This window comes from Hesperophylax consimilis, chromosome 1 (assembly GCF_061612785.1).
Source record: "Hesperophylax consimilis isolate HC1 chromosome 1, BYU_Hcon_1.0, whole genome shotgun sequence".
Lineage (NCBI taxonomy): Eukaryota > Metazoa > Arthropoda > Insecta > Trichoptera > Limnephilidae > Hesperophylax > Hesperophylax consimilis.
In genome coordinates, this window is record NC_142836.1 from 35489084 (window position 1) to 35559634 (window position 70551).

At 32.9% G+C, this 70551-nt stretch overlaps 2 protein-coding genes across 2 annotated transcripts; both read left to right on the forward strand.

The window, feature by feature from the left end:
• The first annotated feature begins 4242 nt into the window (after positions 1-4242).
• Positions 4243-12609, forward strand: Cpr49Ah (cuticular protein 49Ah). Its single transcript, XM_089638422.1, has 4 exons — positions 4243-4410; positions 7816-8084; positions 10861-11116; positions 11855-12609. The coding sequence occupies exons 1-4, from the start codon at positions 4399-4401 to the stop codon at positions 11954-11956; spliced, it is 639 nt and encodes a 212-aa protein (XP_089494548.1). The 5' UTR covers positions 4243-4398; the 3' UTR covers positions 11957-12609.
• Positions 12610-25235: 12626 nt separating this feature from the next.
• On the forward strand, positions 25236-50538 carry LOC149426772 (endocuticle structural glycoprotein ABD-4-like). Its single transcript, XM_089650877.1, has 4 exons — positions 25236-25244; positions 26440-26558; positions 29027-29198; positions 50280-50538. The coding sequence occupies exons 1-4, from the start codon at positions 25236-25238 to the stop codon at positions 50421-50423; spliced, it is 444 nt and encodes a 147-aa protein (XP_089507003.1). The 3' UTR covers positions 50424-50538.
• The last annotated feature ends 20013 nt before the right edge of the window (positions 50539-70551 follow it).

The window sequence follows — 70551 nt, forward strand, 5'->3', positions numbered from 1 at the left end:
CGATTCCTAGATACTTTATTTGTTTTGTTTTTTCTAGAGGAGGGCAATCGCAGATGTTGGTGTTTAAACATTCGTGTATTTTTACGGTGTTTGTGTTGTTTTTTGGCTGTCCCGTGCTATTTATACTGTATGTAGTGAATTTTGTCTTTGATATGTTAAGTGTAAGTATGTTTGAGTCTAGCCATGTTTTCACTTGCGAGATTCCCAAATTCGCTATGTTATATACATTATTCCAATCTTTAGATTTGAAGAGTAAAACTGTGTCATCAGCATAGCTAACTATTTCACCGTCTATTTTCATGCTGCAAAGTTCATTGATGTAAATAGTAAAAAGAACGGGCCCTAGTATGCTTCCTTGTGGAACTCCATATGTAATCGGCAGTGGTTTACTAGTATGGTTGTTAATTTTGACTTGTTGTGTTCTGTTACTCATATAACTTGTTAATAGTTGAAGTTCCTTGCCTTTGATACCCATGTTTTCTAATTTTTTTAAAAGTGAATTGTGACAGATTGAGTCAAAGGCTTTAGTATTATTTTTTTTTAATTTTTTTAATTCAAAATAATACTTTTTTATATTTAGGTATTTAAACTAAGTTGAGTAAAGACGACTTAAAAATTCATTGTGATGAAATCTAGTGAACCTTTTCAGCATTGAGAAGTGTTACTGGCTTAAATGAAAATATTCAATCAGGTAAAACTTGCTATTTTCAGGTTATTATACAAATTAAATATATACAATTTACTAATAATTTAATTGTAGTGGAATTAAAGTAGTTTAAAAAATTCTTTTCGTATTTATCCTTTGAATTTTTTTCAAACTATAAAATTTACATTATTTATTTACCAACTGACGTGTCATGGTATTTTAAAAAATTTAAATTGAAAATATATTTTTAAAATATCATGTTTCACTTCTTCATAACAATATTACATTACTAAACCGTAACTTTAAAATGTTCGAGTATATTATAACTTGCTTGATGTTGCATGTTATTTAAAAAGTTTATTTCTTTTCTAATTTTTTTAGTAATTTTATTTTTATATTACCCACGCATACTGCTTTTGTGGGTTCCCTTACCTTACCTTTTTTACATTTTAAACTTTTGTAAAAAAAAAAAAAAATATAATAATTCACAGGCCCTGGAATCGTTTTGAAACATTCAACAAATTCATGAAATGAATCTTAACGTAACCGAAGAATTTTAATTATTGAAGACAATATTAGCGATTTCTAAACGAAAATCTGAAACAGAAAAATCAGAAAAGGATACGGTCACATCTAGGACTCGAACCCAGGACCCTTGTCTTTCCGGGACACTGCTCTACCACCTGAGCTAATGGGACCCTATCCCCCTCGGTCATTTTTAACTGTATCATACTTCGAATAAGAACTACCAACATTTTCTTCATTTTTTTTTTTCATCGCACATTTTTACTGGCAACTATCTTTATGTATGATCGCAAGATTCAACCCGAACTAAATGCAATCTAGACAGCGTCTTTTTAGATAAACCTATCTTATTTTTATTTTTTTAATGTGCGACATCTATTGACTTTTCTGCAAGTCTAGAATGAATATTTATTTTTCGGAATAACTTATTGAGTAAAACCTCAAATTGTAATATTTAATTATTGAAGACAATATTAGCGATTTCTAAACGAAAATCTGAAACAGAAAAATCAGAAAAGGATACGGTCACATCTAGGACTAGTGTCCCGGAAAGACAAGGGTCCTGGGTTCGTGTCCTAGATGTGACCGTATCTTTTTCTGATTTTTCTGTTTCAGATTTTCGTTTAGAAATCGCTAATATTGTCTTCAATAATTAAATATTACAATTTGAGGTTTTACTCAATAAGTTATTCCGAAAAATAAACGAAAAATTTTAGTTAGAGGAGTAATCCGTGGGCAAGTATTTGTCGGAACCCACTACGTTGACGATAACTATTACTAAACCCAAGCAAAACCATGAATTAAAACGATCTTTTCATGAATAAATTTTCCATTTAACCATTAAATGCATTAGTATACAGAACTTTCTAGAACATCACCATTTGCTTCTAATAATAATTATAGCTATATGTGAAATAAATCGTATTCACGAAGGTTGTCACCTGTGTCATTGCACAATGGACATTATTTAATCGTAAAAATGTGCGAACAAAAGAATGATCCAAAAATATTATATCGTTTTGTTATATAATTTATTCATCACTTATCTTCCCACTCCAGTGCCCTGTTCCATCACGCTCTAGAATATTTTGATGATCAATATGCGATCAAAAAGGACCTAACTCGAAAACGGAACGAGTTCAAAATTCAACATGAATAATATCACAAGAGAATAATGTGATATTTTTATTGTTGAATTTAAAAAACTTTAAACAAAAAAAGTGTATCATATTAAACAATATTAAAAATAAATTATGCTTTGAAGAAATGTTTATATTTTGCTTTTTTGTAAGCTAACGATTCACAATTATTCAACTTTTATATATAGATTGTGTAGGGTCCGTACAAATAAATATTCTTAAAACGTGTGAGTTTAACCGGAAAATCCTCTGTTCCATTTAATTTATAAATCTTTCATTTGATAACCACATAAAGAAAATCTCTAACAAAGGCTTTTAAATGTTGGGATCTATCATATATAGTTTAACTAGATATTTCAACAATATTAAGTGTCTTAAACTGTTTTTTTGCCTTGGTTAGATTCAACTTGAATATAATTCCCCAGAACCCAAATTACAATATTCATGTACAAGGTATTGAAAAAATTCATAATAAATTCTTAATTTTTCTACGTTTTAATATGGGGTTTCCTGCAAATTTGTTGTTTGCAGAACGATTTTCACTGACTAGGTATTTCTATATAAAATTCTAAATGATGCATTTGATAGCCCAAAATTTCATGCATTGATAAGATTTCGTATTCCACTATTTAATACTAGAAGTCGGAATTTATTTTAGCACTGAATTTCTGAGACTAACTACCATTTGTGTTCCTCTTTGCCCAGAATATTAACTTACGAAAAAAATTATGCAAAGTCAGCGATATTTTCAATTTATCATAAAATAATTACAAAATATTGTTACTGATTCAGTTCAGTTATGTATAAGAAATATAAATAACTATGTATTACTTATAATTACTATTCCTATTAAAAAGCCCCTAAAAAGAACGCTAATAAATAAATATTTTATTTTATTTATTTATTTATAATGTATTACAAAAAACATGGTAAGTAACACATTATTCCCAATGAGTTGAGATAAAACTCATTACGAATATTACGAACATATGTATGTGTCGAATCAATTAATAGTAAATCAATTAGTTGACGGAAACGATCTTTTTTATAATTGATTTGTTTCATTATATATTTTGTGCTAGAGTGCAATATTAGGTTCGGTTAGGTTGGGGATGTACTAAAAGTTGGTAGGGGGCCATGAACTTTATTTTCAGAAATAATAGTCGGTAAATTAAAACAGGACCTTAAAACATTAACACTCACAACAACTGGTGGTGCAAACAATGCAAAAATTGAAGAATAGTTTTAAATGATGTATCTACTGAAACTCTTTCTGTAAACATATTTCTAGGTTTTAACTTATTAATAAACCTGTTTAAAATCTTATCCAATTGCTTAACATTCACTAATGTAGGGTAAATGATTGTTATAAATTTTAGTTGCGTAAAATTTATAACGCGTTTATTAGTAAGGGGTTAATAGTTTACTTCAATTTAAAGTTGGTTGATCAGCTCTCTTAATTTTTCGCACATTTTTATTAAATAATGGAAAAAATTCTGAAATTGAAACGTACGGACATGATATTTATGGAAAAAATTTGTGACTGAATGTGAATTGATGAATATTTTTAATAATTTATTCTTAGAGAAAACTCACAATCCTTCTAATAGAAATGAACTAAAAACATTTTTTTCCTCTGCTTTTTTCTCACTAGGGAATTCCTGTGTCGAGATGACCAGCTTAACAATTATATTCAATCAAATAAGTTATAAATAAATATATTATCATTGATGAATGATAATTTTTTATGTACGTAAAGCGTTTCTAAACCGAGCGATTGGATAACATCGTCGCTTACTCCTTTTCGATTCCGCGCCGTAAGATGGGAACGGAGTCCGTTTTCCTGCGCGGCCGGCAATTCAGAAGGTCGCAAGCGCCGCGGCAGAAAGAAAGTGAACGCTTAATTTGCAGGTAAACAGCGCGGAGCTTACGGATAAGCGGTCCAGGCGGGGGTGAGGTATATATACATAGATGCTGGGCTTGAAGAAAGCATTACATATTCGTTATCGACGCGGGCAATAGGTGAGCATTTTGGACTAAGATCCAAATACAGTTTAGTGACATTACTTGAAGGAAAACCAAAGCAGAATGAGATTCTTGGTAAGTCTATTGATATTTTTTTTTGTAAAAATATCTTTTTTTATTAAAACTTATTTTCATATTTTATATTTTAAAAAGCATAACACTCATAACCCTGTTGCATCCTGTATCTTATAACCGACACAACTTACAAATTTATTAAAAAATATATGTAAATAAATTACAATGGACTTCTCAGCGGCAGCAACATATTCACATCTTAATAAAAAAAATGTTAATTCAATTTTTTTTTATGAAAATTTATTTTCATTCTTTATATTCTCCATCCTTCCTTTATTTTTATCTTATAACCGACACATCTTACAAACTTATTTAAAAATTCGCTTCTTTAAAAAAAAATTAATTCATTCAATTTCGTGGTTAAATTATTTCGCTTTCGAAATATGTATTGCGCAGGTGGTTTATAATAATTGTAGATCATGTAACATCATCCTCTGAAAAAATTAGCATAAACTAGTAGACATTACAGTGAGTGCATCATCTTAGACTTTCACGTTTGTTCTGATGAAAGCATTTTGCAAAACGATGTCACGATTGGCGCATTCTAATGCAGCAACTGTCAGACAAATAATAATATGAACTACGGTGATTAATTATAATAATACATTCATCACACAAATAATCGCCCAAACTTACCTACTCATATCAGTGTATATTACATATTTAATTATTATTATTTCGAGATTAACCTCCCTGCCTTACTAAAGCTTTTTCAAATTAATTATTATGTCAAAGTTTTAAAAAACTCTACCATCGATGACATTATCAAAAAATTACTTTTGATAACGGTTTTCAAATGATAATATCTCGTTTGACTATTGAATAATACAAACATGGATTTTGTATTAGTGCAAATCATTCTGGAGTTAAACTACAAGTTAATGTATTATTGCAATGTTACGAAATAATCCAATTGAAGGCAGTATGCCAGACGTCTTGATACACTTAAACCTGCTTTAATCTGCTTCACGTATAAGTGTAAAAGGTCATCAATAAACATCGTGCAAGCAAACCGGTTCAAGCGTCTGCAAGCTTCTCCTTTATTTGCAAATTGCATTCACAGCATTATAATATAAGTTATTTCCATTCATTGATATAATTATTAGCAACCGTATCGAAAGCATAAATATGTACTTTTGTGTCTGGTTTTCACATACATCCTAGGCAACGTGATATTAATTTTGCTGGGAAAATGACCAATGATAAGTATTTTTCACTTTCATTTTGCATTGCGATCGTCCACACCGTATGACTTCTAGTGTGAATCTATTTGAATTCAATACGATTGTTGAATCATCTTGAATTGTAGGTTGATTTAAATGCAGAAAGGTGGAATTTATACAAAACCTTGAATATGAAATAACAATGTTCTCTCTCGAGACATTTTTGAGGAATTCATTTCAAACGGTATCCTAACCTTGCAAAATATCAATAATAGTCGCCCTTGAGGTGATCTTTCAAAGAATTGCACCATACCTATAAATTATCAGACAAAAATCAGCGGTTGCATTGTTATTCTCTTCTTATCCTTTTGGTGATCTATTGGTGTAACATTATGATTTGCATATGAATGTAGCAGAGATGGTTTTAAGTGGTCCACGGGGCATGTGTTGGGTTAAACCGTAGCGCCCTTCCAGCCCTCTCTCTCTCTCTCTCTGTCTCTTCTTCTCAAACCCGCCCAGAGCAACTTTCAATTTCTTCGACCTGGAGATTAGGCACCGATAAAGATTGCAGAGTGGGTGTGTCTTAACCTGCAATAACGGTAGAGGATACAGCATTGAATGTGATGAAGACATAAACTCCTTTTATTTTTAATTAGCATTTCTCAATCACATCATGTTGGCCCTTAATGAAACCCCACGCTTATAATTTATACAGCGGTCTTACAAATAAAATTACACCAATTTTGTACATTTTATTTCATGAACGAGTTTCTGAATAATAGTTTTATTCCGGCCATTTTAAAACACACCTAAAATGAGGATGTGCTTATTTAAATCTACATTATAATTATTAAGTTCTGTTCAAAAACCCTTATCGGCATTATCGAGTTTCTTTTTTTAATCATGGAAGATCATATTAACAACTCTCAAAGGAAAAATTTAAAACAGAAAATTCAGAAAAAGATTCGGTCTCATCTAGAAATTGAACCCATGACCTCTGCCCTGGTGGGCTTCGCTTTACCACTGAGCTAATCCGACCTTATCTCCTTCGGTCATATTTAACTGTATCATACTTCGACTAAGAACTATCAACTTTTTTCTCATATTTATTAACTGCCTTACGGACCAGAGAAATGGAAACGTTCAGATATACCCATAATTTGCTACAATTTCAAGTGCAAATACAAATACAGTGAATATTAACCACGTTCCTTAGCGTTCAGCCATAAATTGTTTCAAAACACTCTTACTGCCGCAAAATATAAAAAGAGGTTAGAATGTAATAAACTCTATGATTTGTGGAATGATTCTCTCGTGTGTCGAAATTCTGATAAAAAAAAACAGTTTCCTTGTGACCAATAAATGATAAATCTCTCAGATGTTATTTCATAACTGGGTAAATTACCTCACCTCAAGTCTTCTCATCTCGAGATGAACTGCAGGCGGTGGTTGGCGATGGAAAGGGGCCGGGAGAGCAGACGAGAAGAGCGGCAGTACCTTTCTTAGGCAATCTTTAATTCGTAATACACATATTGTGGAATACTTATGTTCTCCGCTAGGTTGGCTCATCGGCATACATAAATACTTGATGCCATAATAATGTGGCATTATACATTTTTGATGTGGGCAATCATTGACGCATTATAAACACCAGCCTATTTTAGAGGTAGGTTACATTATTTAAAGGTTAGATCGGTTGGAATTGTTTGATAGTTTCATTTTCAAATTAAATATTTAGTTTGCGTGTTTTGTTTCAAACACAATATTATGATCTTTCTTTTGGCATCTTATTACCGGCTACAGAAGAATAGTTTATTTAGGTAACACACGCAGTTATATAAATAATGTACTTATAACATATTAGTAGAGTATTCCATCAACCAGTTATGTTTCTACTGAATACAAACGATTATTGGAAGAAAGAAAAAATGGAGAGCGAATATAAGATAATACAAAAACAATTAATAGTAAATTTGGAAAGAAGGTTAAAAAAACCGAACCAAATGCATCATATAGTACCTAATAAATTATACAACATAATGAAAAAATCATATCACACAGAAATTTATTGTAATCCAAAGCAGCGACATTGTTTTATACGGGATCGGTGTCACGCTTCCGCGAAATACAATTTAAAAGAGAAAATTAAAATTTTGGACGAACTTGGGTTTTGCCGAAGACACGTAACAAGAAAAAAACTATTATTAGGCTTTTGTTAACATCTTTTTTTCTTATTTTTTAGATTGTAGCAGTTTTTGTGGTGGTGGCGTGCCAGGCCCTCCCTCAGCAGAGGCGTCAACAGCAGCTACCGCAGAAGACCCTGGACCAGCAGTCTCAGCCCAGCGACCAGGACTACAGGCAGCCCATCAACGTGGCTGAGTTTAGCCAGCCCCAGCAGCTGTCCTACAAGCAACAGGACTTCAAGCCCAGGGACAACAGCGAGACCACAACATGGATCCCCATCATCAGGTTCGCCAAAGAACAGGAGACTGATGGAAGCTACAAAACCTCGTAAGTACTATTAACTCAATCAAACACTGTAATCAATTACCCAACCCTTTCCACCAGGATTACAGGTAGCCCAACGACATATTATAAGAACTCAGCATGCAAAAAGTAAAAACAGATATTTTTAATTTTTATTTTTTTATTTTAGTAATTTGTACATTTAAGTTTGCAAATTACTAATTAATTTGTTACATACAAATATACAACATGTTTCTTGCTTGATGTGGCTCCTACACAACATCTTGAAATTTCCAATTGGGGCAGACTTTAGGTTTTCCGGCAGCGCATTATAGTATTTCATCCCTTCATGTAATATACTATTCTGAGTATTTGTCTTGTCCTTTTTTGGTAGCCTGATTTCATTGCACGTCCTTTTTTATGTTTGTGTATGTCCTTGTTGTATACAATTTTATTATAAAAAATATTTGGGTAGCAGGTTGTTTACTATTTTGTGTACAAATATCATCGTGTTCAAGGTCAACACCTGTTTCACCGTTAGCCAATTTAGTTCTTTTAACATTTAATTTTCTTTTGAATATCTATTTCGTCTGAGTATTGTTCTCACTGCCCTATTTTGGAGAATTTTTTAATTAGTTGAGCAGTAGTTAAAATGTGGAGCAATAATGGAGTTATAAATGGTGATTGCAGTTTATTTGGTAGTTTTTGGCGAATTCTTCCCAAAAAATATATCTTTTTTCCAATTTTCTTTTGGGTATATACAGCATGTTTGTTAAAGTTGAGTTTGGAATCTATTGTAACTTCTAAGTATTTTATATCGGTAACATTTTCAATAATTTCACCATCAATTTTGATTTTGCTTTCACTGGATGTCTTCTTATAATATGCAAGCAAACATGTCAAACAAATATAAGACCACCTGAGTCTTCTGGTATCATGGTACTGGAATTAAACTCAATTATCAATCCCGCTAGTGAATTATAGGTAGTTCGACGTGTCCAAATATTTACGTAAGTATTTCAAACCCAAATACAATGCTAAATTGATCTACCGGTATCCTGGTACCTGTTTGCACAGATGAGAGACCAGATCTTTGTGGTTTGTGCCATCGCGCAGACTGTCACGTGTAAGAAACACGAAACCCAATAACTGGCAAATCCCATCGTAGTTTTGTCGTTATGAAATGAGCAGAAAATTATGTTGTAGTCATCACAATTTGTAAATGTTTTACCCACGTTCATCATCGTAAGAAAATAATTGACACACTTTATTGATTGACTTAAATATTACAGGTTTGATTACCTTCTCACGATGTTGTTCAGAAGTCTTGTCATTAGTAGTTTCGTGCCACGTGTTTTCAGTTTGAATTCCAACGTGTCTACAATTTTAAATAGCCGCACAAACAAAATCCAATTACCCTTCTGGCTTCTTCATGAGAAAGGAAAATAAGACTTGCATAACTGTGCAAGCGTATATGAGTTAATAGTAGACCGAATGGTATTTTATTAACTGCATTAAGAAATTCAGTAAAGGTTAAATGTTAAATAAACATTTCGGTTCAAATATAGCTGACCTCTTATTTGGTGATGACAAACTTTCCATTAGATAATAAATACTTGTTGTTTTGCACGCTCACTCTATGTAAATTTACAACGTGAGAGATGAAATGACGGCATATGCGGTTTCAGTTTCTCTTTTGATGATTATGTCATTGAAATAACAAACGTTTGCAAATCCTTATTGTAATACTAAGTATTAACACTGTAATTCTGGCAAATAAGTTATGCAAATTTACTTGAAGCAAATATCTCGTGTCTATGTTAATTATAGGTATGTTTGGACCATTTCGCTTAGTATTCGTGACATAGACATGTAGATTTAATGGATATTTCAATTGTTACAAACAGGACTTTTGAGATGGGTATAGCCACAAGTACCTACGCGAAAAACCATCATCCTCTTTTTAAAAGAGTCTACCATTTAAAATAATCGTATTTCTCATCAGCGACATATTTTTTCACTTTCCGTTTTTTTTCAAAAGAAGTTTTCCTCGTCAAAATTATTGGAAAGGTATTAACAGTACGATTATTAAGGAATCGGAATAGTGAAAATAAACAATGGTTACAAGACTGCTGTGATGCTGTGAAGACAATAAGGACAGGTTGTTTCACAGAATTTAAACGATTCCTCAAATTTCAAATTTGATGTTTACGTTCTGTGAAGGTTCTATTTAAGTTCTGTTATTATTTCAGTTTTGTGAAGCAACTGACCAATAAAGATATTATAATAGAACATGAATTGAACCTCCACAAAATTTAAAATTTGGTGAATTGTTGAAATTCTTTTTTAATGACCTTATGTAGATCAAGTCTAACCCTAAATTATTATTGACTCTGTATAAAACGATCGATCTCAATCGCGATGCGTTCACTGGTATCAACTGATGAGTGTACAAAAATTATTATCGGTATTTTTTAAAAGTGGATACATCACAAATAATAAAAATAAGCCTTCTCTTACTGGAGATGAAAATCTCAGTAATGTAACCTCTGTTTGGGTTGGTTGCAGAAACTGATATATTCATTGTAAAAGCCGTATCATTTCTCTGTAACTTTTATCACCATATTCAATATTTTATATAGTTATTGTATAAAAATTGCTGGTTTTCCAAAAAGGCATCAAGTATCAAGTATTGTCTCGGCTGATTCAATATCTCTTGTGTCAAAATTATGCAAGCCCATAACAATATTCCAAACATCATAAATCTACATAAATTGAAGTTTTTCCTAATTAAAATAGTGCCAAATGTGATGAATTCCAGATACGAGACCGGCAACAACATCATCGCCGAAGAGTCCGGCTACCTGCAGAGCAACGCTGAGAATGAGATTCCCTCGCTGGTCCAGCAAGGCTCCTACACATACATCTCCCCCGAGGGAGAGACCATCGCGGTGCAGTACACCGCAGACCAGTTCGGCTTCAGGGCGACCGGAGACCACATCCCTACTCCTCCCCCAGTGTCCCCTGAAATCCAAAAGGGACTCGACCTGATCTACGCTGGAATCAAGGCCAACGCGGTATACATACTTTTCTTATTTTCCGCGTTTCAATCGACCGTACGACTCATACCGACAACCTAATCCTAACCGTCAGTTACTTTCTTTCTACTACTCATCTTTTTACTACGTACTCCAATTTATTCCATATTATCCACATGGAAATAATGTTTTATTAACTAACTAACTATCGTGCCGTGCCACCACAGGGGACATGCAGACATACGGACCGCCAAACAACTCGGTCTTAACATAACTACACTCCTTGCCTCATACATCGTCTCATATATACACTTCTATTATTCTGAACACTTGACATGGCCCGACTCCAGTATATTATTCTTTTGATCGTGCCATGGCTTCCTCGGGTGCCTCCGACTTCTGCTACCATTTACATTTGCGTCATATATTTCCCTTACACTCCTTTCTTCGCTCATTCACTCAACATACCTATGATTTATTACCACACAGCAAAATGTTGCACAGCACAGCCATCCGAGGAATTGAACTCACGACGCCTGGGTGGGACCCAAACGCGATGTCAACTCAGCCACGTTGAGAAACTCGCTAATACCGCCGTTGTTGCTATTGCAATCGACGTTGATTCGGAAGGTTTCTGGTTAGATTTGCGCACAGCAAAAAATATATACATCAACTTGGACTTATCCTTGCTTACTGTATTTATAAATACAATTTTAATGTAGATATTGCAAGTTTTTAATGTGGATTACATTATAATATTTTCCTTTTATTTTACAGGAGAAACGCGCCCAAGAACAGAAGGAACACCCCGAGGAATACGCCAAGAAGCAAGCTGACAGGGCTGCTCTGGACTTCGCTGGACAGTACTACCAGCAATAGATTTACCTTATCTTAATGTTATTATAACTTTCCGTAGTCTGTCCCTCAAACTCTGTCCTACATTTTATCTTACAATTTCTTCTTTAACTTCTAGTATCGACAGTATCGAACTCATCTTCTCAACAAATCACGATTCTAAATATTGTTGAATCTTTCTATGTAGACTGCTAACATTTATTTATTTATCAATTTCTGTCTTTTAAACCGTATTTCTACAAGTGATACTATTTCATTATTTAAGACCTGAATCCTTTTTTTTCTTCTATCAAAATATTATATTAAATGTACAACTTATTATATGTGTTGTGTCAATTATATTAATTGACGTGATAATGTTAAAAAAATATACTTTCTTATTATATTATTATTATAAATACTTAGCACTGCCACAAGACTGCACATATTATTATTGCACTTCTCCAATTTACACTTATATTTCTCCTTATCTAAGTAATATAAGTATAACTGTAATCTAATTTTTATTTTTTTTCTCTATACTGTGACACCATTATCTTGGTATTTTATTCAGTTCTATTTTCTTTTACCTCAATATTAAATAAAAATTAATTATTTAATAAATATTCCTTAACTATATACGTGTATTACAATATTTCTTCTTGCGGTTTGTTTAATATTTATTTTCAAACGTGCTTACCTAATAATATATTATCTCCTTTTTTATTGTATTTTTGACATATCATGTGTACCTACTTATAAACCTGAAAAATAAAATATGATTAAAACAAAAATTATTAAAACTTTTTTCTTAATTCTTAATGGAATAAGCTTAAGGACCTACGGATAAGATTGTTATTACATTATTTTCAAAGTAATAATACATGAAGGATAATGAGTAGTAATATAAAATTAATAAATAATGAAAAATCTGGTTTTGGAACAAAGTCAAATGTTGTATTGAAGAAATAGATAATACTAATAAATTTAAAAGAAGCATGCAAGAAGCAGAAAAATAAAAAGGTAACGGTCTCAAGTGGAAATCGAACCCAGGATCTCTGTCTTATCGGGACAACGTCTCTAACCACTTGACCATCGTTAGAGGGATTGTCCCGTAAGACTGAGATCCTGTATTCGATTCCCAGTTCAAACTGTTACCTGTTTATTTTTCTGTGTCTTGTTCTATTTCCCATGTTTCGTTTTAGATTTGTTAGTAATATCTTCTTATTTAGTGATAGGTATATTACATTCCTTAAAAAAAAAAAACAAGAAAAAAAACAAGCACCCAAAATCTCTGATGTACCAGGCCGTTCAACTCTATAACAAAATCCCGAAGGAAATTGCTGTGATAGAAAATATTAATAAGTTCAAAAATGAATTAAGAAAGTATGTCTATCTCAATTATTAATGTTTCTTTTTTTGTGACTTTAGTGAAATATTTAAAGAAAGATTATGTTTGCCAAACAATGTACATGTTTATATGTTTATAAAACTATTAGCACACACGAAGATGTGAGCTAACTTAAGATTAATAAATAAAATAAAAGTGATTAAAAAAAACTAGTTCCAATAAAACTGAACATTACAGTTTAAAAAAAATAAATAACTTTATATACACCACTATTTTATCAAAAAGGATCGACACGTTACAACACCAGTGGTTTCTTCGTCTGGATTTAAATTAAAATGACGCCACAACGTGAATTTGAAATTATTGAAGAAGTGAAAATATTCCAGTATTTATGGTAATTCTTACATAAAATAATGTGTCACTTATTTCTTCTAACATTTTAAATTTGTAATTGTTATAAGTTTGTAATATAATCTTATAAATCTATAAGTAGATACTTATGTTGTGAAGATAAACAAAGAGATCCTTAGATAGTTTGGACATTTAGAGTGAAACAGCGAAGAAAAGAGTGTAAGGAGAATATATTACGCAAATGTAAATGGTAACAGAAGTCGGGGATGCACGAGGAAGACATGGCACGATCAAGTGAATCAGATACTTGAGTTTGGCCATGTCAAGAGTCAGAATAATAGAAGATCATATATGAATGTGAATGAGGCAAGAAGTGTGTGCCAAGACCGAGTTGTTTGGCGGTTCGTCCTCTCTGCCTACCCCTGCGGAAAAACGGCGTAGTGGTTAGTTGGTTGGTTCTTATGTTGTGACCACAATATTAATAAACATAACATAAGATGACTACAAACGTATTCCAAATTATCAAACTCATAATGCAAATAAAGATTGTTGTAAGAAGTGGTAATGGAAGGCAATGCAATTCATGGTTTTATACTAACTAGACTGGTACGACTGCAGTTCCGCTGATTTATTACATGTTGCTGGTGCAACCCGCAGGGTAACCGTTCCCATTGATATCCAACCTTCTATGAGAGAGGGGACCAGAAGAAGAAGAAAATATTATAAGTATGTTATATCAATTTCAAGGAAAAGCATTGAATTTCGACATTAAGTTCAGAAATAAGTGTTTTTCATTTAATGTAAAAAATACCTAGTAAGTAAACGCTAAAAACCTGCCTTTAGTTTATGAAGGATATATTTAAACACAGTTATAATATCCACGAATTATTATTTATAAAAAATAAAAATAAAATGAATGCTAGCGACATCTACTTAGAATATTCGGAAGCAAATTTATACAATAATAGAAATCATCTGCTACTCGACATCTATGAGAAATTTATGAAAACTAAGTCCCGATTTTTTCAGCTTAGGATGTAAAATGTTTTGAATCCTTCCTGATAAACTTTAAATATTCCAAACCTCCAAGATTTCTACCTTTTTTAATAGCTTGGTCGCCGGTCGCTAGGTAATTAATAATTACCAAAAAAATATGTTTTCATGTATTAGAAGGAATTGAATATTTAATTTAGTCATATTATTACCTGATAACCGGAGAACTTGGTATTATTATCATTATTCTTTTTCTCCGATGGTCACAAATTTTTTAGTAAAAATGAGTTTTTTTCCGATTATCAACTGCTTAAAAATAACCTCGAAATTTCAATAACTGGAGTACGTACTGTAAATATTATCAGTCTTAAATCCTTAAATTTTGAAAAATGTTACATTTTTAACTTACTGACTCATTATAGAATTATAAAGATTTTTTTCCACGTTTTTAATAATATTCTTTAAAAAATTGGCTTCCTTAAGAGATCTAGAAATCATTCCTAACTCGAAATTCATATTTGATGTAGGTACACATTAATGACATTAAGTACAAATCACTTAAGGGTATAAGGGGGTATTTCACTATCTCTGATTATGTTCTGACCAAGCACTAATCCGCGGATTAGTCATTTTTTCGTTTTCACTATATCTGAATAACGCTAACGCTCGGGTTAAAGTTCGATTTGACTAATCAGTGCTCGAACTTCACGTTAGGCGCTATTCCTCGAATCAAAGATGGCGTCAAAACATTCCGAGTTTGATAGCTGAGAAGTGAGTCGAATTTTGTTGAATGAATTTGAATGCTTGTATGATCCATCCTGAATTATTTGATTGTGTTCAAAATAAGAAACAATGTATTAATTCGACACGAATCTATCTAAAATGACCTGATAATCAACATAACATAACCAAAAAAATGCACACTTCGCGGTGTGCGGACTGTGACGCATGACAGCCGTGGCAGTAGATGGAGTAACTGCAAACATTTTGCGATGTTGCCAGACTATTTCGAGTGTTATCTATCCGGAAGCTCGAAACAACGGTGAAACGGTCGCCGTTGAATAACGAAGTTATTCTGATCTTTTAATCCAGCCAACGGATAGCTAGTCAGATATTTAGCCCGACATAGTGAAATACCCCCTAAGTTGTGTAATATTTTAAATTGATCTCCATCAATAACAACCCTTACGTAGATGGCGATAAGGTTTAAATTCCCGCTTAACACCATCCGCCTATTTTGATTTATTCAAGAAAAAAACATGGCCAAAAAGTGTCTTTTATTTTATTTTGTGGATGTTCAGGCATTAATATTTAATTTTTTTCGATCATTTTATAAATAACTTAACTTTCCATATTATACAATAAAATGGGTTCGTAAGTAGGAGATTTTTAACTTTAAAGCAGTTTTCATGGGCCTTATAAATTATTTTTTTCTGGGCTTATAAAAAGACTTATCTAAAAAATACTCAATTATTTTAAAGGCTAAGTTGACAAACCAAAAACACATGATTTTGCATTACTACGTAGGGCATCGCCTTAAGATTGCAAGTGAAAACTCCCACGTTATCTCACATATGTAAGAACCCAGTATAAATAAATAAATTTTAACAATTTTTTATTTTATTATCCGAAATGTGAAAATAATTTTAACGCGCATTTAGGCACGCAACCTCACACGTTTCTAAACCTTTTGTTTATTTGTGACCATTATTATTTCATAACACAATATTTTTTGTATGATTTATAATTAATTAAGTCTAAGTACATTCCAAACATCCACTTCTCTTTCTTTTCTTTCCTACCACCCCTTTAACACAACACACTTAACATACTACTCTGTATCTATATACCTAATGCCACTAAGTGCCATAGTTCTTACGTTTCCTAAAGTTGATATTCTTTTGCGTTGTCACGGAATCACATATTCATGTAGGCAGGTACATACCATTTCTTTAAAATATCCTTTGTTTATTGTACATACCTAATTAAATATTCCAAAAAAATAATAAACGGTTAGTGAATGAAGTAGCAAAACGCATAGTAAGTGGCAACTAATAAAAAGCAATTAGTTATTAAAAACAAATTATTTCCTCCAAAATAAAGAAATAATACAAGCAATGAATGTTTATTTCGTGATCAGTGATCAGCATTCATTTACAGCAGGGATCGGTAAACCGCGGCTCGCGCTACAAGAAAACAACAATAAATGTCTTGAGATCTTCCTCTAGTAAATACGTAACTTTAAACCAAAAAATATTACCGTGGATCAAATCCGTTCAATTTCTGTAACAGGAAAATATTTTTTTTAAATCTGAGACATTTCAAGGAATTCCAAAAAAATATATTTTTTCAATTTTCACGAATTCTTTTGTTTAATAGTTTATATGGTCAATTTTGTAAATATCACAGTTTTCACAGTCAGAATGGCGTTTCGTGTTTTGAGGTGACTTGTAGTTTTATTTTTATATTTGGTCTTTTGTTGACTTTACATTGTTTCATGATATTTGAAGTTATTTATTGTTTTTGTGTTTAATTCGTAGAATCCAATTAAACTTTTTTTTAAATTTAATTAAAATCAAATTTAATAATATAATTATTAAGTTTTGCAAGTATTCTTTGGTTTTTGTTATTGTTACAGCTGTTTCGGCTTTCAAGGCCATTTTCAAACTGTGGTTAAGCCACGTTTAGACGACTTATTAATATGATTCTATTTTACCCCCTCCCAAATTTAAAATGATTTATTACCTGTTAAACCAATTTACTGATAAAAATAATTGTGACAATAGATTTCATATTCTGTGGGGGTATTTTGGAGTTTTTATACGTGCCAGACTGGAAGACCGTAAAGAGCTACCTACGTTTGAGACCAAGAGCCAGTACAAAACCTCTGCAAAGGATTAGAATTTAAGTAAGTTTTTTTCGACTATTTTGTAGTTATAATGTTTCTAAATAACGTCTTTATCATACTGTCTTCCATATTAAATTGAAATTTCATTTAGGAACTGTAATAACATTTATAAAATTTTCACTAGGCCTATGTAAATACTATACATAACTTTGATTTAAGGTTTTGAAGCCAAGATGAAAGGACGAATACTTAAACAAGTCAGTATATTTGCAGTAGAACAAGAAAACTGCCACTCATGTCGTATGGAAAGTAATCAGCAACATTTTATACTTAGTTATTATACTACATTTAATGACATGTTATAACCTTTTATACTTTTGTAATAAACAACAGTAAATAGGAAATAACATTAGTTTCTTTCAACACCTTTCTCATACAATTTACACCGTCCAACTATCTTTTTTCAGATATAAAACATATAGTATATATGTGGTAGGTATATATTTTTACTATATGTACATATGAATTATGTATATATATATTGTCTCATTTTATGCCTTCTGTAAGAAAAGTACAATTAATTCCGGTGGTTTAAACTTTAAAAAAACATGGTTCATATATGTACACAAAATTTCATCAAAATTAACAAACTTTAGGGCTTGTGCGGGAGACCTAAAATACATTTTTTATAAAAAAAATCGTTTCTACTTACTTTTATGCCCTTATATAACTGTTTTTTTAACTTGGAATAAACACAAAAGTTACGAATTTATTTTTTTAAATTCTATAAAAATTTGATATTTTTTGAAAAATATTAAAACTTTAGGCCTTGTGCGGGAGACCTAAACATTTTTTAAAAAATCCAAAAATTTTTGTAGTAAGTTGTGGTACCTAGTAGCAACTATTTTTCAACTTGGAATTTAAAAAAAAAAAGTTCAAAATCGATACACCCTATTGAACAATTAAGAAAACATTAATATGGGGAAAACAGACTTCAAAATACCCCCACAGAATATGAAATCTATTGTCACAATTATTATTATCAGTAAATTGGTTTAACCGGTAATAAATCATTTTAAATTTGGGAGGGGGTAAAATAGAATCATATTAATAAGTCGTCTGAACGTGGCTAAACCACAGTTTGAAAATGGCCTTGAAAGCCGAAACAGCTGCAACAATAACAAAAACCAAAAAATACTTGCAGAACTTAATAATTATATTATTAAATTTGATTTTAATTAAATTAAAAAAAAAAAAAAAAAAAAAAAAATATATATATATATATATATATGAAGTTTATAATATCTCTGTCCTCTCAGTCAACTCTGTCGTTTCTTTAGATTTAAATATATTTGTTTGATTTGGTAGAGAATTATATTATTAAGCAGCTAGAAATGTAATATTTCTGTTCCCGTAAGATATACCTGCTTGAGTATTTATAATATATATGCTTATCTTCTGTACGCCAAAAACAGCAACTTTTAAATTTCTAGATCTGTTCCCAATTGAAAAGCAAAACTAAACAAAAAAGAAAAAATAATTTTATGGAACTCCAATTCAATTGAAAAACTGCAAATTCCGACATAAAAGCCATTCTTTATTGAGTACATTTTCAATTGAGTACATCATTGAAAACGTTCCAATAGATATGAGAAAAACTTTTCGATCATTTGATAAACTAATGTTTCTCTTATATCGTGGCTTTGACGGCCCCTGTTTTAATAATATGCATTTTAATTTTGTGCTGCTAATATTTTTATTTTTATTTTAGGAGTCTTCTTTACGTTTTGATGTTTTGTGATAGTTCACTTTATACTGGAATAAACTATAAGCTACTAAGTACATTTTACGTATGTAAATATTGTTTAGATATGTGTGATTTTTCCTCACAATAGCCATATCAGTAACAACCCAAACTTGACTCAATTATGTGACTATTACGAGAGTGAGTGATTTTTATTTAACACCTTACTCTAGTTTTATGAAAACAAAATCAATGACATTCTCTCAGACCAATTTTATTTAATAATATACAGTAAAAAAATATGAAAAAGACATTGAATAAATATTAATTATTTTTCTTCTCAATCATTGTCCGGAGGTGGTCCGGTTCTCTGGGGACCCTGGAAAATTTTTCTATGCCACTGGTCTGTAGGTAGGTAGATACAGCTTAATTATTATAAAACAATGAGAAAATCATAAAGTTATGTTACTGAGCACGAGCATAATTAAAATTAGTTTCCTAGCGCTTTATATTGCATGTTTTAACTATGAAACCTCTGGGACCTGCACTTGCAGTCAACGCTGACAAAAACCAGAAACGAATAGATATTATTACATACAAAATACCAACTAGATACTACAGTACCTATTTTTGCTGCAAGTATTCATTTAGTTCATAAAATCCATTTGCAATATGAAAGATGCATTCACACCGATTACAGTTGCTACTTACTGCAATGTTTTGTAATGATTGTGAGCATTTAAAATCGACAGGATTCTCTCAGGCAATAAATAATCAGAAATACTAAATTGCAAACATTATATTAGATGACTTTTGCAAATACTTGTCTATAAGAAAGGTTCGATGACCGTCCCATGACAGATGCCCCTAATGGCACATCCATGGCGCAATGTCTGATCATCTTCTCCGTATTCTGTTCCCACATTATAATTATTATTTGACATGTAAAGGTAGACGTATACACGAGGATACATCTACATTCATTGATTAAAAAACGCATTAAATACCAGACATGCAAGAAATTAATGATGACCTCGGATTTGAATCCAAATATTTTTCTATACGATTAATTTGAAAACACTATGATTATTTCTGAATACGATAGTTTTCTTTGGATAGTGCTCAAGGTAATTCAATTATTAAAAAAAAATTGAGTTGTTTTGTAATTAAATTACTTCAAGAGTGATTTACATAGTTGTTATTAATCAAAAGCAGTTGTAGTTTTAAATTATGCATGTTTTGAGCCAAATCTTAAAGGTTTTATTTTATTTAAATGTCGATCTGGCGCCGATATAATTATATGTATAACAACACTAAATTAAACCAAAATAATGAAAATGGCATTATGGCGATGCCATACGTAGTAATGCAAAATCATGTTTTTTGGTTTGAAAATCTGGTCGCCTAGAAATGTTTCAGATGCTTTAATTAAATACTGTGAGTAGAATACATCTTGGACTTTGAAATTATCCAGTATTTTTTAGATAAGTCTTTTTATAAGCCCAGAAAAAAATAATGTTTAGGCCTATGAATACTGCTTTAAAGTTCAAAATCTCCTACTTACGAACCCATTTTCGGTTATGATTTTATTGTATAATGTGGAAAAGTAAGTTATTTATAAAATGATCTAAAAAAAATTTAATATTTATGCTTGAACATCCACAAAATAAAATAAGAGGCACTTTTTGGCCATGTTTTTTTCTTGCATAAATCAAAACAGGCGGATAGTGTTAAGCGGGAATTTAAACCTTATCGTCATCTGCGTAAGGGTTGTTATTGATAGCGGCTCAATTTAAAATATTACACGATGTAGTGCATCGCCTTAAGTACAAAGAATCAAAAATAAAAATGAAACATACAAAAATATGGTATGCAGAAACAAAGGTAATGATAATGAAACAGACAATTATCTATTATGTATCTAGATCTTTATACAAATATTTGTAAATACATTTAACAATAAGATTTTTATTGATTAATCCAAGGGAGATTAGGTAGAAATAGTTTTTTTCCTTTAATTTCCATACTCAAACTATTGATACAGCAATGTAATAGCAAAATATATAATCAGATGGAAAATTTTGTGTGACAAATGTCATAACGGTTAAAATAATACTAGGAGTAGTATTAGGTGTCCAATAACATTTATTATGTTTCGATTGCAGAAATTACTTAGTTGCATTAATTCTCTCTTGAGAGGTTTTATATGTTAACTTATTACAGTCGCCTCTTATTAAAAGGGTCATCCTTTATATTTGCCGCCTTTTTCGACGCTGAGTTGTTTTACGAGTATAATATTTTATGGCATCCTCGTAACCCCGAGACCCGTAATTTAATAAAAAAGTAAAATCATTTCAGCAAATGGATCAACGTATTTTTTTATGTTTTAAGGTGTATAAAATTATATAGGCTCTATTAATGAGGACAAGAAAGTAATGAAATCATTCAGAACTGCCTAATTTACGAAATTCTATAAAAATGTTTTCAACAATCTAGATTCAAGATAAGGAATGTGATTACTAATTGATTGACCTTATGGATTGTATAAGGAAACAAAATATAATCATAACGTTAGGTTACGTTGCATTGTAAATTGTTTGTCTAATGCCATATCTTGGACTAAACATTTTAACTCTGTGTTACTTTGGTACTAGACTCGTGGACGTGAATAACTTTGTGGTTAGTATAATTGATGACGACAAACCGATAATTGGCATGCATAACTACTTACATTTGATTTTCAAACCAATGACCTGTCAACAGAGATATGATGATACAAGTTGTCTCAGCCATGCAATATATTAAATGTCGTTCTGAAGTGCATCACCTTTCAATAGAGATCCTTTGACCTTTGTTCGTTCCTGAGAATAGAAGTACAATTATTAAACCTTTCAAACCCTTTACAATCCGCATTTGCAATCTTCATGCAACAGACACCTAGCAAAAAAAATACATTTTAATAAGATTAGTGTGTACGCTTTTAAGAGTTGGTTATATATTTTGTTGTGGCGCCCTTTTATCCATTTAAAGAGACCATATCAAAAGATGGATCTATTTATACGATCAATTTCAGTCTTGTTGGTATTGATCTGGTTATTTAGTTAGTGGGTTTGATTTTGTTTGATCACGGTGTCGTTTGTAATGCTGGTCCAGATCGGTATGCAGTTGATTTGGATGGGAAGTTTTACATGAGATTGTGTTGTCGTGAGCGATGTAATGCAATCGAAAACAATGCAGATGACAGGTGAGTTGTGTTAAGGTTACCGCGACCTATCTGTGAACTGTCTGTGCAATTTGTGTACATATTATTTCCGAATCATTGAATTAAAGTTGACGCAAATGGTGGGGTATGAAATTAATAGTTTAACAAATATTTCAGATCTGTCTGCAATACTCTCTGTATGTACCTTTGACTTACTCTTATCTGTACCTATAATTAACTGTTGTATTAAGTTGTATTTTATACATATGATTTGAAGTTATATTTTAATGTTGACAGGATAATGATGATCGTTGATTAATGAATTATTAATTAAATAAATAATTACACATTTCTAAGCTAACATCATAATCGTAAATTATTAGAATTACTAATTCGGGTTTCTACCTTGGCCATGAAAAAAATAATTAATTGCGGAAAGATTGCATAAATCTAGTTTGGTTGGTATTTCCCACCCGTATTAACATATTATACGTGAACTTATTCACATATTGTGTGACGGTTAAGAATGTTGAGGTCTTTTTTTAGTGAGTTCTAGCTTTCGTGAGCTCACAAGTGCAGGCCTGATAAATGACATACCATTTCATGAGTTCACAAATGCAGGCCTGATAAATGACATATCATTTCATGAGTTCTATTTTTCGTGAGTTCACAAATGCAGGCCTGATAAATGACACATCATTTCATTAGTTCTATCTTTCGTGAGTTCACAAATGCAAGCCTGATAAATGACATATTATTTCATGAGTTCTATCTTTCGTGAGTTCACAAGTGCAGGCCTGATAAATGACATATTAGTTCATGAGTTCTAACTTTCGTGAGTTCACAAATAATAATATCATTTCATGAGTTTCATGACAACTCAGGACAGTGGCCATTTAACACACTTTTTAAAAGTCAGGAAAGAGATGAAAATAAAACGAACCTATTTAACCTAGTTTTTTTTTAATCTCTTTTCAAAAGTGTGTTGAATTGCCAATGTTCCGAGTTGTCCGATAACAATTTTTACTTAGTCCGGATAGGACCCAATAATTTTACATGGCGCTTTAAAAATCAGCCCAATAATATCTAACACTATTTTATGCCTAAAATCTAAAACAATTAATTCACTTAAAAGAGTTTCGTAAACGTACATTCATATCCATAAAATATATTTGTGGATATAACTTCCAAACAACCATCCAGGGCTCCAGCGCTGCTATCAAACAAATCCTTACATCAATGTTTCTGATGAAGCAGAAGGTTTTTTTTTGAGAAATATTTATTAAACAAAATATGTACACAATATATGTATGTACATAAAACCATAACATTGCAAAAGTGATTAAAAGTTTATAAAAAAAAATGTGAATTAACATAGATAATATCAGAAGCCATTTATAATTATAAACGGTGTATATATATATATTTAAATATACCTGAATATATATAATATATAAGCTTCTGCTGATGGCTTATAAGCTTCTGAACGGTTTATTATCAATACTAGACACTCTGGCTAAAATAGGATTCTATGTCCCGGATAATTTCACGCGAGGCCGCCAACACAGGCTTCTGATATTTCCCAGGTGCAGATCTACCTTACCAATGCTGATGCCTCTGGGAAGACTTAGTAAGTTTTAACTGCATCGCAAGAAATGTGGATATTTTTCACGTGTACTTCGACAACTTTAAGCATGAAGTATCCTTTTAATTATGCGTACTTCACATTACATGTACATATACATATATACATGTAAATATATTAATTTTGTATAATACATATATAAAAATTTTCACCATTGTTTTTGGCATACTTTTTCAACTGTATTTTAAATTCTCTTAAGTCATTATTGAAAAATCGTATCATTTCTGGTAATTCATAAAAAAAAATGTTCCTAGGTAGTTCTTTTAGCGCAAATTTTTTTAACTAATCTTTTCGGTAACATGTATTGTTTTCTGAGATTAGTGTTTCTGAATTCAAAATATCTTTTTGTAAAGTGGTATGGAACAAGAGTACTTAATTTTCTGGCTTTGAATTCTTTAAGTATGAGTTCTGAAGGGCGAAAAAATGATTTATTTAATGTTATTTTAATTATTAGTTTTTTAAAGTGATTTTTTTAGGTTTATAAGTGCCGGTGACCGGATAAATTATCAAAATGATAATTCGTCACATCTTTAAAAAGTTATATAAATTCGTGGAAAGTGATGAAACAAAAACTTTATTAACTGGGTTAAGTAAGTTAGGTTAGGTTAGGTTTAAATTTTTTTTTTCATCGTTTCTAATGACTTTATATCACTTTTTAAAGGTGTGTTGAATTGTCACTGTGTTGAGTTATCATGGAACCATACATTATTTATGCTTAGTAACCAGATCTGAAATGCCCAAACTTCGTCTTGATTTTTTCCTACCTCTTGCTCACTTCCTTCAGCATCATAATTTATTACAAAAATGAGGATTCTCGTAAAAAAATTCTGCAAACGATTTTTGTCTAAATTTCATGTGAACGTTATTTTTAACCCGTTCTTTTACTGCGATGCATTTCACACTATTGTGCACAATTCTGCGATCGCAGTAACGTGATTAAGTTCCAGGTACAAGTGCAGGCTTCTAACGTCTAATGCCAGCTAAAGGTTGGTGGGGGGAGGGGGGGTACTCGGGTTCAGATTGCACGGGGGATCAAAGGGTTAGCTGGAGGTATAAATACTCTTAGATAAGAGCAAATGCAACAGTAATTGTGCATTCAGTAGTTATTGGATGCTGGAGACATAATTTAACTACTAACTTTAACGAAAATTCTGTGATTTTTGCTTTTAAATTTATTACTGCGCGTGACAATGAGACTGGTAAGCAGAAAAAATTCATTCCAAAAAACGTTCTAAATATAAAGCACCGTTGAAAAATTTCGCTTAATGCATCAGTTACCAATATAATTATTTATGCAAAATATCTTATTGGAAATCCCTTGTAACTTAAATAAATGCTAATCGTAGAATCACCAGAACGCGGTGCTTTAATTATAGATTAATTTTCCAATTAATATGAGCTAAGACGATGAGGGCGTATAATACTCAGTATAAGATCTTACTCAATAAAATGATTGTGATTCATATTTCTAAAACGTGTATATTTATTTAATCTTAACTCTAAAGCATAAAATTCTTTTTTCAAGCAAAAAACGGTTCGGTAAGCTTCTATCTACCTCTTGAAATGTGTGGCTCAACGCAACTATTTCAGCTCGCAGCGTTATTTGCATTTGAGCTTTAGAGCTTTTAAATATCCATTTTGAAATTTTATAATACAATACACGAAGAAATAATAAACTTCATGAACACTTCAAGTTTTTAAACCCTTTAAAAAAAGTCTCTTTTTATGATAATTTCCATGCCTTGAAAATAATTATGAAATTCTGTCGATTTAAAAAAAACGCAAAATATGCTCCAAAAATGATTAAAAAAAAACATATCTGGTTCTGTTATTAAACATGGTGTTTGAAAAAATTCAAGGACATTTTTGTCGAGATATTTTTGCTCCATTTTGAATAAGTCGTGTCTTATTAAATATTTTCATAACAGTCATTCCACTTTAACATTAGTACCTATTTACATATCTCACTTTCAAACCATCTTTGGCAATCTTCCTCTTTTTTACTGCGGCCTTAAGATATCAATAATAAAATAACACTTTTTATACAAAGATTTTTGAATCTCGAGCGAAGCCGGGTAGTAACCGTTAGTAAACAGCAAACGTTTAAGATTAAAATGTTCAATTAATCTGCAACTTCTTCGTTATCCTTGCAAACCTACTTATATTAAACATATATGAAACCAATATAAACCTTCTTATATAAAATATTTGTACAATATCAACTATTTTGGTATTTTATTTGTAAGGCTATCAACTGCCAAAAATTAGTATTTTTCAAAAAATCATTTGGAAAATTTAAGAATTTCGTTGAAACTTTGGGAAACTAGATAGGAACTTCAAATATGTTATATAAATTTGAACTTAAATGATGGTTTAATAATTCCTTTTTTTCAGTTGGCAGTTCTGATATTTGCGGTTGCGGTGATTTATGTGAAATCCCAAAAGCAAGAAACCATACCGATTCTGAAGTATGATAACGAGGGAGTGAACTTCGATGGCAGTTATAAATGGGCGTAAGAAAACAAAAACTTGTTTATTTTGGAACCAACTTCCCAGGATTTGTAATTCGCGGCTGGCTGTGGGTCATGTTGCGTTTTATACCTGAACGGTGACTTCTTCTTGGAAAGATTTGAAGGTTAACCTATATGGGAAACCCTTACTAAGTAGAGAGGTCGTCTTGAAGGAGAAGAATGCTTATAAATACAGGATGTACATATTGATATATCTCAAATAAATACGCAGGTACGCCAGCTTCACAATAAGGTTCACAAATATTCATTTAAATACCATAAATGATGTATCAGCACGTAATCGATAGAGTTTTACCAGCGATTCCTGAGAATATTTGAAGTAAAAAATGCGTATGTCTCTTTGCTGTCCGATGAGATTTTTTTCAATTAAAAACGAAAAAATATATTTCATAGTGCTTCTCACGTGATCCGTTGCAACATGTGGTAGTGTGAACAGTGGCGAGGTGTGGTAGATTATTTTTAGTGCTTAATTCAAAAAAGTATCATCGGACAACCAAATGACATTTAAATTTTTACATCAAATATGCTCAGAAATGGCTGGTCAATTTTTTTTGGGTGTGTGCTGATTTAAATATCTAAATATATTCATCAACATGTATATTTTGATCGTCATTCTGCTGGCAATATGAATCAAAGCCAACCCTTCTTATATTGGATTTAATCATAAAAAATAACACTAATTGGATGCAGATAGCTTCTCAAATAGTCAAGCAACTTGGTGACTCCTTCTACCCTTCAATTCTTTCAATATTGCTAATGAACTGACACCACTCTTCGATAAGTCTAAAAATAATTCAGCTAGCCATGTCCTCTACAATCGCACAGGCAAGATGTTTTGCTTATTATTGCGATAGTTAGAAGAATTCAAATATTGTCATTCGTAGCGTAGAAATGTTTGTATTTTTATTAAAGAAGAATATATTCTAACAATTATTTTTATAAGCAATAATTATTAGCATGAAACACTCATCCACATTGAAAAATCTCCTGATAAAAGATACATGACGCCAACGGGACTTGAACCCGTGTCCTTTAGCCCGAGGACACGGGTTCAAGTCCCGTTGGCGTCATGTATCTTTTATCAGGAGATTTTTCAATGTGGATGAGTGTTTCAGGCTAATAATTATTGCCTATAAAAATAATTGTTACCCTTTGTTCTATGCATAAAAAATCTTGTCTTAAACATTAGTTTACCAAAAAAATAATAAAGAATATATTCTGTTATAGCAACTGTTTTAAAATAAACTGGAATCATCCTGTGAAACTGAAAACGTACATCATTAACAAAATATTACTATAATTTAGAATTATGATAAAAATACTGAAGTTAATTTTTGCGAAATAAATCAATATTATTTGATTGTTGGGTTGGCATCGTTATAAATTATGTGTTCCGAAGATGGGCTTCATATTTTGGTTGTTTTATAATATCGACGTGACGAGTTCCCTGAATAAATAATATTATAAGAAGATAAAACATTGCGTCCACTGACAAAGTTGTAAGCAACCTTAACGATAAATTATAAATTCATCTTAAAAATAGACTCGTAAAACGTAATGCGGCGCAATGCGAAAATCTTTATTTTTTTATATTAATTGTTGGCTTTATTACATTTTATATCGATGTCGATATCGATATCTTCTGGGTCTACTGGTTCCATAACATAAACCCCTGGTATCTGAACCTTTTCCTGTTAACCTTCCTCTACCTTCATGTTTTATGACGTAAAACCGAAGGCTTCCAACTTGATAAATCTACACCAACATGAAATCTGGGTATTTCGTCGAGCTGAAGGTAAACCACGTGACCATATTTTTGACACCAGGAAGTTTTGAGATTGCTTTGAATAAACTACGAACTTTGTCGTACATTGACCGCCGAAGAGCGCACATTGAAACAACCAGACTCTTGGCAAAAAAGTAAAGTTTGCTAAAGTAAGGTGAAGGTTTGCAGCGCAGTACATTGTGGAACTTTTTGCGCAGGATACGAACGTTTGTTTTTAAACGAATTGCCTGACGTAGCGACGCTAAAAATGAGTGAGGTGGATAAATTATTAAAAAATTGTAAAAGTTTCTAACTATTTACTAACATACTAACATTTCTGAACTTTTGTTTACCCGATATGGGTTTTGAAAAAAGGACTAGTAATTCGTATGGAGATTTCATTTTCGAGGACTGAATAGAGATAATACAATTACAATTCGAGTTGCCTGTATACTGTCAGATTTTTTTTTAAATAATCACACAAAGGGAGGAGGTACGCCGCCTCCCGCAGTCTTCGCGACATGGCTTGTACCCCTTTTCCTTGGCCAGTGTCTATGGGTAAAACGGAGTACCTTTATTAATTTTACATTCACACAGCTATTGGTGCTTTCCATTTGGACTACATATTTCTCCAAATATTGTTATACGAGTATTAAGCACTTGTATATCGTATGTTGTCTTCCAGATATGAAACAGCTAACGAGATAAACGCCGAGGAGTCTGGCTTCTTGAAGAACGCCGGCAAGGGCGAGGGGGTAGAAGCACAGGTGGCCCAGGGACAGTTCTCCTACACAGCGCCAGATGGCACCAGGATAGCTCTCACATACATAGCTGATGAGAACGGATTCCAACCTCAAGTAAGAACTAGTTTTTTTTCCGATGGAATTGTCTAAACCGCATACTGTCGATTCAAATTATAGAAATCGGAAAGGTTTAATAATTTATCCAGCAGTTGAGCATCGTTTCCCAAACTAATTTACAAAATAGAGGATAACTGCTCCCTAAGTTTTAGTCCACAAAAAGTTTGAAAAACAAAATTGCAGCCCGTTCAGTAACTGCTTCGCATAAAATCCACATATTTGAAGTAATAATTGCAAAACCACGATAACTAGTAGTTCGGTGACCAGTAGACATCGCGTACAAGAAATATGTTTCTTGTTTTCTCTTATGTAATAAATCAAAACCAAAATCTCCTCTGAAATCGTAAGATATGTAATTATAAACCACTAACTGTACCCCGCTACGCGTTGCTGTGGCTCAATCTCTCTGTGCATACAGAGAAACAATAGCGCACTTTGCTTTTACGTCCAACAGACGGCGCTGTTTTTCAAAAAGCATATATTTACCTGTCGCAGGTGACATCTATATAATAAAGGTATATAAAGACGCACGCGTATTCAAATACAACGTTTTATCAAAATTTGAAAGCAATCGGTGAAGAAATTTCGGAGATTTAAGATTTTGAACAAACGAACATTTACATTATTATTTATACAGATTATTGTTATTGTTATTTGTTGTTAATTCAAAAAAATAATTATCATATAAACGTCACCATACCAATGAAAATACTTTTTTTCAACTTTGGGCAAGTATATAACACTAGCAGTTAAAAACACGCTCCGCGGGTTTTTTTCTGCTAGGCCCTGCGGGCGGCTCTTGGTTGGGCTTCGCCCATTTTAAGTGATATTAACTACAGTTACATTTAATAGATAGATATTAGGACATTCACAGAGAGAGGGTGAGTATATATATTGTTAAAACACGGAACAGGAAGGAGTTAATTAATAATAACATGCTAAATTTACGCATAATAAGTATGACAGTTGTTTGAATAAATGAAATTGTACGTATTTGTGATGGATTATTTCAAATTAAACACTATTATTGACTACATGTCTACAACTGATATTAACTGTTATCTTAGGTACCTAATATAATTAGCTCATAAGCAGAGATGTGCAAAATGGGTACCCAAAACCATTTGAAATGCAAAATGGAAATGGGTCAAAACTTTTCCATTTGAAAATGCAAAATGCAAAATGGTTTTTAAAAAAGCATTTAAAATGCAAAATGCAAAATACCTATTTTCAAAATGCATTGAAAATGCAAAATGGTTTCTCAGGTCAAACAATCAAATTAATTATAGAATTTTTAAACAATTTCGTCATTTAATAATGGACATCAATGTAGAACGAACATATTACATGATGGTAAATCCAAAAACACCACGACTACGGATTATGAAACCACAAAAAATTTGCGCGGGACTAATGTTGGCAACGTAAAAACATAGAAACTGCCATCTAACATTTAATATTACAGCGTCATGGCCCCATGTTCAGTATTTGAATCAGTATTTTTTATAACAATTATTTTATAAGCAATATTTATTAGCCTGAAACACTCATCCACATTGAAAAATCTCCTGATAAAAGATACATGACGCCAACGGGACTTGAACCCGTGTCCTTTCGATTTCCGGTCGACAGCTCTGACCACTGAGCTATGGCGGCTTATCTCTTGTCCGCGAAATAATTCAATATATACTAGTGTTTCATTCAACAATTACTGCTTGTTACATTTTTTCACCTGAAACAACCAATTTTATTTATTGTTTTGGTGTTTAATTCGTAGAACTCCATTTAATTTTTTAAATAAATTTAAAATAAATCAAATTTAATAATGTTATAATAATTAGTAAGTTCTGCTTATTTATTTAGTAGTAAGTATTTCTGTTATTTTTACAGTTTTTAATGTGACAGCTGTTTCGGCTTTTGAGGCCATTATCAAACTGTATCAAAGAGCCGAAACAGCTGTCACATTAAAAACTGTAAAAATAACATAAATACTTGCAGAACTTAATAATTATTATAACATTATTAAATTTGATTTATTTTAAATTTATTTAAAAAAAAAAAAAAAAAAAATTAAACAACCAACTTTATTTTGGTTTGGCTTTATTATAGTTGGCGTCATGTATCTTTTATCAGTAGATTTTTCAATGTGGATAAGTGTTTCAGGCTAATAATTATTGCTTATAAAATAATTGTTACCCTCTGTGCTATGCATAAAAAATCTTGTCTTAAACATTAGTTTACTAAAAAATAATAATTAGTATTTTTTTTAATGGTATCACTCAATTGCCAGGGCTCCTACCAGGGAGCAACTTGATAAATGTAAATTATCTCTCATAGCGAGGCTGAGGAACGACTGATATTTGGGGCTTATGAAAAAACTATGAGTGGAGATAGTAGGAAGAATGTTGCAAAAAAGCATTTAAAATGGAAAATGCATTGAGAAAAGCATTTAAAATGCAAAATGCAAAATGGTTTTTAGAAAAGCATTTAAAATGCAAAATGGAAAATACCTATTTTGCATTTTGCATTTCCATTTGAAATGGATTTATTTGAAATAAAGCACATCTCTGCTCATAAGAGACTTGAAGTGCTTAAATATGTGTTACAACCGTCAATGTCAATAAGTTGAATCAATATCGTTTAGTTTGTCACAATTAAAGATAGTTATAACAAAGTTGACTTACAGTGGGTTGCCATATTAATATGGACAGTTTCAATATTTCGTGATTTCTTGTACAAAGGTAGAACCAATAGAAACTTTGAAGTCAGAACTAAAGAATATCGCAGGGCTTTAAAAGGAAATAGTGAATCTGAGTTGGCAAATCATCTTTTGAATAATGATCACACTTTCGATAAAAAATTCAGGTCTTAAAATACTTCACTCAGGATATAAAGCATCGCAAATAAATAATTTTTAAATTAGAAAACATGTCAATATAAAATCAGATATAATTAATAAACAAAAAAAATATAAATAATAATGAAAAATGCCATTACAAAGTGATAAGCTTCCAGAAGAAATCTTCTTACTAAACGCTTGTTAATCGTAAGTAGTCAAATATTGTGAGCTGCATATTTAAATATTCGCGCCATTCATTTGGTTCGTTTTTATACCGCCAGAGGTGCGCTCTGTCGGCCATCTAATCTATAGCCGTGCGTATCGGCCATTGAAGAAACGCGTGATTTTTTATAAACTTCAAACATAATCACGTAACTGTGGATAATTTTCACTGTAATGTAATTAATCCAATGGAATATGAACTTTCTAAAACATATTTTCTTCGATATTATCCAAAAATTATATGAGCAGAAACGATGCTTTTGAAGAAATCTCGTATTATTATGAGGCGATCCTATTTTAGTATGAAATCGTGTCTTAATTTTCAAGTTAGCTGAATTTACCCGAAACAGACAATTTTAATTTGACCAATCAGAGGGCCTACATCGTCCAGACGCTAGGACAATAATACTATCAGATACATCGATTATTCCGATTTGACAGCTCTTAGAAGGATCTACGCTCTTGCAAACTCTTGCGGGCAAAAAAAGCTATATCCACACTGCCGAAAACGCAACATACAAAACAATTTACAGACAGACGCATATCCAAACGATCGAGTTATATTAAATAAATACGTTTGCAAACAATTTGTCCGGTGACAATCGATAAAATGATTCATTTTCCTCATAGTTTTAAGATTGCAATTTAAAGTATCTATCATAAATTTTATAGGCAGTTAGTTTTATAGGAGAAAATCATGTGGCAAACAATATGTCGTCATCTAATAATTCAGATGCCAAACTTACATATTCTCACATCTATATTAATTCGAAATAAAATATGCATACATATACATTAAAATAAATATAAACCGATTTCTGTTTTGTTTATGTAACAGCATATTAATAAATATCGCGATCGAATTTTATATTAACTCCTTAATCATAAAATCTCCATTTTGATAAATTTTATGTAATGAACCCCCCACGTTCTCATACAGTCGCACAGACATAGGAATTAATAGACGAGAAGATAATGGCGAGGGGTAAAATCAACTGTTGAAGAACGAAGGGCGTAAGGCTGACTGTGATTCGTCAATAAATCAATCTGACAGTAAATAGGCATCTCGCATTATAATATCACCATTTACTTCTTAAAAGTTAAATCTGCTTTTGAATGAATAGACATTTTTACATGGGAGCGCAAATTACTCGCCACGTTATGAACAAATTTGCGAAGTCCAAATTCGGCAAAAAAATTCGGTTCTATTTTCAGAGTCGAATATTTCGTTTAAGTATTTAGTTAAGACACTTTTATAAATGTTCATAATTTACTTCCCAGCAACCAACCAGCTTTGTGTTTCGCGTCCAGACGTTTCTCGATGTGATAGTATATGTTTCTAAAACTGATCTATATTATACGATGTGAATATGCTTAAAATAAAGTAAAATAATGCTTATATATGGAATGTAATAAGACAATTGGGTTTATTCTCTTTTTCACATCTATTTTTACAAGTTTTCATAGTACAAGTCAACATTTTGCCGTGTTATTTCGTAAAATGAACCGATGATGCCTCGACCATAGTTCGCACAAGAATGATGACGTCACGTTTTCAAATTTCACTTGAGGCCAACGCGAGCACAGCCGGTTCCAATGGAACCGGTATGGGGAGTGGGGATAGTACGCTTTTAATCACTTAGGGCAGGTCTACTAATATTCATATGTCTATGTACAGTCGTAAAACATCTACTTAAGAGGAAGCCACATGCCAAAAATGTGTATATTCTTAGTATACCTTATATTGTAGGTAATAGGCACTACAATTGCTTGACAAACGGAATCTAGAAACGTTCAATTTCAAGCACAAAACGGGTTTTTGTTTATTTTGTAAATAATAATATAAGAAAGCAAAAAAGTTAATCAAGTGAAACTGTCATAGATAATCTAAGCTATAATGCTGGATTTTTTAAAGTTGTTACCTTTACGCGTTCATACATTTCTATTAAAAAAATATATTTTTTAGTACTTGACATTTATATTTTTTACTGAGTAATTTATTTTTTATTTGTATTCTACTCAAGTGAAACGATAGAAAAACTTTCAATTTATCAAAAGCATATTTTTGGTATTCATAATGTACACCAATTAAAATAGTGATTTAGCATTAAGCTTCGCCTTAAGTAGGTATTTGAATTATTTATGGAATTATTAAATTCACAATTATATCGCGTGGCAATCTGATGTTTTAAACTTTGATAATAATCGGAAATTAATTCACTGTATTCTCGTGGAATATTGGACTTTAATGGAACCCGTGATTTCCTGACTCAAATGCATGGACCACTAAGCTATAGGACCATTTTAATTCTAATTTGATGTCTCAATTTCTTTTCGATGTTCACTTCCATATTTTTAATTAAGTCTTAATATTACATCATCATCAAATAACCGTAAAAAGTAGATGAGCAAGAAATGTCATTAAATAATATTGAATTATTTAAGATAATATTCAAAGATTCCTAAACGTATATTTGAAACAGATAAATCAGAAAAAGATACGGTTTCATCTAGGACTCGAACCCGGACCCCTGCCTTGCCGGGGCACCGCTCTAACAACTGAGCTATTGGGACCTTGTCTGCTTCGGTCATTTTAATTGTATCATACTTCGAATAAGAACTACCGACATTGCCTTGATTTTTTTCACCGCACATTTTTATTGGCTGCTATCTTTATGTATGATCGCAAGATTTGACTCGAACTAAATGCAATCTAGACAGTCTCTTAGAAAAATATATCTCATTTTTATTTTAATGTGCTACATCTATTGACTTTATCTGCAAGGCTATGATGAATATTGTATTTAATAAAATAAAATAGTCTTCACTAATTAAATATTGCAATTTGATTTTTACTTATTAGGTTATTCCAAGAAATAAAATAATATTGACATTTTCATTGCATTGATAAACAGTGATAACGATCTTTAGCATCCTATTTTGAATTATAATTACTATACAGAGCGATTAAAAAGATTTTTCTCTACACGCAGAACCATGAGGATTACTGATTCATTGAAATCCTGTTGAAAACATGATTGTAATCATATATTAGTCTATTCAGAATACATCGAAACACGTGTTCATGCGGGTGTCCTTTTCCTGTCAAATATAATGACGAAATGTTACAATATTAGAATTTTTATGAATACTTGTTCCGACATCCTAATAACATATTCGTGTTTTACTGACAGTTTTATAGGAAGCCTATCAATTCATTCGTTAAAGTCCTGCAATCCCGTTTTTAACAGGAATACTAATAATTTGACAAGACTATAAATAAATTAAATATAAATTATAAATTAGCAATATTTTATATCGATGAGTTTTCTCCGTGTAGTAAATTATTTTACAAAATTACCAAGGTATGTGGACTTGTTATATAATACCTATTTTGTCTGCTTGGAAGAAAAAAAAATAATTCGAAAGAAATAATTGTTCCCAAATACTTTTTAATCTTTAAAAAATATATATACAAGCCAAAATAAACTAAATAACTGAACTTAAAGCACCATCTTGTCTGTTGGTTTTCTCACGAGTTCTCGAATCAATTCAAACCTAGCAGTATGAGATATACCTATCTAGTCTATGTAGCTACATACTTCTCGTATAAATCACAATAATTTACCTGTTTTGTTCGTAATCACTTTCATTGTTTCGCTGTCTAAAAAATTGCTACTGTGCATCGCGTCTGTGTTTGACTTATCTTAGAACCTACCTAGCAGAGACGTGTTGTGACTTTTTTCGATTCCATCCACCATTTATTTCTTAACAATAATTTATACTTATTTTTTCCACTGGAGAGATTTTTAATCAATTGTTTTACTATATTTTAGTTTCCAATTCCGTAGAATTTTCCAAGAATTAAGACAAAATATTATTATTTCCTTATACCCCTTAAAATATTATGATTCCAAACATTTTATAACTTCTTACCAATTTATTCACTGAATCCCTTTGCTTATAAACAGAAATCTTCTTAACAATTTGTTGACTGAACACCTTTACTTAAAAACAGAAATCTTCTTGACAATTTGTTGACTGAACCCCTTTACTTAAAAACAGAAATCTTCTTAACAATTTGTTGACTGAACCCCTTTACTTAAAAACAGAAATCTTCTTAACAAATTGTTGAAATTCGAGTTCTTTAAGAATACGGAACCAAAGGAGTATTGGATGGACAACTAGGTTTGAATTATGAGGTAATAGTACTTATTGAGGTAACACCTAAGTGTAAGTTGAAGAATATGGAAGAGAATTATTATAGTTATTATATTAGCTAAAAAAATAATGTAATTATCACCATGTATCTACCTACATATAAACAGTAAACGTGCAAAAATGTTGTTTTAGGTTTTACCTGCTACCTTCTTGGTTTTCAAGACTGTTTTTATTTAATTTATTTGTACCTATTACTTTATATGTTTAGAGTCTTTCAAGATAATGTGTTCAACAAAACTGTATTCATTTAGATCAATGTTCGATGGCTGACAAGTTACGCGGTCCCCCGAAGCTGAGCTATTAAAAAAACTCAAGGTCGACGTGACTTCATAAATTCCAATTAAAACTAAAAATACATTGACCGATGTTGACTACTACAATTCCTTATTTATAGGTCAATGTGTCCACCTAACATAGCACTACGCAGAATTGTTATTTCACAATAATTGGTATTGTGAGGTTATTGCAGAGAGATAAATCATCTTTGGCGCCTTTGGTCGACTCCACCAACACTTTTACTTGACACAGATTTGAGCCAAAGAATCTGCGTACAGTCCATACATTCAGTGCATGTTGGGATGGTCTCCTTGCGTGCAACTTACTGTCATTATTCTTTCGCAATGACTTAGTAACAACGCAGAATTCCAAAACCATTTAGACATATTTGGCGTAACCCATAATTATCGTCGATAAGTCGTGTTAAGTACGTCGAATGAAATAAGCATCTATCATCTTACAAATATCGGTAAGGTACATTTTAAAAGCTAGTTAGATACCATGTTCACGCAGTGTGGAGATGTGAAATTTTCTGTAACTTTTACCGATAACCCATGATATTGGTTTCCTCTAACACAGATTACTTCTGAAAACAGAATAATCTTCAAATCAAGAAGAAGTAGCACTAAACGAAATAGTTAATTTATCTTTACGCAATACTCGATCCTCAAATATTTTTAAAACCTTTTATTATTATTTTTTTGCAGTTAATAAAAAAAACAACACGAAAAAAACAAAGGTTTTGTTGCTATAATACAGAAATTTTAATTATTTTTACATAATTATTTATTTTTTGTTTTGACTTAGGATTGAATCTTCTTCCCGGGACTGGCTCAAACTGTGAAATTGTAATATGTAGGTATTTTAAAACTTTACAAAAAAGTTTTTTTTTGGTTCGACTGAGAATTGATTCTTTCCTACCTAGGGACAGGAGTGCACTAACAACTGCGCTAAATCTTTATTCGGTAGGACCGAAATATATATCATAAATTAACTGCTGTAATGTCATCCAATTTCAGAGAAATCCGTACACATCCGCGTGTGTGTAAGTGAGTGCATTGTCATCGACAATCTGCCGAGTTTCAGCTTGATCGGATGTCGGGAATTAGGTTAATTTCCATTTCCAAGGTTTGCATTCAATCACGAAAAGGTAATTAAAATAGATAAAAACAATTGCTCTAAAACAGTCAGTAACCTACACATATTTACATATATGCGTTTATGAATTTGGGGTATTACCTCCGACTCTATCCAACGTTTTGGACAGCATTAGTCTCCATCATTACAATGTCCATCATCACACATCTGCCCTGATGATGGATACTGTAATGCTTTCCAAACGTTGGATAAAGAAGGGGGTAGTGCAATATACCCCGTACCCCGCATACCACAAAAATAAATCACTATAAATCGATATTTGATTCAGGCAGGAACAACGCGTTAATTTATAGTAGGTATCTATTTGTATTTGAAAATATACTGTTTTAGATGGTCGGTTTTTTTAATCAATCAAAATACTTTGACACCTTAATTTGTTATCTTCTGTTCATCAAAATTGATTAATGAGATTTTCATTATAGAGTATCAATTATGTATTGTACAATACAACCTCGTTAAAAAAGTAATGGCAAACTTAAAAATTACAAGTAAAAGTTGAAATGATCATAAGCAGTCTGTTAACAGATAAGTTCATACATAAGATTGTACATGTTTTACATCTTCGCTCATTGATGGTTTATTTCACAATTATTAATCGGGTAGTATGGCTCGTTGAATGTCAACAACTATCAAAGTAAAAGTACGCCGTTTCTCTGGCTTCCTTCTTCAGCGGTGGTGACCTCTGACCGTAAAGTTGATCACCATCGAACTGTCCGCGTTAGGCTGAGAATAAGTCAAGAAAACCTGCAAGAAGAGAATTAACTACAGAAGATTGTGTAAAATTATTTATTAAAATTGTGTAGCTTGATTAAATTGATTATCAGATAAATACGGTGACCGGACAACTCATCAAAATGACAATTCAACACACCTATAAAAAGTGTTACAAAGTTATGAAAATTAATGAAAAACTAGATTTAATAGGTTACATATGTAACAATTTAACCTAGTTTTTGTTTCATCACTTTTAATGGCTTTTTATCACCATTTAAAGGTATCTTGAATTGTAATTTTGAGGAGTTATCATGGAACCGATAAATACTTCCAACTGCCAAAAATTTCAAATTTTGATTGGTCTTTTTTTGTTGATGGCTTCCTTGATGAAATAAGAAAAAATCAATATAAGAGATGTGGGACTAGAATTCAGAATGAATTTATTCTTCATCACTTATAAGTCAAGTTTTTCACTGTTGTGTTCATAAGTAAGTTTTTTTAAACATTAACTCCACACAGGGGGCTCTGAGGAAACTAATTTCCATCAGGACATATGTCAGCTATGAGGAAATTGTGTAGCGGATCTTTTTGGGGAGAGGAAGGAGTGAACATGTCTCTTCAAGATCCATGTTTTAGGAGGGAGGAAACACAGAGGCCGGCAAATTGTTCCACAGCCGAGCTGACGAACTCAAGAACGAGTCGTAGAAGCGACCCGTTCTAATTTGAAAAATGTTAACCGTGGACTTATGATGGGTGCGCGTTTGGCGTGTTTCCCTACTATGCACCGGTGCCGATGGGGTCAGTGACGATAGTTCCTCAAAGCATCCTCCACTGTAATACCGGTAGAATAAGGACAGCATACCTACCTGACGCCCGTACTTTAAAGATTGCAATGAGTTTGTTAAGATAGGGGAATCCATCAAACGGATTGCCTGTTCTTGCAAGGGTTTTTTTAGGTATTTAAGAGCTCCAGACTAGAGATTGCTGCCAAATATAAGAGTGGGGCAACAACTTTATTGTCTAAATATCCTGTACTATTTTGTAGATCGATGCTACACATCAATGTGTTTTACAAGTATAGTATTCATGTCAATCGAATATTAGTACTACGTATGACAATATCAATAATGGCGTGTACCAAAAAATCTCCATTCACGGTAATCATGTGTGATGGACTCGCCCTGGGATAAATTTTTTTTATTGTTGATTTATTATGGTGGGAAAGAAATTTTCAGTTGGTCTCACGACATAGGAGATTACCAGATGTTGGACAACTGATTTTAAAACAAGTGTTTAGATTTATTAGGGTAGAGAAAAAAAAATAGGAACATGGACTGTATCGGCAGAGACCTCCGTGATGGTGGTTGATAATAGTAAGCCGAGCTAAAATGCTGGTGGGCCAACACGCCACTGGACTGGGGGTAGTCAAGTTTCATCCTTTGAACGAAGAATTAGACATTTTACTGGAGAAGTAACAATTTATTGGTTTTCAAACGATTTAAAATTAATGTGACAGGTTCTAGGGCCATAATTGATGTGTTCCTTTAGTGCATTTCTGTCTTTTGAAAACAAAAAGCATTCAGAATTCAAAAGAACATAAATTAGAAATCGCATATGGTGATTTGGGGGGTTGGTTTGAGAAGGGGGAGTCTGGATTTGAAAGCGCGGGGAGACGGTCAAGACAGTTAGCGTTGAAGGTCGGAAGAAGCAAGTCGATAGTCGTGGTTAATGAGCCCGGGCGGGGAGACGGTCAGCGTTGAAGAACGGGGGAAGGAAGTCGATAGTCGGTGGTTAGAAAAAGCGGTTCAAGATAGTCAGTTTGAAAACGTTGGGAGGCGGGAAATAAAGTCAAGGGGGTCAGAGTTTCAAGGTCTGGGAGGCGGTCAGGAATAATCAGGATCGGTCAGCGTTTTAAGATAGTCGAGTTAGTAAGAAACTAGGAAGCGCGTCAACAAGAATTAATCGTCGGGACGCGAACACGGCTAAAATCATTTAGTGTAGAAGGTGCGGTTTTCTAACAGCATGATTTTTCTGCATGTGACTGTGTTTGTTTTTTTATAATTATTTGGATTGTTGACACTAAGATGTATCGGTAAGTCTATTATAATCTAATTATTAACACTTATTTCCTTAATGTAAACCAAATAATCCAATTGTATTTTGAAGTAAGGGTATTCAACTTGAGCACTATAGGTACCCGTTAGCGAAGGAGGTCATAAATTACGAGACCTGGCCATTAAAAAAAAGGGACGAAGGACGGTTACCCTGAAACCGCTTTAGATCATCCAACAATAGACATTGTTTATGAGTTTAAAATGATTTAATAATTCTCTAGTAGTTATATTTAGCGCCAAAATTTAAAGAACACAAACCATTGTATTTATGCAGTGTTTTTATAGTAACGGATAGAACGGTAAATTAAATGCTTCAATGCCTGTTATTTGAAAATGAGTTGTCGTATCCTCCTTGGGAATTCAACTTATTCTATACGGAATTCATAAAATATATTTAATTAAATATAATTTATTCAAACATCGCTCTTTTAATTCATTTTTGAATCGGAATAACGCAGCGGATCGAGGCTAGTCGCCGAGAGAGTGCATCTGTCTGGCATTCCTATTCTATCAAGCGAGATTTTAATTTTTCATGGGTTTGACGGGGACGAAGTATACGAATTTTCCGTAGGCTGTCCTATCTTACCAAAGCGACAAAAGCGAAGGGAACGAAATTTGTAATTTGGCTTGCCTAATAGGGACTCTTGTGTTAGCAAAGTCGATAACCCTGGATACCGAGAACGGGAAAACATTACAGTGATGCCGTTGGACCAGGAGGTGAGGTTTTAAAATGTTTTACATTCTGTTTGGTTCAAGACAATGAAAAAAATATATAAAAAGCTAGGGCTAACAGTTCAGTATTTTAAATACAAAACTGCGAAAAGTAGTGAATTTCTACAATAATAGTTGAGCTATACGTGAATTTATCAGTAGGGTAAAAATCAGTTTATTTAAATTCCAAATAAAAATATACGACCGAAATTTTATGATGTTATCCAACCTCCGATAGGACATAGTGAGTAAAGGTATTACATTGTGGAGGGAGAAAATAGTTCCTTCAGTAGTAGACCTAACACCAGCGCATTAGTTTATTTGCTTTAAATGCTAAATATCCGAAATAAAAATATCCGTGAATTATAAGCCGAGAATAAATTAGGTTATTTAAACTTCAAATAAAATTGTATCCGTAATAAAAATATCCGTGAATTTATCAGTAGGGAATAAATTAGATTATTTAAATTTTAAATAAAATTGTAAAAGAGAAAAAATTTGTATTGTCATCCAACCTCCGATAAGACATAGTTATTAAAGGTATTACATTGTGGAGGGAGAAAATAGTTTCTTCAAGTAGTAGACACAAACCCAGTTCATTCTAGAGGCTGATGTCCAACCTCCGATAAGGACTGAATTAACAGATAAAACTTTTTTTTTATGTTTCCTTATTCATTGAAATTATTTATTAAATGCATTTAGGATTTTTTCGACCACCATGCTAGGCACATACCCGTTTTACTTTGGGGAGAGAAAAAACAACAAAAAAATCACTTATGATAACAGTTTTTTTGAAGTTCAACTTTGAAGGGAGAGTGCAATTTAAACAAAACATTTTAAAGTCAATAATACGTACGGTGAGGAAGTTAAGGCGGTTGTAAAATCTAAACAAAGATGTATTGTACTACTAGACCGGAGCCTCTTCCCGGGGGGGACAAAACCAAATAATAGCTTATTACGTCACTTATTATGAACTTGACCATTTATAAGTGGGTCGACGGAACAGATTTATATTATCTTGAAATGTTAGAAAAAATTCAGTGAACAATAAAAGTGTGCACTGGTAGAGTATTTATGTTTCGTTACCTAACGGGTATTCTTCCATGAAAAGAAGGCCGTGTCCTTGTGCAGTAAATATCTACAATAAATTGATTCAATTTTGATATAACCTAACTTGCTAATTGAATAAAGTTATGATGAGGACATTACGGCGTGAATCAGTGATTAAGTTTTGTAAATAAAACAATTAAATTCCTTTCAAATTAAACAAAAAAAATATGTACTACAATAATAAACGTAGGGATCAACTTAATTTAATAAAAATAATAATCTAACTCATCTTAAGCACAGTTCAAATGTAAAATCGATCGGGGACTTCAATTCAAAACGGTTGAATAATAATAGGATTCCTGAAACGTAATAGAAACACGAGTGTTAAGATTCTAATAAAAGTTGCGTACTATGAATAAAGGGTTCGTGAAAAAAAAAATGTATACATATAAACATATTTATACCTAGGGTTTCCCTGATAATTTTCAGACTCCCCACCAATTCAACATTAATTACCTCGGTAGTGTCATCAACATTACTAAACCTTTCCCTGTCCCGATTTTCGACCAACGATTAAACTTCATAATTGGAGAATTAGATAGTTTCGCTGTAATAATATCACACAAATATTAGCAAGCAGAAATGGTTTTTTTTCCTGCGCTATCGCGTGGACGAAGACGCCAGCGTGAACTGAGCGGATCAGCGCGGCATACTGAAAGCTTCACTCTTTCGCGGTTTTATGCAATGTAAAAAGGAATGACAGACAGGGTGAGAAGACATGAGTGACTCTGGGATGAAAAGAGCGTAATTCGCTGTTGAAGGCGTCTAGCTGAAGGTAACCTGCGAGGTTCCTGCAAGGTTATGTGGAAGAGATGTTCGCGCGATATTCCGTAGGAATAAACCCGTTAAAGTTCTATCAAATACTCCAATGGCGTCGACCTGGAACCTGATGTAAGCCAACGCAATCTTGGCTGAATTACAACAGATTCTAAGAGGTGAAGTGTAGGTCTGACAGCACGTGGAAGGAGGGCTTCATCAGACGAAACTTACATGACACATTTTCGCGTCAGCATCGTGATATGGGATGCAATTACTTTCCCCATTTAGAGACAGTAAAGTAGGTTCACAGAAGTGAATACGCTGGAACAGTATCTGGAAGTGTTGGGAAGTCTCAATTCGCTTTCCTTCAGGCGTGGTGGGTTCTGGTAGGTCACGGTACCTTTGAGAAGTGGGTCGCCAGCTATTAGGGTATAGCCTAAGACACGCTGAGGTCAATGTTTGAGTTCTGATCACCATTCACCGTTATTGTTTGGCTAATGTAAGACAGCGTAGTTTGAAAGAGATTTCATTTGTATAGTTTACCCCTTTTTCCTTCCCCTCCCCCTCCACACTTCCTTTCCCATAATACGACTTAGTTGTTCAACAAAACTCTTATCAAAATATTAGTAGCTACTACAATATTAGGTTCCTTGAGTTAGCTTTTCACGAAAACGGCGCTATATAAATTATTCAATAATAATAATTATTATTATCAGGCGTCCTGTAAGGAGCAATAAGAAATAAGGCACACGGTTTTACGAGAAATAATTTATCAATTAAATTGGTAAAGAGATTATCCACTCTAATTAGACGGAACTGAATTACCGCAAAACATATAGGTACACTAATAGATTTTTCATATAGAAGGAGTCCTATTCACATGAATTAAAACATCAAAACAAATTACCCAACGCTTAAAAATGCAAATAATTAGTGCGAAATAACTCTCAAGATCTTGGTTACTGTATGCTCAGTCATAAAACAATTAACAACGGCAGGAACACACAAAAGGTTAACAAAAGGGCCCCATAACGGACCTACCAGAGGTTTAACTGATAGCGTTCGGCCTAGGGAGAAAGATAAGATATAACGTCAAGTGAGACAGGGGCGGATTGGGAAATCTTTCGTAGAAAAAAAATAAATATATATAAAAAAAAAAATAACATAAAAGGTAAAAGGGATTAGGAGTTTTTAACAATTTTAACAACAAGAACAGAGCAGTGGGGAGCAAGTGAAACCTAGGAAGGTTTGAAAAAAAAATGTATTATTGGCGAGTTCAAACGTGTTCTGCTGCTAAGTTGATGGAACAATAATAGCTGACAATAGCTTATCTCCGTATCTACTCCCACTATTATTTTTCCAGAAGGGAGCTGTGATGGACTCGCCCTGGGATAAATTTTTTTTATTGTTGATTTATTATGGTGGGAAAGAAATTTTCAGTTGGTCTCACGACATAGGAGATTACCAGATGTTGGACAACTGATTTTAAAACAAGTGTTTAGATTTATTAGGGTAGAGAAAAAAAAATAGGAACATGGACTGTATCGGCAGAGACCTCCGTGATGGTGGTTGATAATAGTAAGCCGAGCTAAAATGCTGGTGGGCCAACACGCCACTGGACTGGGGGTAGTCAAGTTTCATCCTTTGAACGAAGAATTAGACATTTTACTGGAGAAGTAACAATTTATTGGTTTTCAAACGATTTAAAATTAATGTGACAGGTTCTAGGGCCATAATTGATGTGTTCCTTTAGTGCATTTCTGTCTTTTGAAAACAAAAAGCATTCAGAATTCAAAAGAACATAAATTAGAAATCGCATATGGTGATTTGGGGGGTTGGTTTGAGAAGGGGGAGTCTGGATTTGAAAGCGCGGGGAGACGGTCAAGACAGTTAGCGTTGAAGGTCGGAAGAAGCAAGTCGATAGTCGTGGTTAATGAGCCCGGGCGGGGAGACGGTCAGCGTTGAAGAACGGGGGAAGGAAGTCGATAGTCGGTGGTTAGAAAAAGCGGTTCAAGATAGTCAGTTTGAAAACGTTGGGAGGCGGGAAATAAAGTCAAGGGGGTCAGAGTTTCAAGGTCTGGGAGGCGGTCAGGAATAATCAGGATCGGTCAGCGTTTTAAGATAGTCGAGTTAGTAAGAAACTAGGAAGCGCGTCAACAAGAATTAATCGTCGGGACGCGAACACGGCTAAAATCATTTAGTGTAGAAGGTGCGGTTTTCTAACAGCATGATTTTTCTGCATGTGACTGTGTTTGTTTTTTTATAATTATTTGGATTGTTGACACTAAGATGTATCGGTAAGTCTATTATAATCTAATTATTAACACTTATTTCCTTAATGTAAACCAAATAATCCAATTGTATTTTGAAGTAAGGGTATTCAACTTGAGCACTATAGGTACCCGTTAGCGAAGGAGGTCATAAATTACGAGACCTGGCCATTAAAAAAAAGGGACGAAGGACGGTTACCCTGAAACCGCTTTAGATCATCCAACAATAGACATTGTTTATGAGTTTAAAATGATTTAATAATTCTCTAGTAGTTATATTTAGCGCCAAAATTTAAAGAACACAAACCATTGTATTTATGCAGTGTTTTTATAGTAACGGATAGAACGGTAAATTAAATGCTTCAATGCCTGTTATTTGAAAATGAGTTGTCGTATCCTCCTTGGGAATTCAACTTATTCTATACGGAATTCATAAAATATATTTAATTAAATATAATTTATTCAAACATCGCTCTTTTAATTCATTTTTGAATCGGAATAACGCAGCGGATCGAGGCTAGTCGCCGAGAGAGTGCATCTGTCTGGCATTCCTATTCTATCAAGCGAGATTTTAATTTTTCATGGGTTTGACGGGGACGAAGTATACGAATTTTCCGTAGGCTGTCCTATCTTACCAAAGCGACAAAAGCGAAGGGAACGAAATTTGTAATTTGGCTTGCCTAATAGGGACTCTTGTGTTAGCAAAGTCGATAACCCTGGATACCGATATAACGTCTATTTTAGTATAGCAGCGCCGGCTTTTTCCCCTGCTATTGGTGTGGTTGAGTTATTCCCGTAAAAGCACCGGTTTCTGTCGAAGGTGTTGGCGGACCAGCCTTAGATAGTCACCCGGAATAGACCTCTGTTTCGAGTATTTTCAGCTGGTGAGAGGACGCTTTCACTGAGTTCAGATCGAAGGGAACGAAAATTGCTAGTGGGCTTTCCTACTTGAGTTAGCTGGTAGACGAAGGAACAAAGCGGATAAGGGCTATGCTATTCTTGGCTGGCGTGTGAGGAGGATTTTCTCGCTGACAGAACGAAGGGATCGTGACGAATATGAAGTTGTCTCGGCGATTTCTGACGTCCTTCCTGTCAAATCCAATAAGTACTTACCCCACTATAGGAGGAGAAGTCATCCAGAATTAGGTTGGAAATTGACTCCGACTGAAACCGTTTGAGCTGACGGAGATCGGATGATTTCAGATTCACGACCTGATGATTCCAGTATCCCTGATCCTTAGCGCCGGAAGTCGAGGATATCAATTTCTACCATTCTTTGATATTTGAAGCGAACGGAGGGTAACAAACTATAGAGCGAATGACCATGACTTTGAAGTGGGGTAAAATCTCCCGTCTAGGAAACATTCGTTATGTCGGATGGACGCCCCGTTCAAATTAAATATTGACATGACTATTTTGAGTGTGGACGAAAGACTTGAAGTATGTTCTGTATTGTACATATGATAAATATGTGTCATTACCTCTACTGGAACGGGAAGCTGTATAGACTGGAGCCAGGAGCTATTTGGAGTAGCGTGACTGCAGAGGCGAAGTCGAACAAACTGAAGCTGAATTCATCATTATCCTTACGAGCGTAAACCAGAGGGGTGTTCACGGGACTCCCGAACTCCTGACGTTGCTGATGCAAACCACTTCAGTATATGTTTATGTTTGAGGTTAGTAGAGTGGACTCCTAATTTTCGGCATGCTGGCGAAGCTCAACTCATCATCGATTTGGGGGAGGTTGACGCGACCTAAACCTCGCGCTACCCACATGACCCAAATGGTTCCTGACACCAGGCTATCATGCCACCGGACCAGAGCAGCTCCTTGTACCTAACGGTATAAGATGAATCTTCATCATTCATCATCAACATCAACATCAACAGCTACCACCAAGGACCCACATTCCACCTTCATCACCCTCCGGCAGGAGGCAAAACATGTCATTATCTCATCTGTCGCTGAGCGATATTCAATTCATTTCTGGAGGTGTTGGGATTGGACCATCAACTTGGCTGCTCTCGAGCTGGTCACGTTGATGGGTGGGATTTGGACGGAGACCAATCGAAAGCAACACATGTTTTGTCTCTAGCTATTCCCGAAAATACCTGCTCATAGAAATAACTCACAAAACTAACAATCCATAGTCAAATCATTAACTTAGAATCTTGTGCATCTTGAATTGAATTGTCTATAGTGAATTTCATGTACTTAATTTGTAATTAATTGTCTCATTATATTAGCACATTATCAACTGCAGCAACCGGAAACGTTTGGGCGAGCAAACAAGGTAGGAAAAGGTAGTTAAAATCAGGGTAGTCGGCCATTGTCTTATTTTCAAACCATACAGAATGTAACACGCCTCATCTAAAAAGAACCAAAGTTACCACAACCAATTAAAAGGATCCTTCAATGAATTAATCCCTGTCGAAACAAAAAATTGACACAACGTGACATATTAATTCGTTAAGATTGAAGGGTTGATAAACCGCGAGAAGTTGAAAATCAAATGACGAAAATAGTAATCCGTTAATAAGAACTTAGGGGAGACGGTAAAAACATTACACATGTGAGTGAATTAAATATTAACATGGTACTTAACCTCGAAGGGTCACTGTACATCCAATATTTGGAATTGCAAAAATATGTCCAAATACGAATTGATTTGTGAAATTTAATTTTGGAAATAAGTTGCATCAGAATATTTCCCTTTTTATCCCAAAAAGCCAAAACACGTCAAATCTTTTTTGCTTCTTTTATATTACTTGCGTAAGATTGTGAAGGTTTTTCTCACACTTTTAAATTGCCTAGTTTTGTAGATTCGTCAAAGAGATTATTGTGACCGTGTGCATAATTATACAATGCACTTTAACAATGTTGTTTTTTTTACAAGAGTGATTACCCAATTTGTCTTTTTATGAAAGAAAACGAACACGATTTCTATCTATGGCAAAACATTTATAGACATTCAGCAGAACACGAGATTTACGGCAGGATTATAAACTTTTTTTCAAAAAGAATATATTCATTTCTTCTTGTGCAAGGACGAAGGAGGAACCAACAAAAATTAAATAATTTAACGTCTTAGATTATTATTTCATTCAAACGGTAACCATTTCGACACCGAAAAGGCAAAAGGACGTAAGCGACAATTTATTCAAAATGTGGTTAATCATACAGTTTTGATTAGATTTTTTTTCTAATAAAAACTGTATGTTTTTCTCTTTTTTTTACTTAATTATCGCTTACGTCCTTTTTCTTTTCAGGCGTCGATATGTAACGACCTGACATTTGGAGAGGCCTTAAAAAAATCTTGTAAAAAAGAATAATCTGTTATTTGATAGTTCGTTATTTATTTTGCTCATATGATTAATTTAATTCCCAACAAAAAAGTAGATCTAATTGCCAAAACAAGTATTTAGCCAATCTATTCTCTCGGCCGAGCCATTGGTTCACATAACCGTTTTTTATGAATAACTCAATAAAACAGTTTTTTACAACTCCAATTGTCGAACTACATCTAATAAATGCTAAGGATTGAACAGTAGGTAGCTAGTATGGAAATGCCACTAACAAGGAAGAATCAAGGTTGACCTTTCTGTACCTCAAAGAACGTGCATAAAATTCAATAAAACCAATTGATGCTCCATATCATCATTTGGTTGCCTTGAACTTTAGATAAATGTCTTTGGTAATTACCTAAGTTAATATAGCTCATTTGATATTCCTAACGATTTAGCACGCCTACTCCAAATCGACATTCACATCGCAGTGAATCTAAAAACAATAAAAATCCAAGTAGTATCATCCACGTCTAGTTTCGTACTAATAATATAAAAAACATGAATAAATGCCATAAAAACCTTGTCCAGTTTTTTGCATGGTGACAAAGCATCGCTTTGTGTAAGGAATCGGCCTTTGAATAATTTACAAGCAAATTGCACTTCAGCTACACGGGTGCTTGTCGCCGTTAATTTGTAGAACTGATCAAAGTATTTATACATAAGATTTTAATTAAATCGATTTCAAAACCTACACCAAGTTAAATTTGTAATTTTTATTGTTAATGTATGAATAAATAATCTACTTAAAACAATTTATTGCAAGAGAAAATGTTCTGCTATATTGGGATATTTGTTTTCCAGCCATTTTTCAGTGTGGAAAAAACATTTTTTATAGTGTGAAACCGCACAAGAGACCCAATTGCTCCTAACCGTTTGGAGCCAGTGAGACTATGGCATCCCCAATCGGGGTATATTGTGAGGCTGAAGGTAGTAGAGAGGGGATAGAGATGGTAAGAAGGAGGTGGGGAAGTATCTGGCTATTCAGATCTGGTCACCAAACATGGCAAAAGCTATTTCAAACAACGTTTCAATTCTGAATGGTGGTCTTACACCAGGGCGATAATGAGAGTATCTTCCATTCTGGATCGTGCCGCAAATACACTATTTATTATTTTTAATGAGTAATTTATGGAGTAACACAAATTTATCAAATAAAATTTGCTAGCGCACGCCGGAATTTTAACCCACCTCTACCACTCTCAGATTGTTATTAAATAATCGAAAATTGAAAGAATATACAAAAAAACATAAATTACCTACTCCTGCTACAAAATAGATAACCCTTACTATGTAATCAAAAACAATGTTTCAAGCAAAAATATTGTGTAATTTTTCAGGGCGCACACCTTCCAACCCCACCGCCAATCCCACCAGAAATACAGAAGGCCCTTGAATACCTGAAGACCCTCCCCCCCAACCCAGAAGACCAGGCCACCAATGTACGTCCAGTCTACAAACCTGCACCCAGAGGAAGATACTAAACCCTGCACTTACTTCCCCAATTATTGCACCTGACTCAAACACTTATTTGGTTTTCCACCCTTACTGTACACCGGTCCTTTTCAACAAATAAACATACTAGAACTCAACTCTATGATTATATTTTCTTAATTTTATTCTAAATATGATGAACATACTATTATTTTGCTGTTTTACAAAACTACTCCTGTGAACTTAGTTTATATTTATTTTTCCCTGTAATATATGTGAATATTATGTATCTTTATACTTACATATCTGCAACTCTGCTTTGTTATCTAATAAATACTACCGAAAATGGTATAAACCAAAATTGTATTTTTTCATAACATTTTGATCGAGACTGACAATTTTTTGGTACGTGAAAACAAATTATAGTATTAGGAAGCCTTTAACATTTTCGATTGAAATACATTCTGAGTGAAATGATGGAGGTGTTTTTTTTTATTGTATCAAATATAAATAGTCTTATTCCAGTATTGATAAAAATGGTTAATTTACCATTTTTTCAATTAAATAAGCCCTGCTTCAAAAACAAATTTTAGGTTAATTATTGAAAACCGAATGTTCATTATGAATATTCACATTTATAAAAAATGGGATTACCTTTTGGTATCATACTTCTATCAAACCTGTACATAATTATTATGCATTAGATTTCTTCTGTTCTTTTACATTGCTTAAAGGCGACTTGAAACATGCACCGTTTATCCATATCTTATCAAAATCTTAATCCTTTGCTTTAAAATATACAAAAAAAAACAGATTATCATTAATGCCAAAATGATCTCTAAAAACTGGTGAAAAAACGTTCAACATGAAGAAGTTCGAAGAACGTTCAACAACGTTCAATATCAAGAGAAAAAAGATTTTTCGAATATAAAAACGAATGTATTTTTTGCATTTATATATGTAATACTAAATATCAATGCCAGATCTATTTTATGACCTGGTCCTAACAAAATACAATGTTACAAAACTTTCACTTTTGTATTTTTAATATTTTTTTATCTGAAATCTACACGCAGCCAGTGGAAATAAGGCACCCCTAAAGACTAAAAAACTTGGACACCCCCAATTTGGGGTATTTTTTTAGATTAAAGGGAATGGGAAATATGTGGCAAACATCACCAAACACAGCTAAAGCTATTTCAAGCAACCTTTCGATTTAGAATGGTGGTCTGTTACTGATATATCTAATACTAAAAAGATGAACCATCGTAATCCGAAAGGTACCAATGGTCTAGTTGTAACACACTACGGACTACTTATATATATGCTCCTTGCAGTAGACTGAATCATAATTTTGGTAAAAGCACCTTACTAAACCAGAGACCAGATGGAATCCAAAACAGGAATATTTGAAAAGACTGAAATAAAACACTCAGATGAAACAAATTGATCATATTCTCTCAGAAAACAAGAACGCATTATTACAACAAATATCTGACACTTTATCATAATGTTTTCTCATTTGCGAGGCTTTTTGTGTCCAACTTTGAACACAGGCCTCCCTCAACAGTATCGAATATTGCTGATTGTGGCTCTTAAGTAGGTATACGAAGTCGTCAGCCCGTCACAACTGTGGGCTATCGCTGCTACATCGTACACAATCTGAAATGTATGTTAATTTTACTTAAATGTTCAATCAGACGAATGTTTATTCGAAATCTTTTTGAGGGTGAACAGACCATCCGATTTACTCTATGTCTCTGCATAAAGATTCAGTTTTAGATTTATTTTATTTTAATTTTAACTAGTTGACCATCAAATACCCAATGATGTTTCTAAAAAGCTGCAAATAAAGGCGTGGAGAATCAAACAAGATTGATGTCGTAAATTCTAAATATTATGTTCTATAGCCAAAATACTAACATGACAACAGGTGGTCAGAAATTAAATACAAAATTTTCAAATATATATCTTTAAATTTGTATTAGGACAAAGGTACATTTTTTATTGTCTATTGCAAATGACAGAAAATTTTACAACTATTGTGTCGTACAGACATTATGATTAATTAACATTTCCTTTCATTAGATTTGAAACATAATTATATTTTTACAATTATCTGAAATTTTCACACGATTTCAATTTCATCGATTGCTGTGTATTTCGTGGCAGTTTTTGGTACTACTTAATACTAACGGAATAAGTGGTAGCTATTTGGAATACTTGTATTAAATCACAATGTCGAAAGCCAAAAATTCTTGCGTCATTTTGGTGGAACAATGGAAAAAATGCGTGGTTTTGTATACAATGGATTTGTATAATCTCATATTTTACACGTGGTAAATTTTTATTTTTAACGTCACTGTTAATATTTATAAGCTAGTCAGACTCGATAACCTACTCTGTTATCAAAATACCGACATATATTACTTTTTATATGTTAACTTATTAATATTTTATTTATTCTTATAACAAATCTACACTAATGACACGGCAATATTAACTGAGGGTTAACCTGTAACCTGGAACGAAACTCATAAAATTGATGAATTAGACAGACATAAAAATTATCAAAAATTGGTTCGATAAAAAATTACTATCACTAATAATGGATCTTTTACGTCAATTATTTTCATTTAGGTATTTGTTTTTTTTTTACTCGTTCTGAAAAAAATATGTAACTTTTATTTACCTACGTTTCTACGCCTTTAAAAATAATATTATAACATTAAAAAAAACTTATATGAATCAATAAGGAAAAAAAGATTTCTTTAATATATCTTTTCGCTTCAAGTTTTTTTTATCTTTTATGGATTGTTCGTCATAGCAGAACATCATTTCGTCACAAATTTAAAACTGAAAACTTTTTATATCATGTAAACAAATTGATTTTTAACAAAGAAGTGCTAATACGATTGACGTGTGTAACCTTATTAAGAAAAAAAAATAATAATAAAAAAAAAATAATATAATAATAAAAAATAAAAATAAATTCTCGAAAACCTCGAGGATTCAGTTCTAAAATTTTCATAATTGAGGAAATCCCCTGTAATTCCCTATACATTCATTATCGCCCTGGTGAGAGACCACCATCCCTAATCGAAAGGTTGCTTGAAATAGATTTAGCCGTATTTGGTGACAAGTCTGAATTATTACGTACTTCCCACTCCCTTTAACCTCACAATAGCTCAAATCGGAGATTATTTTCACAGTCTCGGGACTCTTGTGCGGATTTCATTTGAGTGGTAGATACTTTCAGTAACGCCCTGGTGAGAGACCGCTTTTCCTAATCTAAAGGTTGTTTGAAATGGATTTAGCCTTATTTGGTGATCTTGTCTTAATAGTCACGTACTTTCTATTCCTCTTAACCTCACAAAATAGCTCAAATCGTTGATTATTTTAACAGGCTTAGGACTCTTGTGCGGATTTCGTTTGCTTTGAGTGGTATATACTTTCAGTAACGCCCTTGTGAGAGACCGCCTTTCCTAATCGAAAGGTTGCTTGAAATGGATTTAGCCGTATTTGGTGATCTTGTCTGAATAGTCACGTACTTCCCACTCCTCTTAACCTCACAAAATAGCTCAAATCGTTGATTATTTTAACAGGCTTAGGACTCTTGTGCGGATTTCGTTTGCTTTGAGTGGTATATACTTTCAGTAACGCCCTTGTGAGAGACCGCCTTTCCTAATCGAAAGGTTGCTTGAAATGGATTTAGCCGTATTTGGTGATCTTGTCTGAATAGTCACGTACTTCCCACTCCTCTTAACCTCACAAAATAGCTCAAATCGTTGATTATTTTCAAAGGCTTAGGACTCTTGTGCGGATTTCATTTGGTTTGTACCAGGTCAAAAAGTAGATCTAGAAAATACTTCATTTAAGTTTTTATCATAAACTTGACGATCAACACTTGCCCTTTGAGGATTCATTTAAAAAGGGAGCGTGTCTAACAATAAACTTGCGTGTGTTAGTTTTTCGTAACCATGAAAATTTCCCCCAGGCTTTCAGTCATACATCAAAAATTCACAATCTTTCAGAAAGGTCACAGAACGGTTATGACTGTTATTATCATCGGTTTTAGCGCTTATACGATCAATAAATATCTGTGCAACATACAATATATACCACAAAGAGGTTTCTCAACCAGACTGTTAAAGAAGTTCCATTTGGCTGTTGACTTTGATGTTAAAGAAGTTGAGGTTTTTAGAAAAAAAAATTCGTAAGTTAATACCTTTGGTCAGAAGTTACATGATTTAGGGACACTAGAAAATACAAATACTAGCAGAGAAATACTGGGCTAACTGGGAAGCAATGGCAGTTGTTGTTGTTTTTCGCACTAGAAGTAAAAATATGAAAAAAATTGCTATGCAAAAGTTAAATTGTTTTCTTTGGAGATTTTCTAGTGGAAGGAGTGTTACACCAGACAAAACAATTAAATTAGTATTTTAAACACATTTGTTTAATTGCATTTATGATATATTATTAGAACAATTAAAAAAGTGTATCAAATTCTTACTTCTCCTATTTATATGATTATTCAATATTTACTGCTTTTAAATAATTTAATCTGTTTCTAGTCGTAGGATTTTTCAGTTATTTTCATTATAAAAAAAATAAAATATTCATTTCATGCTTCGTAAGTACTAACGGATTTTTCTTAGTTTCATCCTTTTTCGACAGTTTAGATCAGGCTTGCGAGATGAGCTCATTATTTTTTTTGGGAACCTACTATTTATCAAATAAATTGAATATTTTTTTTTATTTATCAACCAAAAACACATAGTTACGTATAAATATTTATATTTTAGGTGTAAACCATCTCACTAGGGTAATTCTGAAAGTTATCCAACATTTTATTACTTTTTACGTACTAAAATGTAGATTTAAAGTGTGAATTCGGAATGGATTTTTTTTAATTTTTGGCTTACAGTAACCAATCCAACGTATCCTCGTTTATTATTTGATCATTAGTGAGCCAAGGCCCCCCATCCGCATATTATGTGATACATTAAATGTGTTCAGTTCAAACGGCCAAAGGTTAACACAAAATACCAACTTGTTGGTTTCTCAACGAACAATTTTGCTGTCAGTTTTGAGAATGTCTTAACGGAGGTTAAACGCTGTTTTCCAAAAAAAAAACCAATCTCTGCCACTTTTCTTATCAAGTCCATAAAATTATGCACGATTAACTCGGAAGGAATATGTCACACTCTACATATACACACATTAAAATTATGCAAATATACAGATAGGTACTTTTTCATTAAACATTATAAAAAATAGGAGCTTTCGGTTTATTACAAATTTTGAAAAAAAAAACTATGTATTTACCTGTATCGTTGTGGAAAACTATACACAGTTGAAAAATCATTTTTTTTTTATTTTGGTTTGACTATGGATTGAACCTTCCTCCCCAGGGACTTGAGTCAACGAAACAAACACCTAAGCCAAATCCCTTTTGAATATTACCGACATTAATTTTGTATGGTAACTGATTTTTTTTTATTAAATAACGTCATCAAATTTCAGAAAAATTTATGTATGCACTCGTGCGTTTGCTGTATATGAGTGTCACTATCGTGTCTATCTACTGAATTTCAGCTCGATTGGATGTCTGAAAGTGGGTAAATTTCCACTTTCAAGATTCAACTTCATTCATTAATAAATTCATTCATTCATTTAATCAAGAAAACAAAATTGGAAATAGATGTACTTTAAAACAAATCCGACAATCACTGTCTCTCACGAAAAGTCCTAATGAAAAACGTTTTCGATCGGTATTTAAATATCCACTTACCTTTAATCTTATGGAAAGGTTTAATTATTTTATCAATATTGTTATATTGTTTCTATTTTTGTTGACGTATTTTTTTTTAATGTTATTACGTTTAATTTGTAGAACTCCATTTTAATTTTTTTTATTTTTTATATATTCAATAATATTGTTATTGGGTTTATAAAAACAGTTTATTTTTAAACAAGTTTTGCTGTGTAGTTATTATTACGCGTGACAGCTGTTTCGCTCTCTGAAGGCATTATCCAAAGAAATATCTTTGGCATTATCAAACTGTGGGTAGCCCACTTACAGACGATACATTTATATTATTTGTAGATAGGTATTTTAATTTCGATTACTGATTTCTTAATTGATTTCTGAGTAAAATTTATTTTTATAAACCCAATAACAATATTATTGAATATATAAAAAATAAAAAAAATCATGGTTACTGTATTCGTATAAATATTACAAAACTCATTTTGGAAACTATGAATATTCCAATTAATTTATAAAATTTAAGAATTATAGCTAAGGTTGTAGTGATGGTTTCCCTCTTCGTATTAAGTTTGCTGATCCAAGGTAACAAGTAACATAGTTCCGGTACCACCTCCATTGCGGCAAGTCTGTAAAAGCAGTAAAAGTGCGGGGCTGAGAGGTCAATATATTATCATAGGCGATGCACTCAAATATTTCGATGGTTCATCTTAAGAACAAGAAATCTGTGCAGAGTTTTTCATTAAATTATTCAGGCATACTAAATATCTGATCAAATAAATTTAAGCCAAGCTTTGTGCCCACGCAGCTTATTGGAAATGATAATCATAATTCCTTACCCAATATACCTATTATGTATTTGTTTTTGAATTCCTACTTAGACGTATGCAAATTTTTCATATATCTAGTAGAATATCTGTAATGTCTATGTCTTCCTTTACGCCGTTGTGGTCGTATACACTTACAGTAATTGGTAAATTTATTGAGATTATTTTATGTTGGACACACACGACAGAGCCATTCAGTTGAATCCATTTAGGGGACACATACGACCGACCCGAGCCAGGTCGAGCCTAGCCATTTTGATCTGTCACCTCGAGTGAACAACTCGAACATATGAACAAAAATCGTGAATGGGTACATAAAATAGGTAATTTTTTGACTAATATTCAACAAGGGTTTATTTAATTCAAGTTTTAATAAATTATATCGGTAGATACATAAAATTAGGTATATATTTTTCTATCTTCCAAAAAAAAACTGAATAAAAAAATAAACCACTAGAGGCCGTACTTCATACTGCACAAATTTTGGCTTGGCACGATCGCACACGCGATAGATCACACACTGCCGAGCTCTTTTGCTCGACTAGGTGAATTTTGAACTTGCCGAATATCAAGAGGAGCTTGCAAAGCCATGCCGAGCCGTCTGAGTTTCTCCATACACGATGAGTTTTGGCTCGGCGCGAAGCCGTTTTTCTCGTTGGCTCTGCCATGTGTGTCCAGTTTATGTTTGTTTATTTATTACGGGGTTTGCCCTGTAAAAAAATCCAAACGCACCTGGTACTAGTGAAAATCTCAATACCTGTGTTAGGTATTATCTGTGCCTTAGCTCCTTGACTTCTTGGCGCCTTGGCAAGTCGACACACGGAGCACACCGCTAAAATTGCACCGCGCGGGGCCGGCCCTGCATAAGTACTTATAGTCAATGGTCAACCCCCGTGAACAAGGCAAACGTGAGTCATCAACAAAGAATGTTTGTTGTGTTCAATTCTTTCATAATCATCCTCTTAACACGTCTCGCGCGAAATCGAAAATAACTACTGATAAATACTAGAATGTTGAATGTTTCTAATCGGTACTCACCCATGGAAATTGAAGAACGTATCTACGTTCCATCTCAATCATAAACGAATTCGATGTATAAATGGTCTCTTTGTTAAACTAAAATCATACGCGTCAGTATTATTCATGTAATTATCTTATTTTAGTTTAAAATGCTCAGCATCCCGTGGACAGCCAGGGGCACAAATGTATTTATTTTGGAATGAGCTAGGCAGCCACAATAGGATTTCAACTGTCTGGCAACAACGTATTTTAAGATGCTTTGGACACTTTGCTCGCCAAAATGAGAACTCTAACTTGCAGAAATTTTATAGTCACTGGCAAAGTGCTGGCAAAGGCTGGAGAAAAGGAGGAAGGCCATCAAATAATTTGGCAGGCTAGTACGGGTACCGCTGCCCCGGAAACCATATATTTGATAACCAACACCTTTGTAATGGGTCACCCCGAGTGGTTCGCTGCGTTTGGTGGTTTAGCCCAGTTTCATGAAGTCAGGTTTATAGATATTAGCCGGATCTGGAGAGACTTGTTAAGAAAAGCAATTTGACTTCTCCAGCAGCATTTTCAGTGGAGGGGGTGGATTCATATGTCCGTCAGTATTAGACACACCAACCCCAGATTCCGGACAAGAAGCTAATGCGTCTGTCCACCAACTGCATGCCAGATCGCGAGACTCTGATCGAGGGAGACCTTTTGACCTCTCCAACAATATCGCCTTGCACCACAGTGGGTTCATACGTCCATCACACCTGGACACACCGACCCACAGATTCCTATCCACTCTTCGTGACTTTTTCCTTCTCAGAACTTCCTTCCCTAAAAGGACCTTCCACACAGCATCCTCAAAGATGATATAGGCCCTGAGAGGAATTATTTTCCTCCCGGCCTCCTGCATGGATCTATCGTAAATAAAATGCTCTGGTGTGACCAAGATTCTCCCGCTAGGAGCCCTGGAGAAGCCTTGTCACCCAGGATCTTGGAGAGACGTCACGATACTTGGAATGAGTAACCGACTTAAGAAGAGTCGGATAATATTGGAATTTTAACACACCAAAAACTTAATCCTTTTGTTTCTTATTAAGTCTTTCTTGTTTTGCATAAGTGAGGTAACAGACAAATTAATTTAGCATACGAAAACAAAGCCAGTCTAGTCGATCCAATCCATAAAGGAGAATGATTTATTTATTTGCGACATCGTTGTCGGTTTATTTTACATAATGAGTAATCACTCATTGAATAGACGATTCTCAATCAACTTAACACCATGCTGTAATGTTTGTAATTTGAGAAGCTGGAAAGGGCACAGGATGTTCTAATGTAGGAAGTTTAGACTGGAGGTGTTTTACTTGAAAAATTAATTACTTTTACTTGGCACTAATTTTTTTTTTGTTTTTGTAATTATTTTTTTTTTTTAATAATTTGTTTACATGGTACATAATTCATTTTACATCTTGGGTCTTTTTACTACTCTTCCATTAAAAGCATTTGCTTGTGTATGGAAGGGGAGTGTACATAAATGTTGTTGTTAGTTAGTACTTAGATAATTCATTGTACATAAATGTATGTTTGCTGTAGTATTTTTTTGATAGTAGTGAAGGATAATATATTAATTTATTAAATTTTAAAAAAGAAAGAAAATTATATATGCATATTAATTTTAGAGGCAGGTATTTGTACCACCGCCCTGGGAATCACTTATTGGATAACACCCCTGCCATTGGTCACACCAAGTGATTCGCTACATTCGGTGGCCTAGCAGGGGTGCCCGGGTTCATGGGATCAGGTTTGGATAGGTTTTTTCGGTGGATTTTTCTCCTTTCTGGAACCCCAGATTCCTGCTCACCCCTCATACCCGTTTCCTTCCTAGAACTTAATTAATACAACCTACCCTGAGATGACATAGGCTCTGAGGAAAATACTTTCCTCATGGAGTATGGGGTTTTTCTAACTATAATTTCAATATTTAAAAAATTATCAAATACTCGTAGCACCATTTATATGTTAAGAAATTGCACGCATTACTTGCGACTTTCAAATAAGTATCCTGTCAATCATTTTCCCAATCAAGATATACAATACACATCATCTACACACATAAATATTTCTAGCAAGGCTTAATTTTTTTAGTCGAACCACAAAATATTCTCATATTGAGTAGTGATTCGAAGAAGGTGTAATCCTTCAAAGGTTAAATGTCATCATATTTCAATTAATAAATGCTAAAACCAACCTGTTACTTTTGCCCGTGGAATGCCAGAAGATGAAGCAGATTATTTATCAAATAATTCTTCGAATGCCAAACTCACCTTCAGAAATAATAATATTGTCTAATAAACATTTTTACTGAGAATAATGAACATGGCCAAGCCTTCGATGATTATTCGTGATGCAACTCGTAAAGTTCCATTAAATGATTCACCGAGACGAATCAATGCTATAAAATAATAATTTTGCCACATACAAACGATTAGATGCTCGTTCCCAAGTACCTAAACTATAATTAACATTAATATTAAACGCTGCGATTAAATTAAGGGGTCCGTTTAGATATAAAGAAACGATAGTGATTTATGTTGCGTGCTTAACGAAGACGGAAGAAAACAAATTGATTAAAATAGAAGAATTAAGTGTTTTTACGTATTCTCATGTCTGAAACGTTATATAACTACGTCTTCCAAAATTATTGAAATTAGAGGTCATAACGTTGGTGCTCCATTCTCAGCATGATCTTGATATGTGCGATGTTCATTATTTTAATAACACAGCTACTGAACTTTACAACATTTTTTTTCAATTTATAACACGAAATTAATTTAAGTATTTCTAGAAGTTTATTACTCTGAATCTTGCACTGTTTGTAGAATTTATGTATTACTAGCTTTTAGGTAATTTAACAACGCATTGTACAATTTACCTTTAATTTATTATCTTTAATTTTCGAGTTGTTTCTCTTTGATCAGGGTTTGTGGTGAATTAAAAGGAGTGTTGGCATTTCCAACAGGCAGCCAAGTTATCTGGCACAGTCGATCGATAAAGGGTTTTTCGTTAATATCGATTACTTTTCAAGGGTTCTCGAGCACGACTGCAGATCCCTAACGTACAAACAAAGGTTCACGTCGAACAAATCAAAAATATCAAATTTGTTATTATTGTTTGTTCGTTGGTGACCTGCAGCCATGCTACGGAACGATGACAATTTAGCGATATTATCGATAGACCGTTTTAGATAGACAGTACTCTTTTTAAGGGTTGTAGCATCTGTGATGAACATGAATCATGTTTAAAAAAATCGAGTATCATGTAAACATAATGAATGTAATCGTCAAATAGTTTTGCACACATAATCTAATTGATTTTTGTAGGGGATTATTGTGTTTTGTACAGCGTAATTTCCAAAAGGGTTGATTATATTTCGACAATATTACAATAATTTCACAAAAAGGAATGAGTAGCCCGCAAAGCAGGTAGCGTTTTCGTGCTGCAAATATAATTATTTCGTTCTTCAGCAGGTTTATCACGACCTTCGTCGGTTGTTATCTTTGGCATTGAAAACTCCAATAAAACATTACCCGAATAGGTTAATCTTTTTCTTTCACAGAATCTGATTTCCTTACAGAACGGAGATTTCCTGAGTTCGGAATGTTGGACGAAATGTCATGAATCGAGCAGCCGTTGGGAGGTGCCATTACATTTATTTGAGGTATATTTAAACAGAAGGTCATGTTTCATCCCAGACGAGGAGCGGCAAGCCTGAAGACGCTATGTGTCTGGGCGGCACGAACACGGGATAACCTTCTGGCATTCTATTTATCTCCAATTTTATTTGACATATGAAAAGTGTTCCATTTAGCACTGACATGAAACGTCGTAAATAACAATAGCAAATAAGACTGATAAAAACGTGCTAAAATACTTTATGGTCCAGGTGAAACACATGTCCATAGTGCCTTCATCAAATTTTCCAATGTTGACGAAGCGTGGGAACACCTGTCCTTATTTTGTTCATGTTATTAAAGAGTGAAAAAATATCATTGCGTGCGATAGAGATGACATCAAAAGATATTATTTTAGGGCAATTATTATTATTATCTGAATATATCAATCATCTCGAAGCATAAATACAATGTACCCATCAAGCTATTGTATTGGAACTATCCAGCCGTGCTTTATCATTGGATGCATTGTCTGCTCGTAGAACCATGTAAATAGTCAAGATACGTACATTCATCATACGCAGATAATACTATGGATATTTCCAGTTACAACAAGTCCCGACCTAGGATGTATGCAAAACAGAAAGGTTGTTACATTTTCCCCGGCCATACATCACATCTTACGAATAAATTACGAACCTCTACTTATGGTCCTACTTCTTAGGGCAAAAGGTTTAAGCGATTTCCGCAACCTTTCTGGAGTTGAGAGATCACTCATAAATATGCCACCTATGTGACAGCGTTAAATCGAAATATATTATTAAACAATGCACCAACCCCAAGTGTAGGTACACCACAATTAATCGCCAGCAGTAACCCTATGAAGATTTTAAGCCGTTAAATTATATTGCATTCAATATTACACAAATGTCCCAACTTCCCGAAGCCAATAAGGATATGGCACTAATATAAATGGGACTATTGTGATCTGAAATAAATTGAGAAATTACTAATAGAAAATGCAGAGAATGAGTGTGATAATTGATAACCTAACAAAAGATTTGATCTGAAATTCTCAAAAATATTTACACCTCGCAAACCCGGGAGATTCTAAAATTCCATACGCACACTTCGAGGACTGATACGTACTTCAGAAAAGTCTGTTTTAGTGTAAGAAAATGTAATTTTTAAGGTATTATGAATCTCGTGTTATTAATTTTATTGTTTTAATCCTAAAGATTTGGTATAATATAAATCTCGCGTGATCTCTCACGCAATGATATAAAGACGTCCATATCACGGTTGCACGATCTACAGTCAACAAAAGTTAATATTATAATAATCATGCGAACGCGACCAAGGCCAAAATCTCTTAAAGCAGATTATACACAAAATAACGTAGACTAACGTCACGAACCTTCGAAAAAAGAAATGTTTCCATATCAGTTCATCGTACTTAAAACTATTGCAGGTTTTACTTCCCTAATATAATTAATTGCCTATGCATTTCAGACAACGAATTAACTTTAATAGACGATTTGATATTTTTTTCTCTGCGTACGGTTGCTAGTTTATGGAACCTTTTTCATGAAATCTTTCTTTCTTAAATCATTAAATCATAGATGTGTCTACGTGATAGGTGAAAAAGATTTAAATTTACACAAAATTTAAAGGTATAACATATTTCGTTATGTTGAAAAAAATGCAATTGGCTGATAAAATTCTATAGGTCAGGGCAAGACATGTCCTTGATTAATGTTCTCTTTATAAATAGAGATCAATATTAAAGTTCACCTGTTTATCTACGATCTTACAATTTCAAAGTGGTTAAACATAAAGTGGGTGTAAATTTATTTGTTACTTCACTTGTTTAATTTGCTGATTTAGGAACAGGACGTTACTTAGACAATTCATCAAACTATTATAAATATATCGCGGATTTTATGTATTTCTGGTACAACAGCAACGAGCTGCCTGGAGCCAGTGGAAATATGGAATCCTTAATCTGGGGTATGTTACTAGGCTGACAGTGGAGAAAGAAAGGAGATGGGAATATAGACGGTTAGGAAGTATTTGGCCTACTAAATATGAATAAAGTATTTTTTAGCAATGTTTCGTTTCAATATGGCGGTCCATCGCCAAAACAATTCTGAGAGTATCTGCAAACTAGTATCTCTGGAACGGGATGCAAATATAATATAATATAACTCCTTGTCTTTGTTAGTATGTTAAATTAGAGCAGGACGTTAGGTAGTCAATCTAACTAACACAATATAAGGAATGTATATTTTAATAAAATTATGCAGATGCAGACGATGTTTGAGAGCTTGTTCTACAAGTAATTAGTTTTACATTCGTTTAACATTTACTTTTGATTGTTTCAAGGTATGACCAATAATGAGATTAACAAGGATATTAGCATTCTATTGATTGTCTGATAGCATTATTAAATCATAGTTGACATTGCAGGTCAAGGGAGAGGGCCGCAGCTTCTGCCTGAGTTAAATGAAGATCCATTCACCACTGACTCATTTCCACGACAAGATCAAAGAATGCAATCTGCAATTATTCTGGTTTTCCTAGCCATTAATTACTTTTACACCTCCTTCGCCGTAATATCAGCTGCATGTCATGGGAGTCTATGAGAATGGGGCTACACAGCCCAATACACGAATCATATGACTACTGCTAATAATTACAATCGTTCATCCTTAATGCTTTGCATAAGACTTTTACTATTTGCAAAATAGACTTGTGTATGTGCATTATTCTGTTGTCTCGATAACACGGTAAAGCTAAAACCGTAAAATTGTCAAATAACTTTACTCATTTTGGCTAACATGCATAAAAATGAACCACTCGTATTTATGTTGAAGTTGCGTTGTTAGAGTAGCGTTGGTAAATTAGTTTTAATGATTTGTCTTATATGTAGTGTTTTTTTAATTTCTTTTTTTACTTTATGTTACTCTTACGTTTTGTTGCTTCATGTTTTTTTAATATTTTCTCATTATACTTCTAATCACAATTTTACAACTGTGTATTTTGTACCTTCTTTAAAATGGATTACATCTATTTATTGTCAATATCTCCTGTATAATACATATTCTACTATGTAACTGCATCATGTATCACTTCTATGTAAAAGCCTTTTTAGGCGTATATTTATATATAAATAAATACAACCTGCAGTAAAGTTGTATCAAAGAGTTTAACAATTTAAAGTAGAAAATTTGAGGAAATTTTGCCATTCACGTGAAGTACAGTAGGTATTTAATTGTGTTTTATATAGCACTAGTGGAACACCGGCAATACTTTGCTATTGCTAATGTCTCTAACCTCTTCTATCACTTACTACTGTATACCACAGTGTTAGTGTTAAAAAACTACATTACATCGACTTGGTCGATCATTTTACTCCGTGTCGCATTACTACTATATTTACTAAGATTAGAAATCAGTTAGAATTTAACTCAACCATTTGGAATGCATTTTATAATATTGAAACGTCGTCATGCCACAGACCGCTTTCTATGTAAATAACTTAAAATTTGCGGTTGTATGTATTTTTTGTTAAGAAACTTGTTAAAAAATAAAATTTTATCTCGACAATAGCGCCACCTTTAGGGTCCAAAACTATCATATATTTCAAGCTGGACCAACCATACCCATTCAAAAAATTTCATTAAAATCGATTTCTACGATTTTTATATATTAAGATATACTGGTAGCGAGCAACCGCATCTACCAAGGGTAAATTGTAATAAATTAATTAGGATTATTGACAGACGGTTCTATAAAGACATCAACAGGCATAGTTCCGACAACGGCTTGGCTGTAGAACTACGATGTGGAAGTGTGAAAGGCCCAGAATTGCTTGCATTGATAAACTTTCGGATTTCACTACGTAAACTACAAGTCGAGATTTACTTCAGTGCAGAAATTCTTGGACTAACTACCGTATGTATTCCTCTCTGCCTAGAATACTAATGGAGGCAAATAATTATACCGAGTAAGTGGACATTTTCAATTTATCTCTAAACAATCACAAAAAGTTGTTAATGAGGCAGTTCAGTTATGTATAATGTATAATTACTATTTATATGTAAAAGCCCCTAAAAATAGCGCTAATAAATAAAGAAATAAAATTGATGAGAACGACCCCAGGGAAGGAACAAGATGAATCCTTGGAGATAGTCAACCACCTTTAGGAGAATGTACAAAACCAATAAGTAAATAACTGTAACCTAAGGATGGGTTGTTTCGCACAATTTGAACCATTCATCAAATTTAAATGTTCATTTTCGGGTTCAAGTTATGTTACTGTATCATTATAAGCTAGTTGGTTGACAGAACTGAAATAGTAACAGAACTTGAAAAATCTGTCACAGAACTTTAAAATTAACTTTGAAATTTGAAGAATTGTTCAAATTCTCTGAAACAACCCGCCCTAAGTGTTTTACGCTATCCTCCACTTTCCAGACTACGATGATCAGTGATGTTTTTAAAACAACATGTAATATCTTTTTTTATCAAAATATAGACGGGTCCTTGCATTTTATATCATATTTTATATCATCATTTTACTGGCACAAGAGGATGTGCTTTTATTTATAAATGAATTACGTAATCGATGAAAAAATATGGGTAGGTACATAAAAGACCACTCCTTAAAAATACAATTAACACCCACAAATTATCTAGATTTACTTATAAATAAAAGATTATTCATAAATCTTGGAAGGTTTTCGATATTACCATAGCGCTAGGTATACTAATCAAAGATTCTGGACGCTATAAAAATTACTCATTTGCATAAGTATTGTGTTTCGCAAAACATCGGTTGTAGATCCATTAGGGACGTGTGATTTCTCGATTCGTGTGAATCCGGTTCAGTACTAATCGTGGGTTATAATGCAATTATCGTGCAAATAAAAATATTAAGTAATACGGAAAAGCTTCCTTATTCTGACGTTTTTCTGCTACAAAGTTCAACATGATTTAATAATAAAATCTCAATCGTATAATCTCATTGTACCTACATAATATATTACGTGGTGTGAGCACATGACTCCCTTCTATTGAGGAAGACTACAAAATTATATATGTTAGGTTATTAATTATATATCCTATCCTACCCCAACTCCCAACCAATTAAACTCATAAATATTTCTTATTATTAATATTCTCTAAAGCCTGGGCAAACTGCATTCAAAAAACTTAAAAATTGTTTTCTGCTATTATCTTATTTATACATAGTTTATTTTATTTTGTAGATTTACTGGGCAACTGAAATATCTTACTTACTTACTAACCATCACGCCATTTCCCGCAGGTGTAGGCAGAGAGGACGGACCGCCAACCAACTCGGTCTTGGCACACACTCCTTGCCTCATTCACATTCATACATCGTCTCGTACATATTCTTCTATTTTTCTGACTCTTGACATGGCCCGACTCAAGTATCTGATTAACTTGGTCGTGCCATGTCTTCCTCGGGCGTCCCCGATTTCTGCTACCATTCACATTTGCATCGTATATTCTCCTTACACTCCTTTCTTTGCTCATTCGCTCTACATGCCCAAACCATCTAAGCGTCCCTTTCATTACGCTTACATCAGCCTTGCACTCTTGGCGAATCTCCACATTCCTCACACGATCATACAGGGTTTTACCACACATACGCCTCAGGGATCTCATTTCAAGAGCCATTCAATCTACTTTCATCCTTTCTTTGCCAGTTCCATGCCTCACTTCCATACATCAGGGTAGGTACCAGCACTCTATTGTGGACTGCTAACTTCGCTTCTTTGGACAATTTTTTGTTAGCGCCAACTGCGTTAAGTCCTCTTTAATGGAGTTACAATATCTTGAAATGAAATATGAAATATCTTATGTATTAATATATAAGTATACATACTAGCTGACCCGGCGTTGCTGGGGGTAAGGAGATGGACATATAACACAACGGACTTTTCAGTAGACCTTTTTAAGATATACAATTCCTTAGTACATTGTTATGATGTATCTCGTACGGTTTAGCGAGCGTTAGCAATGTAAGCGCCAGAAAATATACTTTTTACGACTTGATTAGAAAATATCGTTTTTTCTCTACTTTCTACAAATATAATATTCAAGTTTTATATACATACACCTTCCGGAAGAAATTCTCTAAATGATAGTGAAAAGTATATCAAAATCCGTTACGTAGTTTAGAAGAACTAAATGCAAAAACAGACCGACGCGGATAGTGACTTTATTTTATACTATTTAGAGATAAATAAATAAAATCCATGTTTTAATGCTTTATATATGTGTGATGTGTAGATTTCTATTTTAATATTAATGAATTTATTTTATATGTAACCTTTCTTAGAAGAATTGATTAGAATGATGATCTTTCGAAGTAAAGTTTTACTATATCTAACGCTTTCTTTCTATACAACATAATGAGGACGCTGACATAATAATGTTACATAATGACATTTGAGTGAAGTGCCAGTTTTCTTTCATACACTCATAAGATAAACAAATACCTGCTTTTAATTAATATTGAATTTACGACGCATCTTTACAAATACAATATAAACCTGATTAGCAGCCATATAACGAATGTGTTTAAAACTTTAGAAATTATTAACCGTAAAAAAAATATACTATGCCATATTTCTTAATTGTCAATTAAAATATATATTGAAAAAATAGTGATGAAAGTAGGGCGACGCCGGGTTGTGTTATCGACATTATTAAACAAAATATTGTTTATAGCATTTTTTTACATTAACTCCACACGGGAGGCTCTGAGAAAAAATATAATTTCTCTCAATACCTATGGAGATGCTGAGAGCAGGGTATTTAAAAGGAGAGGAAGGAGTGAAAATGGGTCTTAAAGAAACCCATGTTGTGGAAGGGAGGAAAAACAGAGGCGAGGACTACGGAACCCAAGCATGTATACATCCGTTATAGATTATGAATTTTCCAAGTAATAATAATAATTTGATATTATTTAGAGCGGCGTTTTTGTGAAAAATCACCTCAAGGGCGCTGCACAACTTATTATGAGTTCCTAGGGTCTATCTAATTTTATTATTTACAAACAGATACAGAACACATACTTACGTAGTGATAAGACACGCCAAGTAAGCACAACATGTTGTAAGTGAGTACTATTTTTATCCTGTTTTCATAAGAACTATATTTAAATAGTCATTCATTTTAGATATCTTTTAATGATCGTGAAATAATATCTAATCGTTTCACAGAATTTGAACAACTATTACCTATTCATCAGTTTTTTAAAGTTAATATTCAAGTTCTGTGAAAGTCCTGTTGAAGTTCTGTTATTTACCAAAGACTGTGCAATTATTGGCCTTTAATGAAATAATAACAGAACGTGAATAGAACTTTCACAGAATTAGAATTTAACTTTGAAATTCGAATGAATTCTGTGAAACAACCCGACCAAACAATTATTTGCTTTTTAAAAATTAAAAATTTGTATACAAGTTCCATATATTTATTTTTAGTTGAAATTTTTTATTCTATTTTTCCTTTTTGTGTTTGATTTCGTTTTACTGCTTTTTTATATATTGACGAATACTTCCTTTCCTAAGCACAAGCACCAGCTTACATTTGGAAAGAATAATATTGCAATAAATTGTACATCGACAACTGTTGTGTCGTGTAAAATGCGTAATTGAAATATGTACTACCTAATACATATACATGTTTACACGTATAAAAAAAATAAATCAAATACAATTGGAAAAGAAAACTGTCAACTTGTAAAATATCCAAGTTAATTCATTGTTTTCCAAGTTAATTTTATTGTTATTACACATGACTACTTTATAAACTGGTTTTGATTGTTCATTAACCGTAAAATAATTTTATTACAAACAACTGAAAGCTTTTTCTATGACATTTAAATGCATGCAAAAAAGGAATCTTGCCAATACATTAAATAAATTTAAGTGCAGAATTTATGGTGTACATAAATCATTTTAATATCAACTCGTCTCTGTTACCAAATCCAGAGTAGGTTAACATTACATAAATTAAGTAATTTAATTAATTAATTTACTTTTTACATCAACATTACATAAAATAAGTATTTTAATTAATTATTTTACTTTTTACATCACCATTACATAAATTAAGTTATTGAATGAATTAATTTACTTTTTACATCAACATTACATAAATTAAGTAATTAAATTAATTTTTTTTTACATTAAAATTACCTAAATTAAGTAATTTTACTAATTAATTTATTTTTTTACATTAGAATTACATAAATTAAGTAATTTAATTTATTTTTTCTTTTAAAATAAATTTATATGTTTGCTAACAATTCATATACATGTATAATTTACCTGGAGGGTAGTATTAAGGCGAACTTATTACCGTGTGTCGTTTTTTACCCGTACGCATTTCTTATTTATTTATTGTTCATTGTAAAAAACAGTGATTCCAGTAACATTTACAATTAATAACATACATTCAGTAGTACATAAATAAAATATATACATTATATATATATCAGCTGCGATATACATAACTCTCAAGTGGTCACAAAATGGTCGTAGGCAAGTAATAAGCAGATTATTGAAAGCAAACAATACGATCAAATAGTCATTTATAATTTTGTGCGCTCACTATCAAATCATAATTTCGATCTTTTTTCATAACGGATCTCTTTGCTTATGATCATTAGATTACGATCAAAACGTCAGTTACCTAGTCAACTCAGACAAATCTAAATTAAAAGTTCTATAATCCCATTCTTGTTACCAAATACCAATACCATCCTGAATTACATAATTCTAATATTAAAATTTAAAAAAAAAATTACCTTAAGTTTATCTTATTGTTATAATATTTTTTTGTAAACTAGCCTATATCGATACAGGATATC

What these genes read in the sequence shown, in the direction of transcription:
- Cpr49Ah (XM_089638422.1), top strand. An exon ending in GATGGAAGCTACAAAACCTC is followed by an intron (nt 8,085 to 10,860) that starts GTAAGTACTATT and finishes GATGAATTCCAG; the next exon opens with ATACGAGACCGGCAACAACA. An exon ending in CTGGAATCAAGGCCAACGCG is followed by an intron (nt 11,117 to 11,854) that starts GTATACATACTT and finishes TTTATTTTACAG; the next exon opens with GAGAAACGCGCCCAAGAACA.
- LOC149426772 (XM_089650877.1), top strand. An exon ending in GATGGCAGTTATAAATGGGC is followed by an intron (nt 26,559 to 29,026) that starts GTAAGAAAACAA and finishes GTTGTCTTCCAG; the next exon opens with ATATGAAACAGCTAACGAGA. An exon ending in AGAACGGATTCCAACCTCAA is followed by an intron (nt 29,199 to 50,279) that starts GTAAGAACTAGT and finishes GTAATTTTTCAG; the next exon opens with GGCGCACACCTTCCAACCCC.